The 72,089-nt window shown below is 31.7% G+C and overlaps 2 protein-coding genes across 3 annotated transcripts; both read left to right on the top strand.

The window, feature by feature from the left end:
• The first annotated feature begins 25,799 nt into the window (after positions 1–25,799).
• Positions 25,800–34,498, top strand: LOC148277697 (uncharacterized). The gene is made up of 4 exons (XM_088232520.1): positions 25,800–25,861; positions 27,960–28,186; positions 31,358–31,634; positions 34,021–34,498. Exons 1-4 carry the CDS (start codon positions 25,807–25,809, stop codon positions 34,410–34,412), a joined length of 951 nt encoding a protein of 316 aa, XP_088088646.1. The 5' UTR covers positions 25,800–25,806; the 3' UTR covers positions 34,413–34,498.
• A 7,804-nt stretch (positions 34,499–42,302) lies between these two features.
• Positions 42,303–53,969, top strand: LOC148277696 (uncharacterized). 2 transcript variants are annotated; one of them, XM_088232521.1, is made up of 4 exons: positions 42,315–42,378; positions 49,569–49,795; positions 51,009–51,285; positions 53,306–53,969. In XM_088232521.1, the coding sequence occupies exons 1-4, from the start codon at positions 42,324–42,326 to the stop codon at positions 53,695–53,697; spliced, it is 951 nt and encodes a 316-aa protein (XP_088088647.1). In that variant the 5' UTR covers positions 42,315–42,323; the 3' UTR covers positions 53,698–53,969. The 2 variants fall into 2 exon arrangements, with proteins under 2 accessions (XP_088088648.1, XP_088088647.1); XM_088232522.1 differs by lacking the exon at positions 51,009–51,285 and having other exon boundaries at positions 42,303–42,378.
• Positions 53,970–72,089: the final 18,120 nt, after the last annotated feature.

Raw genomic sequence — 72,089 nt, 5'->3', positions numbered from 1 at the left:
GCGTCGGTGAAAATTCGAAACGCTGCAAGGGACAATGTGTAAATTGAGGGTACGATTTAGAAAACCCGGCAAAATCTACCCTTCTTTATTTTGAGCAAATCATAAAAAACTGATACAATTATATCTTCAAATTGAAAAAAAAATATTTAATTTTTTATTAAAATCAGTTAGCATTTTATATGTAACTGGTGATAAATCAATCAAGATTATGTCAATAAGCAATGCTAAAATAATTAATTTAATTTTGGAGATTTCCGACTTTGCAATACTCAAGTAGAAGTTGCCATGTTTGTAACTCACCCAATAATTTGAAAGTCCGATTCTCACAAATAAAGCCGTATTTCGAAAAAAATTTAAAAACAACTTTGTTTATAACCACTTTTTTTTCTACCGACCGCTTTCAAAGTTATACATGCTTCTTTATTAAGGTATACTTAATCAATGAATTCTATTCTATTTTATTTTATCCATGTTTACTAAATACTAAATGAGGAGCTAATAAAAATAATGTATTTTTGTCGTATAAGGATGGGAGGCTTAACGTGATATGGATACGATCTTCAAAATTAGACAGAAATAAACTTAAGGAAATTTTGTTTATTTGGTTATTTTTTTTTTTTTCTTATTATGAATTGCGTTTTCAATTTCTAAGCTTTCCATGTTTTCTAATTTTAATCTTTTATTTTAAACACGAAGAACTTTTAATTAAGAGTCTTAATTGAAATTATTATTATGTTCTATCAAATAATATACATTGATAAAGAAGCTTGTATAGCTTTAAAACCGGTCGGTAGAAAGAAAAAAAAATGGTTAAAAACCAAGTTGTTTTTAATTATTTTATTAAAATGAATAACCACAAAGTAATGCTTCAAACATAAAATTTATATAATTTATATATACTCCCAGTGTGTATTTTTAAGGACATATAAATAGGTACATAGAAAATTATTATGAAAGAAAGTAGAGAGAGACAATGGTATACAGGGTGTTCATTAAACCCTGTCACATCCGAAACCACGATGATCAGTGAAAACATTGGCACATTGAAATATTTTTTCGGAACGAGTAAAATTTATAAAATAAAAATATCAAAAAAAGCAAATGGTAGCTTACATCTGCAGGGGAGAAACGAGAGGAGGAGGGGGGAGTCTGATACACCGACAACCGAGCTCCCCTCACTTCTCCCTTGCAGAAGTAAGCAACCATTTAAAAAAAAAAATATTAAAAAAAAAATTCTTTGTTCTAAATATTTTTTTAAATATGCTATTATGTCTTCTTGTTTATACTGATCATCGTGGTTTCGGATGTGACAGGGTTTAAAGAACACCCTGTATAGTCGACTTGGTGGGAGTGGAAGCGGGAAAAAGGTGTTTGTAATTGAATTTGATTTAGTGATCTTATGAAAGAAGACAACTTGTTATCAAAGAAATCAAGACTGGTATGTTTTTTGGCAGACCTAAAAATTCTGGGCATAGGGGAATGAAAACCTAAGTTAGTTCTATGGTTATCGGTATAAAAAAGTAAGTTTTGTCTGAGGTTTCTAGTTGGGATATTTAATTTTACTGAGCTCAGTAGTTCAGGCACATTAAAGAGTGAGTTGAGAATTTTAAATAGGACTAGAAGGTTGGATTTATTTCGACGGTCTTGAAGAGATGATATATTTAAGCTAGTTTCTAACTAATTATACGTAAATATATTGGTCTCTGGATAAGTCCAACCTTTAACTTATCTTTTATATTATGTTATAATGATTTGTTTTGTGAATGTTGCGTAAATACTGTGTATTATTATGATTCTTATTCTTAATGGTGGGGGTCAGTGCTATTTAAGCTCCTGACTTCACTGCGTCCTGGGAAGATCTATTGTCACGGGTCCCCGTGAATAGTACTCGCCCTCCGAGCCTGGGTTAATAAAGAGCCTGGCTACTGTGTGGAAGGCGAGAGTTTAAATTTTGCCAAATCTCTTGCTCCAAGCCCAGGTCTATTAAGAGGCTGGCTACTGTCTGGAAGGCGAGAGTTTACATTTTGCTTAATCTCCCCCTCCAAGCTCCGATCCGTAAAGTATCGGTGTATTAGGTAGGGAGCGAGCTTTTTAACATCCTCAGGTTTAACCAGTAGTCTCCCGAGGATGAGGCTCCTTTTGTGATGTAGTTTTACCCGCTTCATATTTGTTCATTTAAGCAACTGATGTATGTATTTTTACCAATATCATTTATACAAATTCAGGATTATGGATATTCGAGCGTTTACAGGGCTTATGACCTGTCATTGGCTGGGTTAAGTGGCCACTTTACGTTTTACAACATTCCCCATTCCGCTTATTAGCGAATATCGACACAAGTGACGTAGAATGCGTATAGGTGTTTCCTCATCAATATTGTGTAACATTTATCTTTATTCCGTAAGTTTGGAAAACATTCATACTTTACTGTTTTGTTTTATTTCAATAACGGCGATTTGATGAATCAAACTTATTTTTGTAGTTTTTTAAATTTAGTTTTATTATTTATTTATTTTAAAGAAACAAATAGTCGACAATGACATAATAACATTAAAAAAAAGTTGTTAAAGACAGACCAGCAAAGTTTCCAAATAAAAATCATACATATTATTAAATTGTGTTACAACAAAAGGATGTGTTTATGTGTATTTGTATGAGAGTTAGTGTAAATGTGTGTTTATGTTTATTAGTGTGGGAGTAAGTGTTTAGGAGTGTGCATAATTAAATAGTAAGTGGAATCGTATCGCAGCCAGAAATAATCAGTCTTAATTTATCAAATCGCGGTACAAAGTGCCGCGCGTGTGTACTAACGGTAAAACTCTCATACACAGTAATAATTCTCTAGAGAAGCCCTTAAGTTCTATTGCATAGAACAAAAGCGATCCAAATTTTTAGTTTTTTTTTTTTACAACAAACGTGTAACGGACGGTTTCTGTAAGCGCTTGCAATTCTCAACCCAAGTACCTACGGCCCGTTGTATTGCGGTTATCTGTAGCTAACTTCGTAATCAATAATCATCGAATGGTTTTTCTCCGTATGAGCTACTGTATTAGGTTATTACTCTAGAGTTAAGCTAGGGTTTCCTAGGACAGCGGTGCCCGTATTTTAACGGCCGTAGTGAACGGTGATGCGGTGGACAGCCGTCGTAACGATGACTAGAGTGTGGTTTCCTAGTAAAACGGTGTTATTAACACCATTTAACATCGTTTCCCTAGGAAACCACTCTCTAGACGACGTTACGACGGCTTCCCACCGCATCACCGTTCACTATGGCCGTTAAGATACGGACACCGCTGTCCTAGGAAACCCTAGCTTTACACTCTTCATAGGTACAGGTCGACCAGCCTTACGTGGCAGTTTGATGAGGGCGCCAATAAAGGATGAACAATGTTGTCAGGATAGGAAATAATATGTTTTTTTTCCTTTATTTTCTTAATAAATATTAACTTTAAATGTGTAACTTAAATACAAAATTTGCACGATCTGTTCATAATAAAATTAAAGAAATAGGCACTATAAATACTGTTTTTTAATGCACAATTTATCAGTATTCTATAAATAAGCAATTAATGCTACATAATACGGATTCACGGAAAAATGGACAGAATTATTTGAAAAATAATAAGACACATTTGGGGTTATAAATTTAGCAAAGGATTAAAAAAATACGTTTATTAACAAAGAATTTAACGACATTCGACAATTCCTGGAAAATTAAATCTATTAAGGGAAAATTTTAAGTGGGTCATTAAGATCAGATTGTTTGATCATACTTGAGAATCGAACATCATAGTAACAATTATAAAAACAAAAATTTCTTAAAGAATAAAATATCAGTTTAAATATAATAATCTTTATTTTCATACTTGTAAACATAAAAACTTATTGGTCCTTTTCTGGTAAATATATTTATGTTTATAGATGACAGGCGCCGTTGCGCAGTTGGTTAGACGGCCATCTAAAAACTGGCTTTGCGGGTTCGATTCCCGCCAGTTGCAAGAGAGAAATCCAAGTCCCTCAATTGTTTTGAGTGTTGTGGTGTATTTTTCATTACCCTCTTATGGAATATGGATTCTCTCTCTTCCACTTGCTGACAAGCCTCTGTATAAAGGTTAAGCGGGTTTTTTTTTTAAATAACGAAATTAAAACTGTATTGTGTAACTAACTTATACAAAAAAATATTAATTTAAAAATGTGAATTGAACAGGAATGTTGCGTCTCATAAAATGAAATAATACGGACCAAAATGGACACCAAGTCGTTGGAACAATAGGCATAATCTCCCAGTCTACACACGCGCGTTTCCAGAAATTCTCCAGCAGCCTAGTGGACCACATGGTGACGATATCTACCTACTGTCTACAAAAGATTCTCTTCGGACATCTATCTCCCTTTGTTAACCATGGAGTTGATACAGTGCTTTATTTATTTAGTTTTTATTGCTTAGTTCTTGGCATGAACACTTGACAAACTTACTACTATGCTCTATTTTTTATAAATTTATTGATATCATTCTAACTTTGCTAGAATTCCACTCGTCCATGCGCTTTGTAGCTGCACGATGATTGGTTATCTAGCTTTCATATACCAACTTAAAAATACCTAAATTTTATAAATGGGGTCTAGAATTCCAATCGTCTATGCGCTTAGTAGCTGCAAGACGTGTTGTAATCTTACTCCTTTTTATTATTCATGTTATTTTTATTTATTTTTTAGTATCATTAATACACTTAATTTATTTGTCAATTTTTAAAATCTGTAAATGGGGGCTAAATTTCTAACTGTCTATGCGCTCTGTAGCTGCAAGACGTCCTGTAATCTAGCTCCTATCTGTTATAATTTTTTATTGATCTTAATTGAAAACGAGGAACTAGAATCCCAACCGTCCATGCGCTCTGTAGCTGCAAGACGTACTGGGATATTTATTAATTGTACAGCGCCCTTGAGGTGATTTTCACAAAAATGGCGCTATATAAATTATCCAACTATATATATATATATATACTAAATTAATTAAATAATTATGAAGGCAGATAGAGATATTTCCTCCAAAAAAATGAACAGGGGTTGATTTAAGTAATTATTCTGGTAGCACTTTGTTATATAATCAAACAGCAAGCCTCTCATGGCGGCAGCTCGTCTTGTCGAATTTTCACAAGCGATTTATGTCCCTTTCTTCATCTCTTCTACTTTACAATATTATGCATGATGATATGACTGTGTTAGCAATTCTTATAACGTCACCACGTACTATTGTTGATGATCTCTGCATATAATTTATTGAATTGTAGTAAATAATGTATAAATTTTTCTAGCAAATAATCGAATAGAGACCGATTTTGAATCGGACAGAGACATACGTCATTAACTTCAATATCAATACATAGATGGCGCTCCAACACGCTTGTGAATGGTTTCTCATTTAATAACATATATACAAAATCAAAAAAATGTCACTTGTGTCGATATTCGCTAATAAGCGGAATGGGGAATGTTGTAAAACGTAAAGTGGCCACTTAACCCAGCCAATGACAGGTCATAAGCCCTGTAAACGCTCGAATATCCATAATCCTGAATTTGTATAAATGATATTGATAAAAATACATACATCAGTTGCTTAAATGAACAAATATGAAGCGGGTAAAACTAAAATAAGAAAATGTATTTTCACAGTCCTGTTTTTAACGTTGATTTTTTTTGCACAGTCACAAGCAAATGCATAGCACACGGCTACAATACAAACACAGTTGTTTATTGACTTAAACCCTTATTTGTTCAGTCCCACCGAGGAAGCTTTTTTTGGGATTATTATTTAAAGGCGTTTTTTAACGATGAATAATTCATTATAAAAAAATATCTTTGAGTGTTGAACTTTGAAAACACTTTTTTTTCTAATTTGTTGTATATAAAGGCAATTCTATTTTCTTATCAATCATCAGTTCCTTCATACATCAACCATGAAGTACCTCATCGTGCTAGCAGCCACCTTGGCTCTTACAAACGCCCTTACTGGTAAGCATGTGAACTATTGCGTTAGTCGAAATAAGCTATTTAACAAAATATTAAATAAAAAAGAAACAAAATATAGCCTAAAATGTAGGTCTGAATGAAATAAAGTTTATTATATTTAACATACGTCGATTTTGAAAATATTAATTATTGACAATTCTTGATGGAATTCCATTGGGATGATGTAATAACTTATATTTAAATATACAGTTTAAAAAAATAAAACTTAATTGTAAATATAATTTATTATATCATTACTAACGATTATATTCTTGTTCGCCACGAGTATTTATTTTATTTTATTGAAATAAACGGCACTTAGTGCCTTTTACATATTAGTTACAAATACAATTAAATATACATACATGTAAGCATAAGTAATACAGAGCATTTAAAACAATATTATTAATTAACAAATTAAGAGTCAAAAAAAGATAAACCATATAAAATAATAAAATATTACCAGTTATAGAATTATAGATAAAAAAAGATAATTTGGTATTAGAAATACTTTGAACCAGTTAAAAAAAAACTAAGAAAACAATTTTGAATAATATTAAAAAAAATTGTATTTATGTATTATTATTTAAAACTAATACTTAGGTAAATAGTATATATTTATGTATAAAAATATAAATGATGTAAAAAAAATGATGAAGAGAAATATTTTGTACTTATAAATTAATTCAAGAAAAGAAACGAAAAAAGAAAAAAAAACACTAATAAAAAAGTAACAAATATATTATACCACTGGTATACTTACTGGAGGTTTGTGTCTGTCCTTACTCTGTCAATATGAAATGATCTAAAAACGATTTTTAAACTTCGATACAAAAATTCCAATGGATCTGTCCGATGTATCTCCAAGATGTTAATAAATTTCGTCAACGCTTGTAAAATTAAATAATATATTTTACCTAAGTGACATTGTATTCCAGGTGATTGGACTCAATTCCGTATTAAGTATGGCAAAAGTGGTAAACTGCAAGGCATTGACTCCTTCTTTAGGGTAAATAATACCATCGATGAGATGTTGGATTCCGGTTGGAAGATCGCAGAGAGCAATCATGATTTCGGGATGACAACAGTCTGCCTTTCCGAGATCGACGTGAGGTTGTGTGCTCTCTATGATACTCGTGGGTTCATTGCTGGTTTGCAAGTAGCGGTAAGCGTTTCAATTAGCTTATACCCACAAACAAAAATAGTTTTATTTTTAAAACAAAACTAAATGTGTATTTCTCTTGCAGCTTCCACCAAGCGACTTCAAAGACAAAGGCATCCCCTACAATTATTCACTTAGTCCATTTTATGAGAAAAAACTCATTAATGGTTACAATTACTATACAAGTACGATGTTGGTAGTCAGTCCCTTGGTACTTGGATTAGGAGGAAGGCTTGCCATGGTCAACCTTGGAACAGGATTATGGTTCAAGGAGGGAAGTGCATATACTGGCGTTCCCACTGAAGAGCTTCTGATTCAGACCACCACATTATACACGAAGCAGAACTGTATCAACAATATCGGTAAGTCTATACAAATATCTTTGCATTAATAAAAAATGAAATATTAACCGATGAATAATACGGAAAAAATCATGGTTTGTTCATAAATTATGGGTTCTGTTTCCGTTTCCAGGCACGCACTACTTAAAAATTCCCGTGACAACTTCGTGCTCAGACTTACAGCCTTGGTTCTTGCTCGTCAAAAAGGGGAACATTATTGGAGTCGGTCACCAGGCGTTCGGAAGGACCAAGAAAGTGCAAAGAAATTGGTACGATAGAACCTGTAGAGCAAGCACCAAACTGGTATTCCCCAACGCACCTGACTGCCTCAAGAACTGGACTAGAGACTATGGACGTATTGCCATGCGCATGTACTTTGTAGATACTCCTTGGGAAATTAAATGCGACCAGAAGACGGACAGTATCAAACCTATCAACGGATTAACCAGGCTCTTTTTGTATAGTTTATATGCTGAGAAGAACATTGGCAATGGTCTCAAAAAATTTATTCATAATTGGTGATTCTCGGGAATACTAAAGTGGTTTTATTATTTAAAATTAAAATTTTCTGACCTGCACTAACGTATTTATCATATGAAATTCCCAAATCAAATCTTTTTTTTTTTTAATTTTTTTTTCAAAAATATTTACAAAATAGTCTTAAATTAAAGTCCTGCTGAGTTGCATACATACAACTCGTCATCAGGTTCTATAAATTACATCGATTATTTACACTTAACCTACATTAACAATAATTTTACTTGAAAAACAATTACAGATTGCATTATGAAAAATTAAAAACCATCACTAATACAAAAAACTTTTTCTAATAACCATAATTTGAGCAAACGTCTCACTCCTGTATTTAACTCAGTATTTTACAATATTTTTACAATATTATTTTAGGGTAGTTAAAAAGCGTGCTTAGATATTAAATGAAAACTCTGAGCATGGAGGTAATGTTAGCAGGTAATAAATATTGAGTATTTAAAAAGTTCGAATTCGATTGACCGATTTATCAACAGAGACATGTGAAATACTCGTATCTTAACCATAATGAAGGGATGATTAAGGGATTTGGAAATTCATGCAATTACTGGGAAACCTTTCATTGAATGGTTTCTCAGTGGTTGTTAAACTCATTAGTCAAAAGAGCTAGATTTTATCCATATTCTTTTCGTGTTCACTCGATTGCATTTACTGTTAAGAGGGTGTAATGCTTTATAACATAAAAAATGAATGAAATTATTTGTTCACCGTGTAATGGGATCATCCACTACTCTTGTATGGGCACATCCACAGCAAATTTACGAAAAATGCCACAAATCACACGTTCGAAATGGAAATGTGATGTTTGCAAAACCCAGAACCAAAGATCCAGAGCATCCAGCCCTAACGTGATTAGTGTAATTCCTACCTCGCCTATTGCCACCACATATTGAGTAAAATAACATCACAAGAGGAAAACCACCAAAACATACTGTGAGAATTCAAAAGTTTTAACAGTAATATTTCCACGGAACTAAGAGATATAAAAGCCACTCTAGAGTTTGCTGCAGGTGAATATGATAAGCTTAAATTGGATGCCACAGTAAATAAGAAAACCATAAATAAGTTAATATCAGAATGGTGAATGTTACACAGTGTTTAAAGTGGCCACTTAAACCAGCCAATGACAGGTCATAAGCCCTGTAGATGCCTAGACTTCTATATTACCTTCTGTTAAATGTTTTTCATCTCTGTTGTAATATTATTAGTAAGATTTACATCAAAAAATTACGCAAAAACACATAAAATGAAAATTGGTTATCCACGTATCTTTAATAATGCACACAATTGTGCGATGTCATTTGAAGAAATATTAAATAAATATATCAAAGCTGCTTTGACTGAATGCGTTTTAAAAACAAAAGCTAAGTTTCGACACATGAAGCCATAATTTACCTATGGAATTGTTGTGTCTACCCTTAAAAAGAAAAACTTTTTTGACTTTTTAAAAGATTTTCACAAAACCTGAAATTATCATCTTTTTATAAAAATATACATAATTAGCCCAACAAAGATTATAAATTAATTTTTAGAGAAAAAAAATCAAGAATAATGGCACATAAAAAATTGCATATAAAAAATTGCCAAATAATAAACAATATAATAAATGTGACTTTTCTTATCCCATACAAAAATCATACTTAATAATTAACTAATTCTGGCAGATAAGGAACCAAAACTATTTTTTTTTAGTCTTTTGCAAAAACGTTGTACATACATTTACTAGGGACAGGTACACCGTTTATAGCGATACAATCAGGAACAACCAATGCCTGTAAACTTGCCCAGACTCGCAAAAAAGAATAGGGCACTTGTAATGCTTTCATAAACATCTTTATATATATAATTCTTCTGTACGTGTGATGTCACCGTACTCCTCCTAAACGGCTTAACCGATTTATGTGCGGATTTCAGAGAAATATAGATCTTTGCGCTGTGCGTGTTCGTAGATATTAAAATCTTCAATCGAATATGTAAAAAAGAAGTTAGGAGCATAAATGTTTTATTCATCGATCTACCAGGGTTGCATTCGAGGAGAATGCATTTGCAAAAAAATTGAAAGATGTTGTTTTTTGTACATAAAAAAAGTTTGTTTTTGAATGTTTACAAACAGCGTTTGTTTTTTGTGGATCTTAATCAGATTTTTTCTTTAAATTTCTTATAATTTCTACCCATTTATTTCTTTTTATTGGATTTTTGGTAACACTAAAATAATATTAAATTCAAAACATTAAAAAAAATGACTTCCTACATAAGTAAACCCCTTTGTTGGTGACCGGAGTTTGACGTTCGCAAAAAGAATGCCATATTTGAAAAAAATATTTATTTTATGTTTTGGAATTCAACTATAAACAAGTACCTACTTAAATTCGATATTTTTTTAATATTGGCAATTTTTGATTTTGGAATTTGATCACAAACAAGTACCTAGGTACCTACTTATCAATGAAAAGTCTTTTGCCAACATTCGGGCAGGACAACGTCTGTCTAGGTCCGCTAGTATTATATACTATTAAGAGCATTTTCCTGTGAACGCTTACACTACGGATCACGTGGTACCAGCTATTGCGCCCGCAGTGCCCCTAGCGGCAGAAAGGAAAACAATTGGTCACGTGGTAGACGGACTGGCTGACAGCGTGGTTATTATGGGATTGCACAAGATTACAGTAACCACCCCGTTGAAGTACTGAAGGTTTTTTTTTTATAAAATACTCAAATATTGCTCTAACAATACACACGTATAAACATATATTATACTGAATGATATTAAATATTTGTATTAAACCACTTACTGACTTTTCTATGTCTACCAGTTTCGAGACGTACACGTCTTTTCGCCAGGACACCAATTAAACCAACATGAAAAATTCACTACACACCGTCACCACAGTTGTTGTACAAAAATATAAAACCAGCACAACATGCATTTTATTAAGCACATGCACTGATAAGGACAAATATGCACTGATTAGATTATGAAAATATTTAATGTTGTTTAAAAAATAGTTGAAACAAGGAGAGGGGATTGAAGAAGGAGCTTGAATTTAATAGGTTTAGGGTGACTATTCCACAGCAACATCGTATAACGGGCTATATTGAAAGATTGTTTGATTATTGATCAAAGGAACATGATTATTTAAAGCTTTCTAATTGTGAAATATTTCTATATTATTTACTTTTAACCCTTTATTATTTGTAAATAAAATTTTAACTTATGTATTTTTATGTAACTTATGTATTTTATAAGTAGGTAAACTGTATTTAATAGTTTATGCACATTATATATGTACATACAATAAAATATAAATATATGTATAGAAATTGAAAAAAATAACATTTTTAGGCGTTGCCTAGTATGTAGGTGAAATAATTCAATTAGATGAATCTCACCTGCATAAATAAAGGTTTCAGCTCTTTAACTTCACAAACATCAACAAACAGATGAAAGAATTGAAGGAATATAGATGTTCAAATATAGGCAGAATGGTGAATGTTACACAGTGTGTAAAGTGGCCACTTAAACCAGCCATTGACAGGTCATAAGCCCTGTAGATGCCTAGACTTCTATATTACCTTTTCTCAAATGTTCTTCATCTCTGTTGTAATATGTTAAAATATATATGTGTTTGAATACGCCAAGCCTATGAATGTTAGTAATTTTTGGGTTTTTTTATTATGTTACGTTTTTCAAATTTTTCATTATTTGTTTTGATTTTTTTTTTCTATTTGATATTATTTTGTGCACTTACCAAATACAAGAGCCTGACTTTTTTTTTTTGACAAGCTTAACCAAAAGTGTTATATTTTTTATTTATTTTTATATTATTTATTTAACTTTTTGTACATAATGTTATTTGTACATTGGCGGGCTGATTGCCATGGCAATTTCTTTCAACCAACCAATAAAATTATAACAGAGATGAAGAACATTTAAGAGAAGGTATTATAGAAGTCTAGGCATCTACAGGGCTTATGATCTGTCAATGGCTGATTTAAGTGGCCACTTTGTAACATTCACCATTCTGCCTATATTTGAACATCTATATTCCTTAAATTCTTTCATCTGTTGATGTTTGTGAAGTTAAAGACATCAACATCAACGGATGAAAGAATTGAAGGAATATGGATGTTCAAACATAGGCAAAATGGTGAGTGTTACACAGTGTGTAAAGTGGCCACTTAAACCAGCCATTGACAGGTCATAAGCCCTGTAGATGCCTAGACTTCTATAATACCTTCTCTGAAATGTTCTTCATATCTGTTGTAATATGTTAATATAAACAGCTCCCCAGGAAGTTGAATCCAGTCCTTGTCTACAAAAATTAGGACAAACTCAAAATATTGTTAATAAAATTATAGCTTTATTTTAATAACTCAAGTAACATTACATATTCAATAGAAAATAAAGATTAAAAAGCTAAAGATATATAATTATTCTCATGATAAATAAATGTTTACTAAAAAATATGTATTTTTTCAAGCGCACTCTAGTGCAGAACAAAACTATCGTTCTGGAAAATATTTTATGTTTAACACACAAAATAATACTACTATAAAACTTCACCAAAAAATCAGCAGATGGCTCTAACGGACGTCTTTAGATCATATATTTTACAAGTCATTTATGTTTTTATACGGCGCATCTGCCTTTTAAAATATTTAGTAATATTTTTATAATATGATTGTCTTCTTTTTCAACATGATATTAATTGTTTTAATAAATGGTGCGACATCAATTGTCTGCAACTTAACATTGACAAATGTAAAATAATATCTTTCTCGCAACGAAAAAAACCTATACAATTCAACTACAAACTAAAAAATACTTCCCTTTCAATGGTTTCGTCAATAAAGGATCTTGGCATTACTTTAGATAGTAAACTCTCCTATCGTGAACATATTGACGATATTGTAAACAAATCTCTCAAACTTCTCGGTTTTATCAATGGAGTGACGGCGGACTTCAAAAATATTAATACCATTAAAACTCTTTATTGCTCACTAGTTCGACCCCATCTAGAATACGCTTCTCCTATTTGGTCTCCATTCTACAGGACTCATATTGACCATATCGTGTCTGTCCAACACCGTTTTTTAAGAAAAGTGGCATGGTTGCTCGGATTACAAAGGGGTAATTATTCTTATTTTGAAATAGAGCAATCTCTTAATTTGTCTTCATTGGAGAGACGTAGAACTGAGATGGAACTTATATGCATTTTCAAAATATTTAATGCTTTAAGTGATGTCCCATCTCTGTTGCAATCAATTTCTTTTCATGTTCCCAACCGTGTCACCAGAAGTCAAAATCTGCTATTTATAAAATCTTCTATGAGCAACTTTGGTTTTTATGCCCCAGAATGTGTAGATTAGTCAATTCATCACACGACTTGGAATTTTTTGGGATAGATCTTCCGGTTTTTCTTAGATCTCTTCGCGACTAAACAGTGTGGGATGAAGTTGGATTGGCATGGTTTAGCTCAAAGTTTTTGGTCTTTCGTTTTTCTTAATATATTGTATACTATTATTGTTTTGCCCTTGTTTGTCTTTCTAAACTGTTTTATGATCTTTTTGTTCAGTTTTTTGTAAATATGTTTCTTCATGTAACTGTTGTAATTGGCTTAGGCCGTATATATATAATAAATAAATATTAAAATGAGTAAAAATGATGAATGAAAAAATGAAAAATGAGACAAAAATGTAAAATGAGGAGTAAAAATGAAAAATGAGACAAAAATTAAAATCAAGAAAAAAAACCGTTTAAGGTACAACGGAATTCCTACAATAATTGACTGTAAACAAGGGTTGGGGGGGGAAGGAAAGTGCCATTTTTACATTGAATTAAATTATTCGAGCCCATGTGCGCTTATAGAAGTTCCGAGTTTATCAACTTGAAAATTTATCCTAATTGAAAAAAAAAAAAGTTATTCCTAGAGGTAAAAAAAACTATTGACATAATTTTTTCTTGTCGAAATCTTTTTTTAAAAAGACACTTTTCACCCCATTGCATTGGCGGGGTGAAAAGTTCCGGGGTGCGGTGTGAAGTGTGCAAACACATACAAATAAATAAACAACTCGCGTTAGGAACCATTTTTTTTTTAATTAAAAAAAAAAATAATAAAAAATATATATAAAATTGAGTAACAAAATAAGATGTTTTAATTGATATTCATTATTTACAAGAAGCATACTGGGACCTATTTTTTGCCGGAAAATTTTCTTAGTATGACTCACGACACAATATTATGAAAAAGTATTTTTCATCTTCTGCGCTGGAGGAAAGCTTTCATTTTCAAAGATTTTTTTCTAACCCAGCGCAATGCTCATCATTTCCCAAAAAACCGCACGTAAATCGGACGAGCGGTTTTAATTTTTATTCTTCATTCGGATAACCAACAGCTATATTTATGTTATCACACAAAAAAAAACATATTACAAATAAGCCAATTACAGGTTTTCACAAGTAGTTATTTAGTCTAACGAGGACACTCGTACAAACATTGCCTTTAAAATATAAAAATTAGTTATTTCAATAACCTCGTATAATGGAATGATATCTTTAAAGTTAAAATCTATCCAAAATTATTTGTGATCTGAATTTAATACTTTTTAACTGAATTTAATACTAATCACTTTTTAATAATTGCTATTTATTTTAAATCATTTCCACCATTTGTATCTTTATATTAATATAAATATTAATATCAATAAAGCGCACCTAGCACCTACGGTAAGCCAAGAAACTAGCCGATTGTTCCAGCTTATTTTTTTCATACAAATAAGTATAATATATTTTGAATGTCTTAACCTCAGTGCAGGTTTTTTCTCCTAAATTAAACTTGCAGATTTCACAAATTATTTGAAGATTCTTGATTTGGAAAATAGTATTTTAACATAATTTCTTAAGGCTTTTTTTCTTTGGGATGGTACTTTTGACATAAAACCATTTATTTTCATGCGTCTTATTGCAGGACATATGGTGCTCGACGCGAGAGTTTTTAGCACTATAAATTTCTAGAACAATTCGGCCAGTTGACATTTCGATTGAATATTTTATATCGACTGAATTCAAAGAGCTATTTAATTATTTTTTTTTAATGAGTTATGCATTAAAGTAATGGATAATATATTTATATAATATTATATTTCAAGAAGTTACGTCGTTTGAGTTGATTTCATGGATGAGAGCTGTTGTATCACACAGAACCACAGAAAAATATCAATTTATAGTATAGTTACTTACATTATATTATATAACTTCTATGTAGGTACAAATATATGATATTTTTTACTACTTACCTGTAAATAAAACCACCATTTGCCACTGCTAAGTAGCCACGACAAACAAGATTTTTGTAAATAACTACGTTTATGTTTATGATGGCAGTGTAGCTATCCGGCCTCCGTGGTGTAGTGGTTAAGATGCTTGACTCACACACGGAAGGTTCCGAGTTCGATTCCCGGAGAGAACACAAAAAAATTAATGTGATTTTTCTCAAGCCTGGGTGTTCTGGTATGTAATTCACCACTGTAATTAGGCCGCCTGGCCTGTTGTACAAAAAAAATAATGTATTTATTTATCATATGCCTTTTGATGTTGTTTAAATTTTTTAAAATAAGTAAGTTTTCTGGTAGTCGAGAAAGTAATTGTAGTGTTTACTTTGTTCAGTTTATCGTTTTCTATCTGCCCAGACACGCACACATTTTAATTTAATGCAAATACATTTAAAACATTTTTAGAATTTTTAGTGTTTTTAAGACTGACCAAAAAAATTCAGTCAGAAATAACAGGAGTAGTAAATAATGGTATACAATATATTCATAAACACAATTAACATATGTGAAAAAGTTATCCGACGCGTATAAGATTGGTTAGACAATAATTTACTCACCTTAAATATTAAAAAAACCAAATTCATCTGCTTCAGTATCACAAAAAAACAGAACCTGAAAATTTTGTGGATACCTAATACTTTGTGTAAATGTGAAAATTTAGAACAAGTAAATTCAATAAAATACTTAGGGGTCATAATAGATTCTAAACTTAGCTGGAAAGATCAAATTATAGAAATATCCAAGCAAATACGGAAATCAGCATACATTTATAAAAGCCTAAGAAATATTTTGAATGCTCAACTTATGAGACCAATTTACTTTGCTTTTTGCCAAAGCAAACTATCATATTGCAATTTATCTTGGGGAGGTTGCTCTTGTTCAATCCTTGAACCAGTAAAAATAGCACAAAAATGGATCATGAAGATCATTTTCAAAAAACCCCTGAGGTATTCAACGGAAGATCTATTCGCTGAGTTAAAGATATTGGATGTAAGACAATTGTTTGTAAGGTGCCCACTACTTAAATTTTATGATAAATTAAGTGAGGTCAAAAGAACCCAACAGATTATAAACACTCGTTCAGCAACACAAATTAACTGTATCGTCCCATTTGTATCAACCGCCTTTGGTAAAAAGCAGTACAATGTAATTGCTCCAAAAATATTTAACGATTTATTGCCAAATATAAAGGACTCAAATTGTAAAACAAATTTTAAAATAAAAATAACTGCACATATAAATAGTGTAGCGAGAGACTTTTTTGAAAAATATATGTAAATCAATAAACGTAGTACTTCATATAATTGGTACACATATTATTTATATTTTTATGTATTTCATGGCTTTAAATTTGTTTTATTATATTTTATATTATATTATTTATGTTTAAGTAACATGTATTCTCGGCACATATATATATATACTTTATATTTGTATAATAATGTTTTTTAATTTCCTTACATTTGATTAGCTAGGCATTTATAATAAATTAGTTTTTCTTTTTTATGTTATTGTTTTATTAGTATAGGACTACTTACGCTCTAAAGATAAAAAATCTCCATCTTAGAACAAGCTGTGCCATGTAAGATGGAGACTATCATAAACAGAGAACACTCCGTTTTCATTTTACATTAATTGGTTTTATATAGATTCCCTGTTATTAAGTATGTATTTTTTTTTTGCAACAAATTAATAAATAAATAAATATAAAACTCCGAGCCAACCCATGCAAATCCATTTTCTTCCCACACTGCGTTAATGGTGAAGAGATCTACGAAAAGACGGAAGATCTATCCCGAAGAATTCCATGTTGGTAGACAAATTCACTGATCTGCACATTCTGGACATTGGGACTTAAAAACAAAAGCTGCTCTTAGAAAATTTGATAAATAGCAAATTTTGACGTCTGGTGACTGGGACATAGAAATAAACTGACTTCCTAACTTAAACACATAAAATAATCTACTAAATGGTAAAAATCTCATAGTTCACATTCATTAAAATTTATTAATTTACACGGCAGTGGCAGCGTAGTGCCTTTTACTTTACAAAAATATATGTTGTGTAGAAATTAACACTTCAATACAGTAGATAAAAGAGGAAAAAAAAGCATTTATAGTTTATATGTACATACATTATCACAATGGTTTCATTCAATGAACACGCTAACATATTGTGTAAAAAAAAGTCGTTATAAGGAATTAAAAAACATTAAAAGGTTTATATAAAAGTTTTTTAATTTTTATATAAAATTTTTTAACTTTTATATAATAGTTAAAAATTACGAAGAATTTTTTTTAACTTTTGTTTTTTTTTAGAGTTATTTAAAAAAAAGGACAGGTAGGTAAATCTTTAATCATAATTACACTAAACAAAAAAAATACAAAATTACAAAATCTAAATCAAAATTCTTAAAAAAAGAAAACTTATATTAATACAAAAATAAACTTCGGCATCATCATCATTCCCTTTCCATAGGGCACTGTTTTAGTACACCAATCGCAGCTGACCTCGATAGTTTTTATTACATGAAGATTCAATTCAATTCAACTCATTTATTTTTAATAATACATACTTTACAAACTAAAACTTAATACGTATATATTATAAAAATACAAAAAATATACAAAGAGACTCTTGCCAAAATAGAAGGAGACTCCTGCCCCGGAAAACCCTTTCAGATACATGGAACAGATCAACACCAGAGCGATGTTGTTCAACATAGCGGAAGCCCTTCCAACAGGCATAATCATCGGCAGGTTGGCCCTTTATATCGGAATATGAAACAATCTCTGCTGACGCTGTCTTGGGTAATTATCAGGAACATACAAAACAATGCTCATCATAATCTCAGAATTATCGATCATACCGCGCAACAATCGATAAAAATGTGCAGTCAAATACACATTCATTCCAGTCTCTAAACTGTTGTAGCCGAGCATACCCTGAAGAAACTCTGTCGGGTAAAGCCAAGGATAATACCCGCACTCTCTCATGTAGAGATATCTCAGAAACTTCTTTTGGATTTTCCTTATCATAAGAGAGTACTTCAGTTCATGTGGCCTCCAAATCATCGAGCCACTCTCGTGTCTACTTCGTACCAAGGAGTTGTAAAGAGTTTTCAGTACGCGGGTATTTTCGAAAACCCTAGCAGTACCCAGAACAAATCATATTATCTTCATAAGGCGATCATTCTTACGGTTCAGGTACCAGTTCAGGGACCCTGAAGTATTCTAGTGTAAAAATAGCATTTTAAGAAAATGTTCATGTCACATGTCGGGAATTAAACCCGAGATCTCTTGCACTCTTACACGACGAGGCCGAGAAAAATAAATTTTGTAAAGGTGTAAATCAGTCCCTTATTTTCTGCAATTTTATTAAAAAAAACAGTATGTCTTATTATCACGTTAATTATTTTAATACATGAGCAACTATAATATATAAAGATATAATGGTGAAGGAGTGGGATTTGCATGTTAGTGTAATAAGTGTCCCGAAAGAAGAGACTTGTATGAATTGAAATCGTTAGACATGGAAATGTCGAAATGAAAGATACAATATTTTTTTAACATAAAAAAATATTTCACTAGAACGTTTATGCTTTTATTATAAATAATACAAACAAGGAATTTCAGTCGGAAAATTGGATACAAAAAATGTTTTCTTCCGCTCGGTAAAAATTAGAGCATTAAATTATACAGCAAAGTTTCTTGAAAATATATGAAAAAAATAATATATTTAAATGAAAATGAACTACTTCAAACGACGTCACTAGTTCATATGAATAAACCAATGATAAAAGAATTTTGAAAGATTTCCGGTTACCTTACTGTCAATGAACTATTTAGCAGAATTGACCGAGATGAAGTGGACGAGAACTGTGACGTCACACGCGGATTAATTTCAGAAAACAAAATTTTAAAAAATTATAGCGCTGATAATATAATACAATTTATATTTGTAAATTGACATAGTTTAACACTCGATTAAAAAATAAAACAAGCCACTAAACTTCCTCATTTATAGAAATCATTGTTAAGAAAATTTTAAAGTTGAAAATCAGAATAATTAAAAAAAAAAGACGTTTAACATTACTAACGTGATGAGGTACTGTATTATATGTGAAAAAAAATAACAGAAATTCCATGAAGAAAATTTATTAATCTTATCTTATAAATATTGGAATACAACTACCAACTCTATTGAACCAAAGTCGGGCGTTGAGTTTGGACGATTAAAATACTAAAACAATATAACACAACAGTAATTTAATTATACACAAAACATTAACAAAAATAAAATTAAACACATGCCACTTCAATGTAAAATGACAAAGACAAACATTTGATTAATATAAAATAACTAAATCATATAATTTAAAAATCATCAAAGAGTTTCCAACTCAAACCCCCCCGCGCACGAAAAATCCAGCCCTAAACCCCTCTTTTGAATTATGTCCTTAAGAATACGCTCTTTAAAACATTAAACACTCCCGATGCACTGCGAAGAAGTATAATTAAAGTAAACATTTGTTTACTATTTAATTAAGTTATCTAGAAACTAAGAAATAATGCAATTAGTACATTCAAATAGCGTGTAATTTCATTGGAATGTCATTTAGTCATAATAATAAGAACGTAGATTAAAGGTTGTTATTTTTTAATGTGATTTCAAACTGACAAGGAAGTACTGACCAAATCAAAAGGATTTGTACTTACACCTTATTGTAAATAAAACACTTTATTTATTTTATTGAGTAAACAAACGTTATGTACAGAAATATTGACAATTGCATTGTATATTAGTGTAGGACAGTCATTCACACACCAAAAAATAATTTTACCACTAAGACGATAATATAAATTATGTTAAATATAAGAAATGTAAAAATATTTAAATATCTAAAAACTATTTTTTTTGTATATTTTTTTAAAAGGAATAACCCGCTAAGCCTCTATCTTGAGGCTTGTCAGCAGGTGGGATAGAGGGGATATGGAAAGAGGTTATGAAAAATACATTACAACACCCAGACCAATTGAGAAAAAAACCTTTTTTGGATTTTTTTCTTGCAACTGGCGGGAATCGAACCCGCGACTCCTGTTTCACAGTTGGCCGTCTAACCAACTGCGCCACGGCGCCTAAAAATAGTATATCAATAAATTAATTAAATGTTAATCTAAAGAAATTGAACTCGTGTAACAACAACATTAAATTTTAATTAGTATGAATGTATTATGGTTTTTTGTTTTTTCTTTATATATTCTATGTTTTTATTTTTCTTTGACATGTACTCGTATTTTCAATTATGTAAACTCTTATAAATAAACAACTAAAACAGTGTAAGTCACTCTCCAAGCACAAGAGTTAGTCTTTTTTTTGAGAGTAACAGTGATAATGATAACAAAAACATGAACATTTTATAAAATTTAGAAATAAAAAAAATTTAAAAAAATGTTATTTTTCCATATTTTTTCTTTTGATTTCAATAAAAAAAAAAAAAAAATTAAATAATAATAAAATTAATAAAATATCTGTCTAAATACAGGTTCCTTTATTAAATTTATTATTTTTTTATATCTAAGGCCCTCAAAAAGTACTATATTTTCTTCCTACAGTGGCCTCGTTTAAAATAAAACACTTACCTACTGTTGATACAAACGCGAAGAAGTTGTTTTATAACCAATTTATATAGGATTCTTGCATATGAGAAGCAGACAAGATACATGATTTTTTGTACAGGTGGAATATTGTTTTGTAGGAAAAAAAATCACATTACTCATTTATAGGTAAAGGAGAGTGTTCACAAACAAGACAGACAATGAATGGGACAATCGTCTCTCAGCCGAAACAACTGTATCAAAACATATTTTAAAAATACTCTACACTAGCACCATGATAAAAACGGATTTACCTCGAAAATGTAGTTCCTTGCCAACGGTGAAGCAAGCTAGACGCGTTTTAAGTTTTTTAAATAAAAAGATATGATTTAATTTAATTTAATTTATTTATTCAGATATTTAGAACATTACAGAAAAAAGACCCAATTAATTTAAAATACAATAATACATCACAAATTACAGTAGATAGTTATGTTATTAGAATAATATAACAAAACGTAAAAAGAAAAATTAAAAGTTAGAAAGTGATTTCCTAAGAAAAGGCCCACTGTCGTGAAATATGTCGACATCCGAGGCGATGCGATTAAGTGGCAAGATTGCTCTACCAACCGGCATAACCATTGGCAGGTTGGTTCTGCATCGTGGTAAGTAAAACAATCGGTGCTGTCTTTGTCGAAGATAGTTATCAGGTACGAACAGACCTACATCCATCAGAATTTCTGAGTTATGTATGCGACCACCGATCCCCTGGAAAAAGTGAACACCCAAATGAACGTCCCTCCTCTTTCATAATGATTGATAGTCTAGCATCCTCAGTAAAAAGTCGATTGGGAAGAGCCAAGGATAATATCCACACTCTTTTAGGTACAGATAGCTTAGAATTTTTTTCTGCACTCTCTCCACCATCAAAGAGTATTGAACCTCATGTGGCGACCAAATAATGGAACTAAACTCCAAACGACTTCTCCCCAAGGAATTATACAATTTCCTCATAATCTGAGTCTTAGAAAAGATCTTGGCATTTCTAAGAACAAAACCAAGCATTTTAAGGGAGTAATTACATAGATTTACTGTATGAAGATTAAAAAATAACTGAGCATCAAACAACACCCCGAGATCTTTGGACGTTGAAGCCCTTTCAAGCCTCACTCCGTCCATGAGATAACGATAGTACATTGTTTTGGATGCTCTTGTGTATGCCATTACAAAACATTTGGAAACATTGAAGAATAGTTTTGTTGTGTTTGCTCCATTGAATTATATTTTGATTGTCACACTGAAGTTTAATACAATCTGAAGAAGTCAGTATTTCACAAAAAAAATTTAGGTCGTCAGCGAATAAGAGAAAATTACATAATATTATGACTTTACCAATATCATTTATAAAGATTATAAATGACGATACCGTTATCCTGGCTGACAGCGCATGTGTCATTCAGGAACTTCTTAGTAAAATTGACGAAGCTGGTAGAGTAATGGGCTGAAACATCAATGTGGCCAAAACAAAGATGATGGTGTTTAGCTGAAACCCTCACAATAATGCTGTATTGCGAATAAATGGTCAAACAATCTAGAGAGTGACTAGTTTTAAATACCTTGGCAGTCAAATCACTTCTGATCTGGATCCAGATAGGGAAATTAGATGCAGAATAGAGATAGCATAATCGGCATTCAATGGCATGAAATCATTCTTCTGCAGTGATAGTCTTAATTTAAAACTGTGACAGAGGATGGTCAAGTGCTATGTGTGGTCAATACTGCTCTACGGGGTTGAAACATGGACTCTCAAGGTGAACTCCATGAACCGATTAGAGGCTTTTGAAATGCGGCTTCACCGGAGAATGCTGAAAATCCCGTGGACAGATTTAGTGACCGACGTGGAGGTGCTGAGACGAGCCAATGCCGAAAAAGAACTACTGTCTTCAATGAAAAAGAGAAAACTCGCATATCTGGGCCATATCATGCGCGGAAGCAAATATGCGCTTCTACAGCTGATCATGATGGGAAAGATCGAGGGAAAGCGTGGAGTTGGAAGGCGACAGATGTCCTGGCTGAGAAACATTCGCAACTGGACGGGAGTGCGCGGGGTTAAAGCCTTGTTCCAGTTAGCACAGGACCGGAATGCCTACTCTAGAGTGATCACCAACGTCGGAGAAACATGATATGGCACAGAAAGAAGAAGAAGTAAGAATAATTTGTAAAAATAATTTGTTAGTGTAATTTATTTTAATTTGTAAATTTAAGTTGGAGCAGGTGCACCGATTAATATAATATACAATATTTAAAGTTAACTCTCTCAGAATATTTTAAATTAAGTTTTAACAAATTATCTTAAATATGACTTTATTGGTTTATGTGTTTTTTTTTTTCAAATCATGCATTCCCTTGAATGAGACACTTGCAGTGATTAGGAATGAGACGTTGCATTTAAGTGAAAGGTGCCATTCATGGACGTGATTGGTTATTCAATTTTTTAAAAGTTTTTTGTATTAAAAGCATGCTAATCTTAATTTTGTTTTAAAGGTATATTACCACGAATGCGCATGATCAACATTAAAATTTAAGCTGCGGCGGAAGTAAAAAATAAAAATATATCGGTTGCAAATACATACAGAATGGGAAAATCTTCTCTTTCCAGACATGTTAATCAAGCAAATCCAAATCCAAAATATTTATTGTACCATTATATTTTTTTACACTTCTAATATACTGTATCCAGGTGGATGAAGAATACATGTGCAACTGTGTGTGGAATAGAACCAAAATCTTGGACATGTGTTTTTGATTGTATGGCTAAAAATCCTGAAAAATCAATCAATTATAGAAAAGTCTGCCCCGTAAAGCAGTGGTTGGCATGTTCACCTTCTATGCTTAAGGTCCTGAGTCCATGTACTGGGAGTCAAAATGAAACATTTATTCAAATTTTGGTTTGACACTGCAATATTTGAGTGTCCTTGGATAGGAACCTAAAGCGTAAGACTGATCACTTTACCTTCCTGTAAACATGATCGAAATATATTGCATGTACTTTTTGACTTGAGTACATTTCGCATCTCCAAGTGCTGGTTAGGGTTACAAAAATATATTTCATCAAATCAAGAAAAAAAAATGTTATCGTCAAATCTGATAACAAGTGTCGTATTCGTTGGAAAATTCAAGTAAATATAGTGTTGTGCAATGGCTTGAATTGATCATATATATGTAGACTTTGGACCCGTAAAAATATTGGAGTATTAGATTCTCTGTTTTTTTTTCCAATTCCAATATACAGGACTAACCTGCCGATGGTTATGCCTGTTGGAAGGGCTACCGCTATATTGACCCACATCGGTCTGGATGTTGATGATCTGTTCCGTGTATCCGAAGGGGTTTCTTTTAGCTGGATTTCCCTACTATTTTGAAAAGAGTCTTAACCTAGGTGCTTGTTTATCATTCAATCCCAAAACTTAAAATTATTAATATTCAAATATTAACTTGAAGAAGGTACCTAGGTACCTTTTTATGGTTGAGTTCCAAAACATAAAATAAAATTTTTTTAAAAAGAGAATTGTTTTTGCAAATGCCAAATTCTGCTTTTCTAACAAATGGGGCGCACTTTATTTAGGATTGCAATTTTCAAAAATGTATTGAATGTCACTCAATATCATTTAAGTTTTACCAGAAATCCAGTTAAAAGAAGTGAATGGGTGGATATTATTATGAATTTAAAATCCACAAAAATTAATGCTGTTTGTTAACATTCAAATTCAAACTTTTTTATTTGCAAAAAATAACATCTTCCCAATTTTTTTAGTATACGTATTCTCGTCAAAAGCAAACCTGGTAGGTCGATGAATAAAACATTTATACTCCTAACTTTAAAAAAAAAATAGATAAAAAAAAACACGCGCAGCGCAAAGATCTACATTTCGCTGTAAACCGCACTAAAATCGGTTAAACCGTTTTAGAGGAATTCAGTGAAATCGCACGTAGGGAAGAATTATATATATAAAGAAAAAAAATTGATAATGATCCTTAAGATAAAAATGACTTTATTTTATTTACTTTTATGTAATTTTGAATTCTCTATCCTTACCTTTGTTTTGTATAAATACATTGAACTCCTTAATAAAGATACCAGTCTCGAAAATGTCGCGAAAGCGATGAAACCGGTCACTGGGTATTCAAAATTTGTGGATTAAAGTATCACTCGTCTTTTATTTATATAATAAATTACAATGAACTTCCATCAAGAATTTTCACTTACAAACTTAAATGTTTTATATAAAGACAAGTCTGGAATTTTAGTTCGTAACGTACATGTTAATTTAAATAAATGAATGTAATTTATATTGTCAATTGAATCAGCATTAAATTTGTAAAACTTTACACTTTACACATTTTAAGTTATTATGAAAATAAAATTTTGTTAAAAATTAAAATTAAATTGAATTGAAGTGAATGATTGGAGGGGCGTGAGTAGGTTAAGAGTGACTCGGTGACCTCGTAATAGGAATAGGGGACTTCAAATCGTTAGACAATTCAAAAAGCGGTTATATACAAATATTTAAAAACATTTAACTAAAATGTCTCATTCGTAGGCATTTTCCCCTATACGTTTAATAAAAAAGCATTGATGTTTTTTTTACCTAACTACGCAGAGGTATTAAATTATGCAATGAAAAACCCAATTTTAGACACTAAGGATGATAGCACACTTTTCGTTAGACGACAAATAAAATAGTGTCGTGCGGTAATACGATTGTATATAAAAATAATATTTTGGTCCATATTTACATTACTAGTCTCATCTGCCATGAAGTCAATAATCGTTCTCTTGGCCACCCTTGCTCTGGCAAGCTCCAAAACAAGTAAGTTAAAATTGTTATTTCGTCTTAAAAATAATTACGTATTGTCATAAATGATGTAAAAATTTGATAACTTATTTCAATTATTTCGCTAACCTTGTATTAAGGAGAACTTATTTTGGTATTTAATTGGTTGTGTCGTTTGTCAATAATAGTTATCAATAAGAATTATCCCAATGGAATGATATATTTTGTCTCGATTAAAAATAGATTGGTCTTCCAACTATCTCAATAAAATAAATATAATGATGGCGACGTTGTATTTTTTATGTTTGATGCACTAAATTTGTGGAACTTTTTATCAAAATTATTGTAATTAAATAAGTAGATTTTTTTTATACATTTTTTCTTTTATCACCTTGGAAACCATCTATAGGGTCTTAATGTCTAAGTAACAATCGATATTTTTTATTTCGGATACAATCGTCTTAGCGTACAAGAATATAAAAAGCGACAGATAAAACAAGTTTTTCCCCTCTGAAATATATTTTTTTTAATAAACATTACAATTATTTTAACATATTATTTATTTATAGTGTTAATTTTTCATTCTTTGATGAATCCTTGTTTTTAATTTTTGAATAAAATTGTAAGATTCAATATGTCCATGTATTTATAATTTTCTCAAACTGAACGGTTTGGGTAGGTGGAAAAAAATTGCCTTAAGGCAATATGCCTGTCCTTATATGTACATATATATTGTATATGAATTTAAAGTGTCAAATAAATAAATAAATAAAATTATTTGATTTCCTCACATGGACAACAACGTCAAATACGCATATTTCCACAATTATTGGTGTCTTTCTTAAAAAGCTCTATAATAATATTTTTTGATTGAATCGGCATTCACTTCGTAACACTTCTTCAATTATTATGAAAATAAAACTTTGTTATAAAAACTGTGTAACACTAAAAACAAAGTTTTATATTTATAATCATTTAGTTCACCGTTTTCCCGCTAGAGGGTGCTAGGTGTTTAAAAAACTACCTTTCAACAAAATATTTTTAAAATTAAGTTGAGTTTCTATTTACTATATTTTCGTTCTATATTTTGTATAAAATTGCTTTCTATATATATTTTTTTCGCGTCCGGGCAAAATGAAGAATAAAACTCTGTGTGTAAAATAGAACAAAAATAATAGACGCGCGTTTTTGACTCGTGGCTACTCTTAGATTAGAAATTTCTGTGATGGTATTCTGAATCTTCTCTACCCCTTAGAGACTGGTTGATTTGAGGATTTTATTTTTTTTGATAGGTCGACACTTTGCTTCATAAAATGGCCACACTGATGATTAAACGTCAAACGATGTTGAAAACTGTTTTACAAAAAAAAAAAACGAATGCGGTTTGGTCAATTTAATCTAATTAAGTGTTTTGGGTAATGCTTAAGGTCGCAATAATGTTCTAAATATATTTATTTGATGTTTAATCATCAGTGTGGCCAGGTACGAAGCGAAATGTAAACGCCTGCAAAAAATAAAAATACGTAAATTAATCAATCTCTAATGGGTAGAGAAGATTCAGAATACCACCCTAGGCTGGAATTCCAAACGCTCTCAAGGTCGCAGAGAAAGCTTTTATAGCGCGTAATCATATACCAAATACGCGCTATGAAAGTGTTTTTTACGGCCCCTAGAGCGTTCGGAATAGCATCGCTGGAAAATAAAGCCAAATGGCGATAAGTTCTCCTTGTCGTGTAGTAGTTGGCGCATTCGACTACCGTGTTTGTGTCGACTATTAATATTTGTTTGAATTATAGTTTAACAACGCAATATTTTATGGTTCTTAGACTGGCTCCTAAAGTGTTAGACTAATTGCCTTACCCTCGTTAGTCAAATAATTAAGATACGCTGCGATTTAAGTGCATAAACTAATTTTACAAACGCAAATATTTTTTTGAAAGCCAGTACTATAAATTACTCATGTATTGTGTTCATTATTATTTTATGAACTTATTATTTTTTGTTGTTTTTAAGCATCATTTAATGAAAAAAAAACATGTAAAAAGAAGGTCCCGATGAAGGATTTTCTAGCTAGTCGGGACCTGAAACAAAGAATTTTAAAACTGTGAAGTAAATGAATAAATTGTCCTTCCAGATGACTGGACCCAAATCCGAGTCAAATTTGCATTTAGTGGAGCTCTGCAGGACATCGATGCTTTCTGGAGGATTAACAACACCTTGAATTCTATGTTGGAAAGTGGCTGGGCGTTGGTTGATAATGCAAACAGCTTAAACTTAAAAACTGCCTGTCTTTCTGATCAGGATGTGAGAGTTTGTGGTCTTTACGATTCAAGAGGATTTATTGCGGGCATACAAATAGCTGTAAGTATAATCAATTAAAAGATAATGGAAATTGCGGGGATTCAAAAAATATAAAAATATTACGATTAACTTCATATAAAGGTGACGAAGTTCTCATAGAAAAGACTATGAAAGTTCTGTCATTTTCAGGGCTTACTACATAGTATCGATCACTGCATACACTGTGAAGCATTATCCATTTTACCAATGTTTTAACATCTACATATTTTAATTTAAATCTTCGTGTCTATAATGACCTTCTCAAAGGGGTTCTCCAGCTCTGTTGATATACCTAACAATTTTGATAAATTTCCCTGGTGGTTGTAACCAGAACTTGTCTACAAATTTTCAGACTTACTTGAGACGTTGTCGATCAAAACGTGTTACTTTTGTTTTGGTATACTTATTAAGATAAATTGGGATTTGTTAAGAAAGTGAAAACACTTTAAAATAAGCTTAAACGTCGCCATAGACTATTGAAGACGACCGAAGATTCACCAACAATGAAATTAGTAAAGTCATCGAAAGATGGAGATACAATAATAATAATAATTGAGTTGAAGAACTGAAACGGGTTGTCGTCATGTGGCTAGTGTCTCGGACTCACTGATCAAAGGTCCACGGTTCGAATTCTACTCTACCCCAACTGGAATCCCATTTTCTAATATTTACTTATTTACAACTCGTTTGAAATGGCCCTCAAAATTTAACATTTTGGTAATTCATAAGAACGCAAATATTTTTTAATTAAAAAAAAGTATTTATATGCAAGCCCTACAATAATCAATAAAAAATATTTTTAAAAAAATGATTTGAACCTAGAAGAATCTGATATAATCATCCAGAAAGTAAAAAAGGCCATTAGGAATCTAAAATCTTACAGATCACCCAAAAAGCATGGTAGTTTTTAAAATAAACAACTGATTACGGCAGCATGCTGCTCGTCAGATGTGTGCAATTCAGTTTGGAAATCGAAAAATGACAAACAGATTTGGTTGCATTTGTATTAATTCCAATACACAAGAAAATATCAACCCAGACTCATCTCTCGTCTCTCATGCCAGAAGAATATTGCTTCTTATATTAAACGGGAGACTGAAACACTACCAAGACTGCTGAATTATAAAAGAGCAATCTGGATTTGACGATGTTAAAAAGGCAAACTAGAACAAATTTTGAAAATACAATAAATAATTCAGAAATGTCGAGAATTCAATTTTAAAGCTCTGGGATTTTTTCAACTCATCAACTCTAATGTATGGGAGCGAAGTATGGAATTGGAAAAACGATGATGAAAGTAAGTTGAATGCTGTCGAAATGTGCTAAAACGATGTATGATAGGTGCATGAATGTCGTGATCCGTGAAGTGTGTAAGGCTGAGACATGCATTATTGACGGAATCAGGAAAGGGGTGCTGCGTTGGTTTGGACATGTAGAGCGAATGGACAGCAAAATAACGGCTAAAAGGATCTACGATGCGAATGTTGATGGATGCAGAAAACGAGGAAGACCGAGAAAGACATGGCCCGATCAAGTCCATCAAATACTTGAAAATGGACATGCCAAAAGTAGGAATAATCGGCGTGCGTGCATGAGAAGATTTATGCATGTAGAGGAAGCGAGGTCTGTATGCCAAGAGTGATATGTCGTTCTATCTTTTCTGCCTACCCTTATGTGGAAACAGAGTGATGGTTGGTTTGTTTGTGGGATTTTTTAGAAGAGATAGGTGTACCAAATCAGTTGAAAGTATGTACAATTTATATCAAGGGCACTCATCCAGGATTTTGGGTTTATTTTGTCCACACGAACACGGACAAACTGATGAACCAATCAAATGAAATAATTTACAGGTTCCTTTTTAAACGCTACCTTTAACTTGGCCCAGGACCAGAACCACGAGGAATGGAGGCGTATCAGACCCTTTTTACTACGACGCTCAGCATTGAAGAATACGGCGAAGGCGACATAATTTTGATATATACAAAAAACTTCATTTAATATTTAACACTTTGACTCCATTAATCCAGTACATATTTAAGCATAAACCTCAAACAGACTACGTAAATAGCATTCGGGAGAGCTGATACTAGCATTACTTTACGGATAGAAAATGAATTGTTGAAGAAAGTGGACCAATTTAAATACCTCGAAAGTTTTATTACAAAGTTGGTAGATCCAGATGTGGAGGTGAAATGCAGAATTAAAATAGCCCGCAGCACATTCAACAAAATGATAACAATATTCTGCATTGATAAATTGAATTAAAAATTTAGGCAGATAATGATAAGTGTATGTTCGGTCTGTTCTGTTGTATGGATCAGAAACCCGGGCTTTAAAAGCACACACCATTAACTGGGTGTGGGCATTCGAGATGTGGCTTCACAGAAAAATTCTTCGTATACCGTAGACAGATAGATATGATTAGCAATGTAGAAGTCTTCAAGAGAGCTTCTTACACCAGAAAATGAATAAAATGTTCAAAGATCCGTAAGATATCCTATCTGGGTCACATCCAGCGCGGAGACAAGTATAAAATCCTCCAACGGGACGATGTTCTCATCATCACTATGGCAGCATCATCTGCATGGCATGTGATGTTAATGACCTTATCTCCCTTAGTAGATTCACTCCTTTTTTTATTCATAAAAGCGTTTTTTATTTAAATATTTATACATATTTATTCTGCTTGTGTAAGAAAGGGTTTTTAGCGTATATATTGTTGTGCTATATTTAGTTATAAAGGTGCTAAACTTGCTTTGTTTCTTTGTTGTTCTCAATATGTGTTATTTTCTGTATGTTAATATTATTTATGTCCCGAATTGAGTTGTTGTAACTCCTGGGAATGTAATTCAACGTATTATACTTGTGAAATACTTTGTGTTTTATGATTTATAAATATTAAAAAAATATTTTTAAAATGTGGGCCTGGCAGGAGGCAAAGGTTTCAGCTGCGCAACATAAGAGACTGGACCGGAGTGTGAAAGAGTTGTTCCGGGTAGCGCAAGACGGAGAGGCTCTTCAAGAAGTGATTGCCAGCGTCGGAGACACCTGATTATAGCATAGAAAGAAGAAGAAAAACTGCGTATTTTATAATAACGTTTATTTTCAGTTTTAGTGCGTTCAAATTTTGCCAGATAAAATAATATTCTCATAAAGGTATTTTATTTAACAAAATGTATTTATCTCTTACAGCTTCCACTGAGCGATTTCGAAGGAAAGGGAATACCGTACGATTTCACTCAGTTACCAGTCTATGAAAAGAAAGTAATCAATGGAAAGGCGTACTGGACAAGTACACTTTTGGTAGTGACTCCAGCCTTACTCAAATTCGGTGGTCGAATTGCAATGAGCAATCTAGGATACGGTCTTTGGTTCAAGTATGGAGACGCCTATACTGAGATCCCGACCGAAGAGTCTCTTATTGCCTCCACTACAAAATATAATAAACAGAACTGCCTGCCTAACATGGGTAAATATTTTTGTGATTTGTTACGTAATTGATGAGTAATTATTGCAAATTTTTAATGTTATCCATCAAAGAAAAACTCATGCAAATGCCTTGGTGTCTTGGTCAGCTTTTGGCTTCTAACATCAAAAGCTCCTTCCACTCAAAATGATCCGCTTTGGAAGTCTCTTGATCTCTTAAGATCCGTGCATTGTAAAACTACTTTTTAAGCCATAATTTATGTACGTATTATAAAATATGTATATATTTTTTTCTTAAAAGATTAGATTTTTTTTTAAATTTGCATTTACTGCTTTTGATGCCAGTGCACTTCAGTTTATGTAGTAGATTTGTCTGTCACCACGTTTTATTCATATATTTTTATTTGTTTAAAGACTATTTAAACCAAACCAAATTTAAAAAGTAATTATATGTATCGTATTGTATCGTAGCGCAAAGTTTATACGAAGTTTTGTAATTTTGAAATAACTACGTGTGTGACGTCACAAGATCTCATCGGTGAGTTTTGTTGATTGGTGGGTGGCTTTCCGTTTACTTAAAATCTATCACAACACTCTATGATTGGTTGATCCGAAAGAACTAGTGACGTCATTAAAAGTAGTTTTTAGTTTTATTAGTTTTTTGTACATATTTGAGAAACTTGGTCATAAAATTGAATGCTTTAATTTTTACTGCACGTAAGAAAACGTTTTTTTTATCCAATTTAAAATAGTACTGAACCTCCTCATTTTAACGGTGATAGGATGGGTTAATTTATTGGCCAGTTAGATGACCGAGACGATCAAGTTCGATCGGGCAAATCTGAGTCGTCACCACCAGTCCACCGGCAATTCTTATTAAAACACAGTAATTCAGATTATTTATTAAAAGTAAAACCTATAAAGCTCGAGAAAAACTCATAGTCAATAAACTCATTATATTTGCAAATCTGCATATTTCACTAAAATAATCTCATGAATACATTAGTTTTTGTACGTTTATGATTCATATCATTAATTGTAGTGCTTTCACACTTAAGAATTACGCAGACAGGGAATAATTTAAGCTTATAACTTGACAATTAAAATTATTAAAAACCTTTTGGGGGTTTTATAATAGTTTTACTGACAAAAATAATAATCCTGTCATAAGCCCTGTCATAAGCCCTGTAGATGCCTGGACTTCTATATTACCTTCTCTTAAATGATCTTCGTCTCTGTTGTAATATGTTAATATAAACAGCTCCCCAGGGAGTTGAATCCAGTCCTTGTCTACAAAAATTTGGACAAACTCAAAATATTGTTGGTAAATTACCTGGTCCATGAAGAAATATAGAAATTAAAAAAAAAATATTTTCAGGCGTTGCCTAGTATGTAGGTGAAATAATTCAATTTGATGAATCTCACCCGCAAAAAAAAAGGTTTCAGCTCTTTAACTTCACAAACATCAACAGATGAAAGAATCGAAGGAATATAGGTGTTCAAATATAGGCAGAATGGTGAATGTTACACAGTGTGTAAAGTGGCCACTTAAACCAGCCATTGACAGGTCATAAGCCCTGTGGATGCCTAGACTTCCATATTACATTTTCTTGAATTTTCTTCGTCTCTGTTGCAATATGTTAATAAAAATAATAATTAGTATTGTCAGTTAAAAATGAACTATTCTTATACATTTATATATTTATTTAAGTACACATAAACGGTTCAAAGAACCTTTTACAATTTTTTTAAAAAGAAATAATCACAACAGTGCACAATAATTATGTAGTAAATAATGTGAAATATAAAAGAATAATTAAAATTAAACAATTAAGTGAATATAAAACATAAAAAAAAACAAAAAAAAATAAAAAAGAAACACAACATCTCTAAATAAAAGATAACAATAAGTACGTGAAAATTTTATGTTCTAAATATAAATATAATAAAGTAAAGTTAAGAATAACTTATAGGCAGTAATTTAAAAGAAAATTAATTCAAAATTAGTAGTTTATAAATTATAAGTTTTTTACAGCTACAAAAACAAAATTAAATTAACTAAATAACACCTTTATTTGGTGGAATCATCATCATCAGTTGATTGGAAGAAGTAACCATTTGGCAATAAATCCACCAATGTACAATTTATATTATGTCCAACACGTTAAAAGAAAGAAATAAAAAACACGTATTTAAGGAAACAAAGTTTAATTTAATAATATATTTAAAAATAAATCCATTACTTTTATAAAGTTTTAAAGTTTTGACTAGTAGGATAAAAACTTTTGTGCGAACGAAACACATCGAAACATTAAAAATTATTTTCCTTTGCGTACATTTTGCCCATTGCGATAATATTGCTAAGGCGCCCTGATTTTACAATCTCTAAACAGTATTGTGGTTTTAATGTATATTTTCTGTGTCCTCAGGAACTCACTACTTTTACAACGCTAACCAGAATGCCTCTTGCTCTAATCTAGAGCCCTGGTTCTTGTTAGTCAAGAACGGGAACCTCCATGGAGTCGGTTACCAGGTGTTCGGCAAGACCACTCCAGTAGGCAGAGACTGGTACGACAAGGTGTCCAAGCAAGCCACGGAAATGACATTCCCCACCGGGGCCAAGTGCCTTTCGGACTGGACTGTCAAATATGGAGTCATATCTATCCATATTTACTTCGAAGAAAAACCTTGGGAGATCGATTGTGATCAGGCTAAGGACAGCATTGTGCCGATCAAAGGATTGAATAAGATCGTTCTTGATAGCTTATACAGTACCGCTGATGTACAAGCGAAAATAAGGAAGTTTCTACACAAGTGGTAATTAAGTTCTGAATCGACGGCGACTCGTTATTTTTTTAAATCATTTAAACAATTACAGCTCAAATAAAATGTTTTTATGATTTGAAATTGTTTGTATTATTATTAAGCGATATTTTCTTACATGTAATCCAAAGTTTGTTCTACCCAATAGGCCCTGGGCCCTACTGCAGGTTGACCAAATGTGCTCCTCGTAACGAGCGTAGGTCATGGGCCAGGAAGCAGAGCGTTATGTTCTGCCAAAAAATACTTGGTCAGCACCATGCGAAGGGGCTAATAAAATGGTAGTCGCAAAGGTTTGCCTTCGACCTAATAAAGCTCAGCCGAAATTAAATGAGGGTTATCACTGAAGCCCGCCCAGGGCACTGCAGATTATTATATTTGAATACAATATTTGAGTTTGTCCAAATGTTCGTAGACAAAATACTGGATATTACCCCCTCGGGAGTCATTAAGATTAAAAAATTACAACAGGGATGGAGAATACCTTAAATAAGGGAATATGGAAGTCTAGACATTTACAGGGCTTATGACCTGTCATTGGCTGGTTTAAGTGGCCACTTTACACACTGTGTAACACTCACCATTTTGCCTATGTTTGAACATCCATATTTCTTCAATTCTTCCATTTGTTGATTTTAGTGAAGTTAAAGAGCTGAAACCTTTATTGTTGTATTGCTTGCAGACTGGCTGGATTTCCTCCCCAGGGAGTTATTCATATTTAAATTTATTTCAACAGAGAAGGAAAATATTATTGAGAAGGGAATATGGAAGTCCAGGCATTTACAGGGCTTATGACCTGCCATTGGCTGGTTTAAGTGGTTACTTTACACACTGTGTAACATTCACCACTCTGCCCATGTTTGAACACCCACATTTCCTCAACTCTCCCATCTGTGGACTTTTGTGAAGTAAAAGAGAAATAAATTTAAACATGAATAACTCCCTAGGGAGGAAATCCAGCCAGTCTACAAGCATTTGGACATATTCAAACATTGTTGGATAAAAGGTTCAGTTTGGCGTCTATCCCACAAACATGGAAAAGACGCCGCATTTTATATTCAAGGTTTTTTTTTTAAAAATAAATTATTTAATAAGGAAAAACATCAGTTTTTATATAAGAATACCAAATATTAAAAATAGTACACACCCAGTTAAAGTTTTTCAAAAATGTAATTAAAGAACATGTTACACAGTAAAGAAAAAAAAAGTACTATATTAGACATAAGAAAAAAAAATAAGAGCTCGTAAGAAGGTTAAGGGATGAGAAAATATAGTGCAGGAGAGGGATTTTCATAATATAGTTGACCAATTCAAAATTTTTATATTATAAAAATTAAAGGAACATAAATTTACTACACACTGACAGATGTTTCATTTTACAGTGTTACAAAAAGTTTGTTTTGAAGTCACAAAATATTTAAATAGGGACAAAGTAAATTAAATTTGGAGTAGCTACGATAAATGAACGAGTTTTGAAAATAATTTTATTTGGGCAATGAATTATAAAAAAAATGAACTTGTCATGTTGACTTTACGGGACAATTGATTGAAATACGCTCCAAGAGATATGGACTATCGATAAAATTGTTTTAAATTTTGAAGAGGAAAGACAGATCAGAAATGCTCCTAAGTTTAGTAAGGGAAATTAAACTATAAAAGGAAGAAGAGTCTTCGTACGAGTCAAAATATGTAAGAGATTAACGATCCAGAAGTTTAAGGAATCCATTCTGTATTTTATCTAGTTGTGATATATAAATTGTATATCGAGGATTCCAAACAACAGAAGCAAACTCAAGATGGCTGCGAACGTATGCGTTATAAAAGATTTTGAGGGATGCGGTTGTTTTGAATGGTTGAGTGGTGCGTATAATAAAGCCCAGATTTCTGTAAGCCTTATTTTATGACGCCTGAATATGGGAATCAAATAAGAGTTTTTTATCCATAATCACACCAAAAAAAAAAACATGAGTAAGTACACTGGAAGGATAACACAGCATACTCAATTAACTTTTGCCGATGAAATGTCATAAAAATCCGATACCTTGAGATTCCAATGTTTATGTTAGGAAAATTATTTTTTTAGAAAAAAATAATCTCACTGCTCATTTTACAGAAATTTGAATATGTACAACTCTCTTTTGTAAAAATCGTACTTCGCATGTAAATAAATATATAAGGTATAAAGGATAAGGTATAAATCAATAATTTTAAATGCTTACATTCTTTCGAGAATTTTTTTCGTAAACTCATGTAAGTAAATTTCGTGACGCAACAATGTGGCCCCTGATTAGGGCCTGCTCGCGTCATTTGATAAAAACACTTTAGTTTTTTGGTGGTCCCTTACCTGTGCCACAAATGAAGTGACAACACAAAGTGAAACTTGCAAACCTGACAAAATCCACCTTTCTTTATTTTGAGCTAATCATAAAAAACTGATACAATACCTAATTTCAACTTTTTTTCTTACTTATTTTTTTATTATAATCAGTAAATATTTTATACGTAAGCCGTGATGACATAAGCATGATGTTGTCAAGAAACAGTAGTGGAATAATTAATTTAATTTTATACATTATCAACTTTGCAATGCTCGAGCAGAGGTCGCCATGTTTGAACAAAGCCGATAATTAAAAAGTCAAGTCTTACAAATTAAGCCATATTTTTGACTGACAATGTTAAAATTATTGTAAAAAATATATTATAAATAAGTTTCAAGTAATATCTCACATTTTAAAATTTTGGATTTTGCCGGGTTTGCAAGTAGTACCCTCAAAAATTTAATTTGTGAATGATCCGACCATTGGAATAAATAAGAACTACGAGTATTTAAGTGTTTTGTTTAAATTTGTATTTACGAAAAATAAGATAAGTTATTTTTTGTTTTGTGCACCATTTTGTGAAAAGGGCCTCAATTGTATTGTTATGGAATTTGTTACAATCAATATAAAATAAAGTTTCCGTAAACTAAGTTTTGTAAATTTTCTATTGAAAATAAATGTAAAAATGCCATTTTCGATAAAAAAAATATAAAAGCGCCATCTATGAATAATTAGTTTCACATTTTCGTTTGGAATCACTTCAATGTTTGAACTGATGTTTCTCTCTTGCGGCAGGCTTTATCAAATCATGTGATCAGATCAGCACTTGCCGGTTTCTTGATTATTGATTCTCTACTATAATATGACACAGTTTATTGGAATGACTTATAGATAGATAAAATGACTTGTTAGCAATCGCGCTGAGAATATCAAAATTGCATGTGTATTCGGTGAAAATTCAGTTGTTATTGGGCCGGAGAGAAAAATATTGTACCCAAGTAGTATAATTGCAACATTCAAACTAGGGCTCAGAAGATAGCAATACATTTCAAGCCGTTACCTAGTAAATGTGCAATACACAATAAATATAGTAAATATGGCGCAACCAGGAGTCGTCCAATAGTACGACGTGCTCTACGTAAGACGTACATTTGCGGACCTCATGAAAAGTACAGATATAAGTCAGGCGCGTGCGGTAAATATTATCAGTAGGGATGCTGACAAAGAATAATCATGTTTTTACATTTATTGGGTGTGATAGTGGATATTTATTTAAAATAAATATTGCATAGAATCACTTTTGTAAAGTGCGCTGGAGGCAAAATATTATGCCAATGATCCTATGTAAGTTTTCCATTATGATAATAATGATTAATAGTTGATCATATATAAATTAACGGATTACAGGAGTAGGCGCGTCCAGAGGTGAAGCTGTAAACATTTGGACAGAACCTAAAACGCGAAATGTTTTAAAATTTTGGTTAAATTTCAATAACACTCTATTTAAAATTTTATGCTAAAAAATTTAAAAAAAAAATTTTATGCTTAAATTTTATGTAGAACAATACGACAACGTTATGAACTTTAATGCGCGTGCACGGAAATTTGAACAGTTCTAATAAAACTGGACTCAGAATAAAGAGTAGTATCCAAATTCCAGCGTATAAAACGAATACTATCAACAATCAAGACCAAGGTTCCTTGATATAAAAAATACGCATACGTATTTAGCAGTGGCGAGCGGTGAGTTTTTAAATTGGTAAGCTAAGAAAATTCTGATAAAATGTCCATGGCGGTAGTATGGCATATAAAAAACAAGTCTATTTTATATTTAATAAATAATTCTTAACAGATTGCTCCAGCTGCTAATAGTTTCAGTAAAAATATTTTCTAATGTAGCACAAACATTTGATTTAAAAAAACATAATTGCAAAAAAAAGGAACCCCTATGGACTCAAACCCCCACCTGCGTCATTAGAAAGCAACGACTCATCCGCGCAGCTATTTCGCGTTTTCGCCTGGGCGTCGAAAAAGTAATGAATAAACTAGATAATTCATTAGCGTACCGGTGCATCTTTGGTTAAGTCAGACTATTATAACTTGTCTTGAAATAAAACACTATTTTTTAATAAATGATAATAATTAAATAATTTAAAAGTATTCCTTACCGAGTACGATAGTTCACCAAACAAAACATAAATTACGTTTTAAGATTCATTGTTTCGTCGACTTTTATATCACATTATTATTCACAAAACGACATAAGTTATGCATATTATAATTCTTTATATATATTTATTCTTAACACTATACACTAGTAACGTTTTTATCATAACTCTAACTAAATTTTAAAAGTTTAAATAGATACTGAAGAATAACCTACAATATTCAACTGTCATCGTATGCACAAAAACGAATTACAATTCAAAAACAATTGGCGAATTTTTGTTTTCTAAAACCCACTAAAGGATATATACTATATTATGGATTAAAATATCTATTCGTTTCGATTAAAATATCAAAATATTAATTTATTTTAAAGCAAATATATTTTCAAACCACCGAAACATAAGTATGATCAATTACTTACTTATTATTGTAACTTCCCTGTTAAGAAATACAAAATATATTCGTTATCTCTTTCTCACACATAACGAGTGCGTATATTGTCACCTCCCTTAGACTGTCGTAAGTCAAATTGATGTATTTTAAAGAATACTAGCCCTTATGAAAAAGTATTGAAAGACTAAATTGCATTAATGAAAGCTGCAAAATTTTACTGTAATCGCAAGTGTAATTTTTCGAACGAGATTCTAAAGTTTTAGGTTAAAGACGTATTTGAATTAGTGATTTTAAAGTGAGCAGAGTAATCTCGTGTAATCCAGTAGTAATAATTTTGGCCAATAGGGGGGCAACTGGTCGCTGTATGGAGTAAAGGAATATGATATAAATGTACTTACCCAAGAAAAGTAATATATTTTTTTGGTGATGTGTTTTTTCCTTATAATACTTACGAAGTCAAAAAAATATGGTAAGCTGCATGTAATCGATTATAAGGAGCATTCGCCCCTGGTATTTAGGTATGTATACTGAAAATATTGTTTGAAATTGTAAATAGCGTGCGCTCGAACATTTTCTACGATAACTTTAGAAATATTTTTAGATTTTTTCCATATTTATACTTTTTAATAATAAAATAAAAATTATTATTTTCAAATATTCAAGAAATGCGCAGCATCCTCAGTATGGACCGAAGGCGCCTGGTATAAGCCCATTTAGGAGTTCAGTTGCATTGGACCCATAGGCGTCAATAAAGGGCCGTCGGCGTCGTAAGCATGATTTTCTGCAGTGGTTTACTAGAGGACTCGTAAGAGAGAGACTAGATGAAAGGGTCGAAGAGAAAATAAGTGAACAGCGGAGCACCTTTATTCAAGATATAGACACGTTAAAGTGATAATTATTATTCATATAATTATTTATGAATTGTAATGTGGTCTTGTGGTTATTATTACATGCTGAAAGTATGCAGTACCATGGAATAAACTATCTGAAAAATCAAAAAATAATATTAAACCAGTTATTTTTATTCAAATTAATAAATAGTAAAATTGATTCTCCCAACCTACTTGAAAAACCGTGTTCCGTGTGCCATCTAGACCAACAAGACAAAATCTTCTGTTTTACACAGAAAACGCGCGAACAAACTATTTTAAACAATCTACAATACCTAGAATATGCGACCAAGATAACAATATATTTACCGAGGCTGATATTTTTTGTGAAAAAGTATGTAAATTTAGGTCAAAAATTATAAAAATTTTGAGAGAAGCAGATATTTAACTTTATCAATCGATACATATTTTTTCATTTAGTTTATTTTACATTTATTATATTGAACATAATTTAAATTATTGCATTAGGTGTAAACTATTTTTTTGGTGTGTGCATGAGTTTCTTACACCAATATACAAATAAATTGGCAATATTTGTGTACATACTGTTTGTTTACCTAATAAAATAAATAAATTATCTCGGACTCACGGATCAAAGGTCCGTGGTTCGAACTCCACTCTACCCCATCTTGATTTCCATTTTCTAATAGTGAGTTATTTACTACTCGTAAAATGGCCCACAAAATTCAATATTTGGGTAAACCATAAGAACACAAATATTTCTTAAAATTTTCTTTATCATATTTTTTATTTCTGTTTGACTGGGCGGGTAGTGTAACATTCAAACATCCATATAATTACTAAACAGTAAAAAATATGAATAAATTAAAAGAAGAACATAATTCACATGAAAATTAAACAAAGCGAACAATCTGTTGGGAATAAATATTAGTTAATAAAATAAGTACACACGTACGACTATTTTTTCATTGTAATACTGTAGAAGAAATTTCCAAAATAGTTATAAAAAAACAACAAAAATGTAATTCTATCTATTTATTGTAATTCTATAATTGTATTATAGAAGTATACAAGTATGTATGTAAAATTGAATCGACTTTCTAGTTTGTATCTTTGTTGAATTATCTTTTAAAATAAAATAAAATAAAAAACACATTAACAATATAAAACAAATGAAACATTCAAGAGAAAATCAAAAAGGATTCACCTATAATAAAACTAAGAAGTTTGAAAAATGGGATTACATCAACAACCTGATTAATTGTCTGTGTGCAATTTATTATATATATTTTTAAACCTATTTTGAGAGAATTTTTTGTTAGACTCTATCGAAAAGCCCAGCAATTATTGTTATTAACTCTTGTGTGGCTGTGATGTCACACTAGTCGACATAGGACACAAGACATATATCTCTCTTATGTTTTAAAATTATGAATTTGTATTTTTTGTAATCTTCAAATGGACATTTTCACACCTGATTTGTAAAGAAAAATTTGTATAACTACACTAAATGTTAATACGAAAAATATTTATCCTTGCTATGCGAAGAATTAATGTCCGCTAATTTAACAAAACATCTATACAGATGCTTTATACAAGAGAGGACGAATATAAAAATCATAACACGGAAGACAGAGATGCTGTTCTGCGGCGGGTGTCGTCAAAAACAGATTTAGTCTTCAGTCGGTTGATGGCAATGATGGGGGACGCACGCGCGTAGCATGAGCGGCGTATTTGTGATTTTTAATTTAATTTGATATAACAGAGCCAAATTATATGTTTATTCGCATACATTGTGAAAAAGGAACTATAAAACAGTATGTCTCTATGTTTTTTTTTTTTTTTTAAATGTCTGAACTTAAGAATATTCCGTCTTTTACTAGTGGTAACACGATGTTACATCACCGCGCGCAAAGGGATTATTTACCACAGTCTTTTAAGAGTTAAAAACGCAAAAATATAAGTATATTCTTTAGCACATAACTTTCCGAGACTCCTGTATACCATATGAAACAATCTTGTTTTGATATACCAATAGAGAAAAAGTAATATTTAAGTCAAATATGAAAAGGTATCAAAGGTTGGATTATTTAATGTTCCTTTTAATTTGAATTTTAAAATCACTAATACACTTGACATAAAACATTGTCAATTCTTTTCGACAGTCATTGACATAACACAATGCGGGCTGTTGTTGCATTTCTAGCCACATTGGCTCTCGGAAATGCATCTACAGGTGAGTCTGATTTATTACTTTACGAGCTGAGCCCAGCAATGATTTGCTATTACTAGATTTGAAAACATACTCTAATAAATATAAAATGAACGCAATCGAAAGTTTGATGACAATTATTGAATTTATTCCTAATTAGATATGTACGTATACATTATTATTTTTGTGTTTCGGTTTACATAAATTATGAGGACAGAGAATATCGATAAATAGGTATTCGAACATTGTTTTCCTGTCTCTGTCTTGCAGATGCCTCCACGATACTGTGCCAAAAAGACAACGCCATGTTAGACCTTTTGTAAGAATAGACAAAATCAACGTTTCGTTGTCCCGTTTTCCGCACCTCTAAACTAAACCAATTTGGTTATTTTTTTATTTATTTTTTATTTGAAAATTTATTTATAAACCCTTACGGATTATAACATTCATTTTACATAAACTAATATATACATTTTTCATTTATACTCTGTTGTTCAAAATAATATTTTTTACATCTTTTGTAAAGTTTGTCTGAGTCTTTTGTTTAGTTTTGTCTGGTAGTTTATTGTATAATTTCAGTCCCTGGTTCATTAGTCTTGATTGTCCTTGTCTTGTTTTAGAAAGTTGTATATGGTATTTGTCTGATATTCTCGTATTATGTCCATGTTGACAACAATTTTTTACTAGTTTTAGTTCTTTGTCTACAATTACATTAGTGGCTAATTTATGGATAAATTTTAATGATTCTAGTTGAAAGAGTTCAGTTATATTTAATTGCTTAGTTTGTTTAAAAAGTTCTCTAGTTGCAGTTAAATAGGGAAGGTCATATACTAACTTTAATATTTTATTTTGTTGTCTTTGTAGTCTGTTTATGTCATTTTGATATCCTGCTCCCCATAATAGTTGCGTATAACATATTTTAGTTTTAGACCCGAGTAACAGAAAAAAAAAACTGTATGGGTACGTTTTGCGTTTTCCAAAAACATATATATTTTCATACCATGCGCCCGAAGACAGCAGATATAACTGTGCTTTTTGACGGGTTTTTAAATGGTTCCAGTTTCTATAATATTTTTTTTCTTTTGTATACAAAATAATTGGCACACGCCAATGATAAATATCTATAGTGTGTAAATAAACCGTTCTCTAGTCCCATAATCTAGTGAGAAAATACGTAAATAGGTATGTATATAGAAAAGTCGGACCGCGTTCCCTCTTAAAATCAAACATTATTAGGTATACGTACAGAACTTTACTTGATAATACTTTTTTTTTGTAAATGCATTCACGGCAAATACAGCGCTAGTAAGCGACGGAAAAAACACTAACGCTTCTAACTTTTTTTATACTAAATAAATTGAAACTTTTAAGGGCTATAAATATTATCATGGTAATGATCTACATTTCGCTGAAAACCCCACGTAAACCGGTCCACATACGAACATTGACTTTTATATATATACATTCTGGATTCGGACGAGAAACTACAGATTATAATGTACATATTACTGCATACTTGTCCTACCACTCAGGTTGAGAAGTTGGAGACCCTCAAGGTGCTCTATAATACGGTGACCGATGTAAACGGAATTCTCGTCTTTTAGAGACGTCTCAGGGTATGAAATAAACAAATATTTTATCCCGTTCTTTTCCGTCCAAGAAAATTTGTGTTGCCTTTCTTTTATAACCATTAGTTCTGTAATAATTGTCAAATGTAGAACTTATACTCCTTTTACTGCGACTTGATTAAAGTGAAGTAGGTAAACTTTGAAATAAGCGGTGTTAGATGCACGATTATGAAATTAATCTTTTGGTGGCTTATATGAAGGATGTCGAAGTCATTTTCAAAAATAACGATTGTAAAAACAATACTTTCGATGTCAAAAAATATAATAAGCAGCAAATAATCGGTTATTAGGAGAATTTACCCTTTCTAAATACAAAAAAAATAAAAAAATATTGACCTTTACGGATTATTAAATTCATTTAAAAAAAAAAAATACATATTTTTGCATTCAAACTCTGTTGTTGATGATTATATATATATATTTTTAAAAAAAACCTTTATTTTAGCATAAATAAACAATACATTCAGTAGAAAAATGAAACACTTAAGGTTGAACTTGCCAAAAAAGAGTCTAGCTCTTGTGTTTGGCAAGCTTACAAAATAACATAAAAATAAAACATAAAAATAAAACATAAAATGCAAAACAAAATAATAAAATAAATAAAAAATTAAACAATTTTAAAAATTGAGAAAATATAACACTAAAAAAAAATAATATATATATATATAAAAAAAATATATTAAATAAAAACACAAAATTTGTAAACACGGGCACATATTAAACATACATCTCTTTTTTTAAAATACAGTTAATGTTAATGTCAAGATGTCAAGAGTTATGTCAAGAAGCTTTTCTTTAATTTATCCTTAAATTTTTCGTAATTTATTTCTTGACGTAGATTTTGAGGTAAATTATTGAAAAGCTTCCGTCCTACGTAAGTATAATGATGTTTGGCCGTGGTAGTTTTGATTCTCGGTAGAGCGAGGCATCCTGTTCTCAACCTTCCCGTAATACGGTCCGACGGGAGGCTATCCTTATGCACCTGGAGCATACAGCACTTTCCGTAGATATCCTCCACTCTTAAAACATTAAATTGTTTGAACAGTTCGGTAGTTGAGAACAAGGATGGTTTATAAAGTATTATTTTGATGATTTTTTTTTGTAGAATTTTTAAGGGTCTAAGATGAGCGTTATAAGCCCCCCCTCATCCAACTATTGCATATTGAATTATAGACTGTACTAGAGCATAATAAACTGTCTTTAATTGATTCGTCGATAAAATACCTCTAAGCTTTAAAAATATGTGGAATAATTTTCTTAGTCTTTTGCACATTGAATCTATTTGTTCTTTCCATTTAATATTTTGGTCGATTATTATTCCCAGATATTTCATCTTAGATTTTTCGGTCAGGGTAACACATTGAGAAGAACAGTTTGTATGGTCTCCGCAGTTTTTGTCGTGAGATTTTAGGTCTATATGGTTATGTCTTTTTCTATTGTTTAATGTGAATGTTAGGTAGTGGGTTTTTTCTGAATTCATTGTCAAGTAACTTTGATCCAACCACTCTTTAAAAACTTTTAAGTCTTTATTAGCCATTTTATTAAGCTCATTCCAAGTTTTTTCATTAAAAATCATCACAGTATCATCGGCGTAAGAAACGATTTCGCCTTTAAGTGGTAAATTGAACATTATATTGACATATATTATAAATAGTATAGGACCTAGAATAGTACCTTGTGGGATGCCAAAACAGGAGGAAACTGAATCGCTCAATGTTTTGTTTATCCTGGTGTACTGGATTCTGTTTTTTAAGAGAATATGTTTTACTATCTTTTTTACGTTTGTCTGAGTCTTTAGTTTAGTTTTGTCTGGTAGCTGATTGTATAATTCAGTTCCTGGTTTATTAGTCTCGAATGTACTTGTTTCCTTTTGAAGGTTGTTTGTGATATTTTTCTGATATTCTAGTATTGTGTCCATGTTAACTACAATTTTTTTCTAGTTTTAGTTCTTCGTCTTCAATAACATCACTGGCTAATTAATTAATAAATTTTAATGATTCTAGTTTAAAGAGGTCAGTTATATTTAATTGCTTAGTTTGTTTAAAGAGTTCTTAAGTTGCTGTTAAAAAGGGAAGGTCATATACAAGCTTTAATATTTAATTTTGCTATCTTTGTAGTTTGAAGTCTGTTTCCCATAGTAGCAACATAAAACATATTTTAGTTTTTACATAGGCTTCAAACATTAGAATTTTTCGATTAAAAAAAAACACGATAATATCACCACTTTCCTGATTAAATTGTTGATATAAACTTTCCATGTCAATTGTCTGTCTATATTAATAATATTAACCATGTTAAATTTTAGTAAGTCGTTCATCATTTATGTGAGCATCTATTTTATGACATTTTTTCTAGATTCAAAATGGATAATATTGCATTTTTTTTCATTAAGTGTAAGTTTTCGTTTGATTATTTAGTCAAAATAGCTAGGTCTTCGTTTATGTCGTTGTTTGTTAATACGTCTGTTTGATTTTTATAAAATAGTCCAATGTCATCAGCATACAAAATAATTATTCCTTTAAAATTGTAGTAATAAGTCATATGATATATAATCACGCAAAGGGTGCATACATTTTTTGGGGACACTATACATATTGATGTTATTTTTAATTTATATAAAATACTTCAATTGAAACGGGTTTTCGTAATTTTTGATAAGTACAAGTCAACATGTATTTTGTTGCCATTCGTGTATTTCAATATGGCCACGGGGAAGAATGACAATGTCCGACATAAACCTTCCATATATTTTTTCTAGCTCACATTGAAAGCGGCAATGAAAACAGTAGAGACACATTTAATTAAAATTACGGTTTATCAGTTTGCAATTTTTTTAATTTATTCGTTCGATGACTCAAAATAGTTTTTTAGTATGAGCGAAACCGATAAAAAAACTTTGTCATTAAAACGGTTTTCGTGTATGTGGAGAGAGTTTCGCCCTATTTCTAAAAGCACAACTGTAACACATAAATTCATGACGCATGTGGAACAAAATTGCGTAAATATCCAAAAGCAGGTAGCCACCTACTCTTTTTTTTATATGCTGATTAAAAATTCGTGCGTAATCAAGTGATCACTTTTTGTAAAAACAAAAACGGTTTCATGTCAGCCGGAATTTAAAACACAACTTTTTATAGTTGCGTTGTAACTGAAAATAATGTTTATTAGATTCTTATTGTCGTGTTCTTAGTGGCGACTAGCATTCTGAATTCATCACTACCCCGAACCAGTTAAATCTTTTAACAACAACTCTTATAGAACACTTTATAGAAGGAAATATACTATGTTTGACTATGCCTATGTTTGAACATCGGTTTTTCTTCATTCTTGCATCTGTTAATCTTAGTGAAATTAAACCTTAATTAACGCGCGTAAGACTCTTGCTGATTTTTTTCATCTACATACTACATAGGCAACGCCTGAAAATATTTTTTAATTTTCATACTCCTATTTGAATCAGCTTGTTTTATCAACAATATTTTGAGTTTGTCCAAATTTTTAAAGACAGGAACTGGATTCAGAGGAAGAGTTGAAGGAATATAGATGTTCAAACATAGACAGAATGGTGAACGTTACACAGTGTGTAAAATAGCCACTTTAACCAGTCAATGATAAGTCATTAACCTTGTAAATGCTTGGACATATTCTAGTTCTAGACTAATATTAATAACTCTCGAGTCAACACGCGAGTTATAACTCGCATACTTAAATTTTTGTAATTCTGTTGGTAGTTTGTAATTCTGGGAATTCTGTTTTATTTATATTTGAATAAAATTTATCATTTGTGTTCATCATAATGTACACTATCTACATATTATCTTTTGGATTGGTAGAAATTTGTATTTTTTTTCATACAAAGACACTTATTATAAAAAAGAAATAACGTATACCCAACTCTATAAGGTCAAGAGCCCACAGTTGAGTTGGGATAAAACATAATGGAAAGTGAAAGCATGAATATTATTAACATTACTAAAAATAAAGTCGACTAAATAAATACTAGTCGGCCTCGTGGTGTAGTGGTCAGCGCGCTTGCCTACCATTCAAAAAGTTCTCGGGTTTGATTCCCGACACGGTTGATATAAAATATTTATTTAAAAAGGTGTTTTCACACTAGAATATTTAATAGTCCCTGGACTGGTATCTGAAGCGTAAGACCGACCATCTTACCTTCATGTAATAAAAATGATCAATATACACTGCGATTGGTGTATCAATGCAGTGCCCTATGCATAATTAGGTGCGGAATGATAATGATGATGAAAAAAAAAAATAAAGCATAAATTTAAATAAACATGTTTAATTTATTTAAACGCCTTTAAGGCTTTTACATGTTTTTACATATATATAAACAAATAAAGACAGACATGTATCTTACACTAAAGTAGCAAAAAATAAATATAAATGATTTTTAGAATAAAAAGAAAAATTTCAAAAATATCATTTTTACATATCAGTATAATGTGGTAAAGAACAGACGTGCATTTTTAGATATGAAGACAGAAATGCATTTTACACAAAAAGGGAGCAAAAAATTAAAATTAATTAAGAAGAGAAAAAAGAATTTTAAAAAAATCATTACATATTACAAGAAAATATATGGGTATCCATAATAATACAAACATATATTGCAGTGGAGAACAGGAGTACATTTTTTCGTATGGGTTATATTAAAATAATCTTAAAATTAGAAGAAGTTAGAAAAATACTAATTTAGAATACAGATATAAGTCAATAAACGGTTAACAATTGAAATCAACAAAGTATTATTTAGGTAAAACATACATATGATCCAAAAAACGTATTACTTATAAAGTATTATTGTAGCATTATTTTTCGTTTTCATTATTACCTAGCTAAATACTAGCCACTTAATGTTTATGTTCAATTATTTTTAATTTTACTTTATTATATTTATAACTAGAGCATACGATTTTCTCACTTTCATTGTTATTTTTTATTTGTCATCTTGAATATTTTATGTTTCTTTTTTTACTTTTTTGTAGTTTTAAAAAAAAAAAAAATTACTTTAACAATTTTTTTAAGTTTTAATTATTCAGTTGAATTAAATAGTTATATTTCATATTATATATTACATAATGAATTGTTCACTGCTATGATTATTTCTGTAAAACTTTTTATTGGAAAAGGTTCCTTGAACCGTTAATTTAAAAATACATAAATAAATATTAAACATTACATATTAAATATAAAACATATTCAATATATTCATGTTAAGGAGACGGCTGAGAGATACTGTATGCAGTAATATGTATTTATGTATTTACATACAATTAAGCGTGTTGTCCAGATGCCCTTGAAATATATGTATGTTTATTTAAATATATTTTATTTTTATTTTTGCTATTATTTAATTATGTACGTGCACTTTCCATTATGTTGTACCCCAACTCAAAGGGCCCTTGGGCTCGTAGAGTTTGGGATACGTTATTATTATATTTTTCGTAATAGGTATGTATTTGTATGAATAAAATAAAAATAAAAATAATAAAAAAATAAAATAATACTTACTGGTGGAGTCCTAGGAACAATTTTCTCAGTGTATTATTTAAAACATGTTTTCAGATAATTGGACTCATATCCGAGTCAAATTTGGCTTAAGCGGAGTATTGCAAGGCATCGACGCCTACTGGAGGGTGAATGATACATTGCCCGAAATGTTGGCTAGTGGATGGACTGTAGTTGATAATCCGAATGACTTAAGTTTGACTACTGCCTGCCTCTCTGAAAATGATGTTAGAGTGTGTGGCCTCTATGACGCAAGAGGTTTTATAGCTGGCTTGCAATTAGCGGTAAGTTTTTATTTGATTATTAACTTTATTATTTATTACTTATTTTGATTTTGTCCAAATTGGATTGATGGAAAAAACTGGATTCAACTCCTTTGAGAGTTATTAACATATATTATACATATATTTTTTTAAATATTTATTGTTGTGCACATAGTTTTCTGCGCAGTGCACACAATTTGTGCATCAGAGAAGCACGTTTTTTAAGAGATGGAAGAGTAGAACAAGATATTGAAAGAAAAGTGAATGCGTGCAACAAAACGAACGGCGCACTAAGCGCAGTAATTGCTAATAAAATATGTCAATCAAAGCTAAACTGGGAGTGCACGACGAAGTTTTCGTCCCAGCACGTATGTTTGGAAGTAAAACATGGAACTGGCAGAGGAAAGATGAAAGCCGAGTGAACGCGGTCGAAATACGATATCTTATGTCAATGTGCAAAATAATATTTAATTAACAAAGTAATAATGTTGGTCTGGCACAGTAGTTGAAACTCTTTACAACTCCTTGATGCGAAGTAGGCTCGAGAGTTATTCGATGATTTGGGGATACATGCACCGTAACTCTGAAATATCTCTACATGAGAAAGCATGTATTATTATTAGCTCTACCCGACCGAGTTTTTTCAGGGTATGCATGGCTATAACAGTTCAGATACTAGAAGGAATGTATATTTGACTACACAATTTTATCGATTGTTGCCCAGTACGGTCGATAATCCCGATGTTATGATGAGGATTGGTTTGTATGTTCCTGATTTTTACCTAAAACCGGTCTTCGTGGTGTAGTGGTGAAAACGCGTCCGGAAGGCTCCGGGTCCGATTGTTGGTGAGGACACAAAAACTAAATTAGATTTTTTTCGAGACTGGGAGCTCTGCGTTGTAATTCAGCACAGTAATTGGGCTTCCTGGCTTGTTTTTGTGCGACAGCGTCAGCATGGATTGTTTCAGGATCAGGATTCTCCCATAACTTTGACAAGAGTCTTCTTTATGTATTTTATATATGTACGCCTTAAATATTGATTTGTAATGTAGATACATGTTATTTACTAAATAAATAAATTAAATTGAAAAAAAAAATGTATTGCGGTAAACAGAAGATGCTGTGTTGCTTTTTCAGTCGACGCTCTAGGTTTCGGGTAAAATCATTTGGCGCGTGTATGTGTTATTGATATATGGATTTTTTTTAGTTGCAACGATAACAATGTATCTTTCAGATTCCAGTTAGTGACTTAGAAGGCAAAGGGATTCCATTTGAAATCGATAATATTCCGTATTTTGAGCAGAAAACTTTAAACAGGATTAACTACTGGACAAGCACCGTTTTGGTTGTTAGTACCACGGTACTCACGATGGGCGGTAGAATGGATATGCCCACACTTGGTTATGGATTGTGGTTTAAGTATGGGACAATATATACGGAGGTGCCCACTGACGAAAGACGAGTGGTTAGTGACGCTAAATATGAGAAGCAAAACTGCATTCCACGCATGGGTGAGGTTATTTATGCTATTAAAAAATAAGTTCATCATTCCATGTTGACTCACTAGTTAACGCGTTTGCTATCCACAAAGAGCCTCCATGCATCTCTGTCGGCTGCGAGCTTCTGCGCATCCTCCCAAGTCAGGCTCGCGTCCCGTAGTTCCGACATAAACTGCCAACGAACAGTCAGCATTGGACGTCCAGGACGTCAGGAACCTGAGGCTTTGTAAAGTAGGCAAGCTTAGTTAAAGCTCTCAAAGGCATCCGCAGGATATGGTCCAGTCCACCGTATCACCTTCGAACTAAAAAAGTATTATTCCTCACAAAGTCGAACCACCGTACACCCAAGATTCTTCTGAGACACCTATTCTCAAAACTCAGTATTTTGCTGTTTTGGGTTATCCCTTATCTTAGCAGCTATATAGTATACATTTGTGAAATCAACGGGATTAAATTACGAGGCATCTAGAAATAAAAATCATTAATTTAAACTCGATGGGGGATAAAATGATCACGGGATCATTATATATCGTTTTGACTCAAGCGTACATTTATTAAAATGTTTTCTTTTTTTCTTCTCTTAGTGCCCTGTCAGGTATCCTCAACGTTAGCAATCACTCTGGCAAAAGTCTCTCTGGTCTCTGCTGCCCAAAAAATCTGCTCCACAGTCCTAAAGCCAGTCCAGTCTCGTATATTTTGCAGCCAGGATATCTGTCTAGTTATCGTGACTAATTAAAAAAACAAAATATGAATTAACTGTCATCAGAATAATGAAAAAAAAAGGGTTTTTGGATATAATATTGTTTGCGTAGTTCAAAGACTGTACTTTATTATAACTTTATATGATAATTGAAAATGGCTTACCTTAGATCTAATTGGCAAAAATTATATTTTTTCAAGCACACTTTTTTTCACGGTACACAAAAATCAGTTGAGTACATTAAAAATCTGGGAATAATTATTGTCAAAAATCTACGATGGGAGGTTCACGTCCAATCGCAGGTTTCCACATCAAGAAAGCGGCGTCATGTATTCTGCTCACTTAGGAACATCTTGGACATTGGAACTCTCAGAACTGTGTATTTTGCTCTTTTACAGTCAGTGGCAACCTATGGTGTAGTGGGCTGGGGAGGTTGCACTGCGTCTATCATGAACTCCCAAATAAACGTCCAAAAATTAATACTAAGAGTGATGCTGCAATGTCACCCCCCTTTCCCATCTGAGACATTGTTCCAGTTCATGAAGGTACTGGGCATTAGACAATTTAAAAAAAATGTCATTGAGACATTTCTGGTCATGCGGCTACAAGAGTAGATCCTAACTGAATGCTCGTCCTAGGTTTTCCTGTAATTTAAATTATTTTATTCTAAAAGCAGATATGACGTTTGCTTAGAAGAATGTCTCTTTTGTGGCCCCAAGAGTGATCAATATCCTTGATGAACATATTAAGTTCTCCAAAACGAAAGCCATTTTTAGAAGGGTAAAAGTCTGGATTTTGTCTAAGGGAAGAGACCATTGCAAGAGACTGCTGCGAAATATTGCATAGATTTATATACTATTAAGCGGGTTGTCCAAATGCCCTTTAAACTATATGTCTGCTTATGTTATAATATTTACTTGTTATTTTTGCTATTATTTCATTATGTACGTGCTTCCTCTTTCTATTATGTTGTATTCTAACTCAACACAGGGCCCTTGGCCTCATAGAGTTTGGGATACGTTATTATTGTATTTTTTTGTTAAAGGTATGTATTTCTATGAATAAATAAATAAAATTAAAAAAATCCGCCATTACTGTCAGATGAAAAAAACATTATTTAAAGAATGTTTGAAGAATGACAAATTCTTAAATCTTAGGGGATTGTTTTACTTTGAGGGATCATTTACTACAGATTTCCCCTACGCGGGCACCCCCGAAGAGACTTAGATCCTCAGATACGGTGTGCGGTATGTGATAGGCAAGCCGTTGATTTATGTGACTTGTGTGTATGAATTTATCATTTTTAATACGTATTTTGATGTTTCATTCTAGGCACCCACTACAAATATGATCCCAACGCGGCTGATGCATGTACCAGAATGCATCCATGGACATTGTTGGTTTCAAAAGGCAATGTCGTAGGTCTTACCTATATATCTTTTGGAAGAACAACCCCGGTGGATAGAAACTGGTACGATATCTCAAATGGCCGAGGAGCTTTCTTGTCCTATCCAAATACCAACCCTTGCATCCCTGACTGGACGTCAAAGTATGGAGTCATCTCCATCCATGTGTACTTCGAAGAGAATCCCTGGGAAATCACGTGTAATCAGGAGACAGAGAGTGTAGTGCCAATAAAAGGAGTTATTAAGACACTCCTAGATAATGCCTATAGAGTTGCAGATGTATCTGCTAAACTGTATAAATATAAACACCGGTATTAGTTATTTTTCGTTTTGTTAATCGGAATTGAAGTTTCTAGTAGCTCAATCACAAATAACTATTGACGTGCTAATAAGCAAAGTGATAACAATATCTCACCATGGTTGTTTATCGTATGCGCGATCACAATGCAACATCCGCGAATACCTAATATTAAATGTTAAAATATTTACGTTTCGCGACGCATAATCCGGCTGCACAATCACATTTTTCAAATTCACCGGTGTAAATCTGGAAAATATTCCAAAACTGCTATTTTTATTTATTTATTCATTATTTATTGTGCTATTTATTGCATTAAGCATATATTTTCATTAAATAAAATTAAATAAGAAGCATAATATTTATTATGTATAATCTAGTGTCAAAACATCTGATAATTGTCTGAATGCTATTAAATGATGATCATTTTTACACTTATAACAATATTTAACTTAAAATTTCTAAAAAGATAATAAATGTTATCGAATTTGTTCAATTTACTACTGAAAATGTAACAGATGGACAGATCGCGGCTTATTTCAGCGCTATACTACGTTGGACCCAGTTATAAGCGTGAAATAAGTTTCCATGGTCATCATCTCAGCTCTATACCGAGTATAACTTTATGCGATGTTTATGAGTAAGAATTTTTACTGTACTATCCTTATTTTATCATTATGACTAGGCGTAATTTTATACAAGGTTTATAACATTTGGATTATTTACATAGCGTCATTTTTGTGAAAATCACCTCAAGGGCGCTGTACAGTAAATAAATATCCCAGCACGTCTAGCAGCTACAGAGCGCATACACGGTTGGGATTCTAGTTCCTCGTCTTTAATTATGATATATTGCAATTATGATATATAAGAGCTAGATTAAAGCACGTTTAGCAGTTACAGAGCGCATGGGCAGTAAGAAATCTAGCCCGTATTTTTTTTTATTTTTTTTTATTTGACCATGAAGTTTAGAGTTCAAGTGATATTTAAAAAAATGAAATAAAAAACAAACGTATAAAAATAGAAGTTAGATTACAATAAGTAAGACCCTTTCTCATTCACTTTGAAATAGGTTAGGGGTGGAGCATATCAATCAACCCTTGTATTCTTTAACAATGCCGCAGACATGAAATACATATGTAAACATGTAATCTATTTAAAAATAAAACCTCATATTCAAAGGATCTTAATACAATATTTACTAATACGCCTGTTCACACTAGTTGTGAGCGGTAAGTTTTTAGATTGGTAAGAAGCGAAAATTTTGATAAAATGTCCATAGCGGTAGTATGGCACATCCAAATAAGGCCTGTTTTATATTTGATAAATAATCCATAACAAATGGCGCTAGCAGCTAATAGTTTAAGTTTGAATATTTTAAATTTTAAGACAAACATTTGATTAACAAAAAAACATTAAAAGAAAAAACGTAATTGAAAAAAAAACTAGAGTCCACGGGGATTCAAACCCCAATCCTAGTTACTAAGAAGCAAACGTTTCATCCGCATGGCTATTTCATGTACCAACGCAGTCGTCGAATAAGTGGTTTATAACATTGTTTTATTCATTAGCGTTCCGATGTGTAATTTCTTACTCGTGTTTATTGTAACTTGAAATAAAACCCTATTGCTTAGTGAATAATGATAAAAACTTAATTATTTTTAAGTATTCCTCACCCAAAACTATAATTTACTAAACAAAACATTTCAGATCTCAGATTGTTGTTATCAGCGGTTTTTCAGGATCTCTTTATTCCATATCCTCTGGTATACAACAAGGATCCAACCTCGGACCTCTACTCTTTCTGATATTTATAAATGATATTGCTTTAAAAATGATTTTTTTTTTTTATTTGCGGATGACCTTAAAATATTATAAATTATAAAATTAATTGATGATTGTTAAAAACTACAAAATGATCTCAATTCTTTATCATCTTGGTGTCATGAAAACGATTTATTTTTTAAAATAAATATATGTTTGTCTATTAAATTCGCAAGAAAACAACACAATTTTAATGAACGTCGAGACGAATCAAGATCTTGGAATCCTTTTTGATAATAAACTTAAATTTAACCATCACATTGATCACAATTTCAAGAATGCGTCCAAAGTATGTGGGTTTATTTTGCGAATATCTAAGCCATTTAAAAGCCCAAAAATTGCAATAACATTTTATAAATCATTTGTTCGTAGCCTGCTTGAGTTTAATTCTATAATATGGTCTTCCTATTATAGTATTCATACAACTCGGATTGAATCGGTGCAACGTAAATTTTTAAAATCGTTAGATCACCTTACCTTCATGTAGCAAAATTGTTCGAGATATGCTGCGATTGGTGTACCAATCCCCTATGCGCCATTAGGTGCGAAAAGGAAATAGTGATGATGATGTCTAATGCTACTTTCATTGCATGGTTTTAAGTTAAACAGATTTATTATAAAGAATAATAGCCCTTATGAAGAAGTGTTGAAAAACTAATTTGGATTTAAGAAAGCTGCAAGATTCAACAGTAATTTTAAGTTTCATTTTTCTAACGTAAATCTAAAATTTTGAGTTTAAAGACGTAATAAAGTGAATATTTTATCTTTGGCCACACAAGCTTGTGTAATCCAGTAGTAATACTTTCGTCCGATAGAGGCGCACTAGCTCGCTGTATGGACTGAAGTTTTAAACTAAATGTGATGTAAATTTACTAACGTAAGAAATGCAAACGTGACGTATTTTTCCTGATAATAATAGAACATTGAACATTACTCTAGATGTCAAAATAATATGGTAAGCTGCCAATAATCGGTTTGTTGGAGAATTCGCCCCTAGTACACACCACGGATCAACTAATAAAAATCTAATTGCACGAACAAACAAAGATATTTATATGAATAAAAAAGAGAATTAAAATTGTATAGCACAGTGGTCTCTCGGTAATCCAGCAGACCAGAGTACTTCTAGATTACTGAAAACGCCGGATTACTGGAAATCACTAATAATGACGCATTTGAACGGCCAAAACTATATTTTATTGTATTACTGAATTATACATACATAAGTCATCATCAGTGGCGCTACAGCCCGTTGTGGGCCGTGGCCATCTCCAGAATTTGTCTCCATTCGTCCCTGCACCCCGCGGCTTTTCTCCAGTTCGTCAGGCCAATCCCTCTAATGTCACTTTCCACATCATCCAGCCATCTTAATTTTGGTCTGCCTCTACTTCGTCTGCCTTCCGGAGTGGTATAAATAATATTTTTTGGGGTACGGTTATCATTCATTCTGTGCACATTGCCCAACCATTATAATCTTCATATTTTAATGAATTGTGCAATGTTGGGTTTGCCATACAGTGCCTCTAATTCATGATTAAACCGTCTCCTCCACACTCCGTTTTGTTTGGCAGCACCAAATATCTTCCTTAATATTTTTTTTTCGAATACTAATTCCATATTTTTATCTCTTTTGGTCATAACCCAGCATTCGGCACCATATGTTATGACCGGTCTGAGGAGAGTTTTGTAAATAATGGTCTTAGAAAAATTCTAGTGAGCGATTTGGATCCCAGATGTTTAAACAAGTCATAATAACATCTGTTTGCTGCCGATAGCAGGGCTCTAATCTCGGTACTATAATTGTTAACATTAGTCATTTCAGTACCTAAATATTAAAAGGAATTGATATTGTCTATGTGATGTGACCCAACGTCAATTGCCTGTTGTACATAGTTTATTTGTGACTTTCTCGCAAACATATATTTAGTCTTAGATGTATTTATGCTAAGACCCATGTCATTTGCAGCCATTTCAAGCTTTAAGAAATCATCTTTTAATCCCGGGACAGTTCTGGAGATTAAGTCTAGGTCATCTGCATAGGCCAATATCTGGGTAGTCTGGTCAACACATTACATAACTCGCATTAATTGAATTAAATATGTGCAAAAAAATCATCGTAACCTAACATTTAAACCTGCGGTGCTAATCTGAATCGCTCTCGCGGCCTAAGAAAACACCTTTATCTCGCGTATTTACATACATACTTTTTTACGGCCGCGAGAGCGTTCAAAATATCACCCCTGGGCTGAACCCTTCAGTCTTATGATCAGCGCTTAAAACATTTTAGTCTAGATAAGTTGGAATTTAGAATACAGACTTTAAATTTGATGTATCTTTATAATATAATTAATTGTAATATTGACTCTACATTTTGTTTAAAGTATGTAAGTCGGCGATTGAGATCAAACGAACCTTTAGTAATAATATAATGAATTTTAATGCGTTATCAAGAACATATGCTAAGATTAAACAAAAAGTAATGTTGATATTAATATAATTAACTTTTCATTAAATATTTATACAAGAAAAGTAACACACGTTATAAAATCAAATAGTCCCTTACGTTAGTTAGGTAAAATAATTTTTAATAACCTGTTGGCATAATTTATTGTGATAACTTTTAAAATACATATTAATATAATTGAATTAAGATCCAAATTTGTTGCAACAGAGAGGGAAAACGTTTTTGAGAAGGGAAAATGGAAGTCTAGGCATTTACAGGGCTTATGACCTATCATTGGCTGGTGGACAATCTATATTGACGCTGTCTTAGGTAATTATCAGGAACATACAAACCAATGCTCATCATAACCTCAGAATTATCGATTATATCGCACAACAATCGATAAAAATGTGTAGTCAAATACACATTCCTTCTAGTCTCTAAACTGTTGTAGCCAAGCATACTCTGAAGAAACTCGCTCGGGTAGAGCCAAGGATTATTTATACCCGCCATCTCTCATGTAAAGATATCTCAAGAACATCTTTTGGACTTTCTCTATCAAAGGGGTTCAGTTCATGTGGCCCCCAAATCATCGAGTTACTCTCAAGTCTACTTCGCACCTCGAGTTGTAAAGCGTTCTCAGTACGCGGGTATTTTCAAAAACCCTGGCAGTACGCAGAACAAATCCTAACATCTTCAATGCATTACCACTGATTGTCTCTATGTGTTCATGCAATGTCAGGGTGCTCACAAATCTAACGTTCAGATCCTTAATTTTCGATGTTCGTGTCAGATTCTGGTCATTCATTTTGTAGAGAAAAAATATAGTTTTTTGGGCCCTAGTAAAGGACGTGACCGGACACTTGGAAAGAAGAATTGTGGGTGGGTATTAAGAGAGTGCCTTGAGAATTAGAACGAAGAGGTAAACCATGAATTAATAAGCGTTGAAATTTTAACGAAGATTAATAAGTATTAGAATACAGTTGGGAATACCATTCTTGCTATAGTGGTAGAATAAGGATGGTATTTCTTCCTTATTCTGCCACTATGTCTAGGCGTAAATTTATGTCAGGTTTTTAAATAAGTTCCTTTCTGTACAATCAGTAAGCAGAAGTATGTTTATGGGGGTCATATTTCATTGATTGATGACACGTACACGTGCAATGATTCCACTTGAAATAAAGAGCCATTGTTCATTACAGTCATTACCAATGTAGCAAGTCCATCCTTTTATCTTGAATACAATACAACGTATTCTGCAAGACAATATTGCTCATTAAACATCAGTGTGCATAAAAGAAACGTTCTTCAGCTCATAAACTTCGTTTCTACCCCATAGTATACCTCCATAAACATGAAGAACAAAGTAACGTGGCCTAAAATGGAATCACAGGGTGTGGTGACGCCAAGTCAACCTAAGTAAGTCAGATCAAAGAGTCAGCCGGACCAAATCAGCTCAACGCAGTCACTCAGTTCCAGTATGTAGTCCAGGTGCCGTCAGTTTAACTCCTCAAGCCATTAGTCTCGTGCTTCGCTACAAAAGTCTGTATATTTATTTTTTATGTAATACAAACACGCATTCCACCTCAAACTTTGTGTCTTCTGTCAATTTTCAACTGAAGTAAGAGCTCCACAGCTAAATCCTAAAAGTCTTGGCGTTAAATTATTTAGTTCTGCGCGTCTTCTTCTGACAGTTTATTAGCAGCTCATGAATCGTCCTAAATCTAAATTATACGGTGCATACCTAATAAATAATAATAAAAAACAAACAACATATTTATGATTTTACTTCGTAGTACAGTATTTACCAACATCCCTGTACTTAACAAAATAAAATATAAAAAACTGATTTCAATTAAATAACATGAGATTTAAATAATCAAATTGTAAAAATGTTTAAATACTGATTGACTTTGAAAATAGTTTTATAATATAACAATATGTTCGGTATAAAACATTGTACCTACGTAATGTGTTTTGTTAAATTATTGACTCTAATGCGGGCTACTCTTGTGTTTCTCGCCATATTGGCGTTTGGAAATGCATCTACAGGTGAGTATATTTTTTTTATTGAATTTCGGGTATAATCAGAAACTCTTGTTACTACAAATGCCACACTACTGCTACTACTCCAACTGCCACGCCATTTAAGTAGGCAGATACGATAGACTGCCACACATGTCTAATATATATTCCTAACTCCTTCCACATTCACATATCTTGTAATACATGTACTTCGGCTGTCTGCTTTTGACGTGATCAGACATGAGATTGAGATTGATCTGATCATGCCCTTTCTTGGTCGTCCACGTCCTACGTTACCATTCATTCTTGCCATACATATTAGTTACCAAACCATCTTAGTTACCGTTTCTTAATCTTATCAATTACACCTATCTCAGATATGTACTCTCGCCTGATTTCACTATTTCCCACATTTTCGTCTAAACGACCGCATTAACTTTGCTTTCACCCTTCCTCTGCCAATTCCATGTAACACTTATGTGAGGTTCATAGACCATGATTGATGACACACACGTGTTAAATAATTTCATCTAAAATTGTAGCGCGCCAACCGACGAAGCAAGTCAGCGTTTTCTATTGAATCCAATACAACATATTATGCAAGTCTAACAGTATGGCACATAACAACGAGAGCAAAATCTTGCAGAAAATGAAGAACAATGGAACGTGGCAAATAAAGTGACCACATACCCAGTCAGTCAATCAGTGAGTCCCAGTGCAACTAGTTTAACACCTCATCGCCGTAACCCTTTACAAACAAATTTACAAGGGTACAAATTTAAACTCTAATTTTATTTTATTTTTATAATTTTGTATACTCGGACTGAAAGAAATAAGTGCGTTTGAATATTTAATAACCCTATTTACAAAATGCAAGTAACGTTAGTACCCACAGCATAAAATTTAATTTGAAAACGTTCGGTTAAGCACACATAAATAAAGGTTTATTAAATATTGGAATGGTATGTCTACATTTCTGATATACTCGTACATACTATTTCATACACATCTAAAAGTACCTGGTTAGCATCATACGAAAGAACTGATAAAAGGGTACTCGCCAAGATTTTCAAAATCAAGTGAGGGTTATTCACAAACACCTTGCTAGAATTATTATTTAATTTTTTGTACATAATGTTATTTGTACATTGGCGGGCTTATTGCCAAATGGCAATTTCTTCCAACCAACCAATAAAATAAAAGTTTTATTTTTGTAATTCAAGTTACAGAACATATTCAATAGAAAAAAAAAGATTAAGAAGTTAAAAATAGAAATAAACGTATTTGTTTATAAATAACCTTAAATCAAAACTATTACTCAATGGGGTAAAGGAAAAAAGCGGAAAGAGGAAAAAGGAAAGGAGGAGAGATTAAGGAAGAGAAAGGAGATGTTTCTTCAGACGTGATTTCAACAGAGATAATGTAGTAACATCTTTGATGGTGGATGAGAGATGATTCCACAGTCGAGCCGCATGGACACTATATGAGTTAGAGAAGAAAGAGGAATTGTGTATGGGTATTAAGAGAGTGCCTTGAGAATGAGAACGAAGAGGTAAACCATGAACTGATAAGCGTTGAAATTTTTCACACAGGTATAAAGGAGCGTTAGGACTATGAAGTACATTGAACAGAAGTGAGAGGGAGTGATAGTCTCTCCGCTGTCTAATTTTGAGCCATTTCAGTTGCCTACGATAATCAGAAATGTGGTCATATTTCCTAAGACCAAAAATGTACCTTATGCATGTATTCTGAAGTCGTTCAAGTTTATCGAGTTGCTCACAGCTTAAATCAGTCATGGAAACATCAGCGTAATCTAGAATGGGTAGTAGTAATGCTTGTACAAGAGTGCATTTAGTACTAATGGGTAAGAATTTTTGCAACCTTCTAAGTGAGTGTAGACTGAAAAATATAAACCTATTCGAAAAAAATATGAACCTTTCCGAAACTTTTAGGTGTAGATTCTGCAACGCAGATGAGGAAACACCTATACACATTATATTATGTGAGTGTGATGCTTTGCATCATAAAAGAAGCCTTATCCCCGGGGACCAATGGTTAAACTTGAGGATATTCAAGAGCTCGCTCTTTGCCTAATAGCCCGACACTTTACGGATCTGGGCTTGGAGGGGAAGGTTTAGCAAAATGTAAACTCTTGCCTTCCACGCCAGGCCCTTTAAAGACCTATGCTTGCAGGGCGAGAACTGTTCACGGGGACCCGTTAAAATAGATCTTCATATTTCTGGATGTAGTTCTTACGATGATTTTAAGTTTGACACTTTGGTCTTATTTTCAGATAATTGGACTCACATTCGAGTCAAGTTTGCTTTAAGTGGTGTCTTGGCAGACATAGACTCTCATTGGATGGTGAATGATACTTTGTCTGAAACGTTGGCAAGTGGGTGGACTGTAGTTGATAATCCGAATGACTTAAATTTGACTACTGCCTGCCTCTCTGAAAAGGATGCTAGAGTATGTGGCCTCTATGACTCAAGAGGTTTTATAGCCGGCTTACAGATAGCGGTAGGTTTTCAATATTATTACCTTTTAAACTAACATAAAAATATTCTCAACAAACTCAGGCGGGTTGTTGAAATTATATATAAGTACGCTCAATGAGAATACACAAATTGTTGGTTGTTGGGTGCCAACCCTACCGATTCTTCGGTTTTCTGAGAAAAATCACATTTAATTTAGTATTCTCACAAGGTATCGAACCCGTAACCTTCCGTGCGTGAGTCAAGCATCTTAACCACTACACGATAAAGGCCACTGAAATATTTTATATATTATGACTGTGTGGTTTTGGTAGCGTTATTCTGAGTGACAGATTATTCTTTTTTTTCCCTGAAAATAAATATTTGCGTTCTTATGATTTCCCAAAATATTTAAATTTTGGAGGCTATTTTCAACGAGTTGTAAATAAATCACTATTAGAAAATGGGAACCAAATTGTGGTTTGAAGCTTGGACCTCTGATCCGTAGGTCCGCGACATTTGCGACAGGACCACAGCCCGGTTCGTTATTATATTAAGATTGCTCCTAATAGTAAATAATTAATTGTTAGGTGCAAGTGGGTAAAACTTCACAGTGCCCGAGATTCTAATTAATCAGCTGAGGCCCACAGGGCATAAAACAATAAATTATATTCGAAAAGAGTTTTTGGAAAAAACTAATTTAGAGACCTGCGGATAACAATATACATTTACAGACGTATTTATATTTTAAACAGTATTATTATTAATTAAAGTTTTAAAAAATCTGATGCATCATAAATCAACAACTTATCGCAAAAAATAAGTAGAACAACGAAGTTATCTCATATATTCTAAGCTATTATGAGTTTGAAAAAGTACATATTTTACACAACACGGTAAAACATATAAGGTATTAAAAATTAAATATACGTAGAACAGCTTAAAAGTACTGGTAAGTGATTTAAGTATGAAACATCACACAATACAAATTATAACAGTATGGAAAAGTTTCAAAAAAATACTAAATATTCACAATACAAGCTAAAAAGGTGGGGAAATGAATTCAAAATTATCTGTTCATAATATAATTTACAAAAAAATAAAAAACGTTTTAATAATTTCATGTTTGTGTGTACATAAAACAAGCTAAAAGATTATGAGATAAAATCTTAAAATTCATGCATTATTTTTATTTATTTATTTTTATTTTTATTTAATTTTATTTGGGATTTTTACAGCTATTACATAAACAAAATAATTAGAAAAATCTTAACAATACTAAAGCCAATAAAAAAAATCCACTGTAAATATAATGACACATAATATTATATAAGAAAAGAAGTTTAGTAATTGTATTTGTGTGACGTTTGTATTCATGTGTATGTGAATGTGTGTATGCGTGAATGAATGAGCGAGAGGATACATGTGCGTGTGGGAATGAAAGAGGCAGAGGGTGCGTGTGTATGGGTGTGTAAGTATGAAAATAATATATTTGCTTAAAACTTGTAAATTGTATTTAAAATTGTACAATAAAGAGCTTAGTAAAAAGTTAGAAACCTTTTTGTTAAAATTCAAATGACGAAATGATATAAATTGTTTTTTTGTTTTTTTTTTAAGTATGTTAAATTTCAAAACCGTATTCTGAAAAAAAAAAGCATTTTATTTTTAAAATTTAACTGATAAACATCGAATGAATAATGTGCGACGAGTCCTATACAATACAGTAGGTAACCACAAAATATTATACATAATACAGTTATTACAAGAATGAAAAGGTTTATAAAATTAATAAAATACGTGTTTTAATATAGTTTCAAAGAGTATGCACACAAGAAAAAAAAATTGAAAAAGCATAAAAATCATTTAAAAAGTAATAAAAGTTAAAAAACGGTAAAATTTTAAAAATTACATTTTCAAGATGCGCATTCTTTGGAGCAACTAACATTATTTATTTAAAGTACTTCTAGGAAAAAATATTCTTCAATTCGCACGTCCTATTTCTGTATTTTAAAATTGGTACGTTAAAATAACAGTTAATCAATTATACTTGCAAACTCGCATATAAAAGTATATTATATTTTCAGTTTCCAGTAAGTGACTTAGACGGCAAAGGAGTTCCATACGAAATCGCAAATATCCCGTACTATGAGCAGAAAACCTTGAACTGGATCAAGTACTGGACAAGCACGGTTTTGGTTGTTAGTCCTACGACACTCGCAATGGGTGGTAGAATATTCATGCCTAAACTTGGCGATGGATTATGGTTTAAGTATGGGACAGTATACAAGAAGGTACCCACAGATGAGCGAGGAATTGTTAATGACACTAAATTTAAGAAACAGAACTGTATGCCAGGAATGGGTGAGAACTATTTTTTATTGAAAAAAAAAACATTAATTAGTCTAAATGATAAATAATTATAAAAAAATCGAAGTTACATTATTGGTGATATAATTTTTTTTTTTTAAACAATAATGAAAGACACGTAAAGTACATTGTAGTAAATCATAAAGAATTAAAAAATTCCAACAGCATTATTGGTACAATATTCCTGAGGTAAGGAAGTAATTTTACCGCATCCTCCATTCACTGAAAAGGATAATTCTGTTTAAATGTTTTATATTTTAGTTCCTGTGCTACGCTGATTTTTGATATCTTAACGCCAATACTGAACTCATAGATCGTCTAAAGCGTTTGCAGAACCAAAGCATTTGCTTTAATATTGATTTCAATCTCCCTCCCTTCTTTATAATATTATTTGCAACCCCTGCGTTCTAAAATATAACTCTGAGAATATCATTTATCAATCTGATTGTGGTCTTTTGCTTTGCTCTTCTCTGGAGATAAATGTTTCCATTCCGCGACATAGCGTAAATAAAATCACTGTTCGTCACTGCAGGACGGTAGGATGACAACAATATGAATTAGGAGGGATGTAGGTAGGACCGGGATATTTACAGCCTTATATAAGTTGCAAGTATAAAAAAAATGATTACTTAACATACACCCCATGAATAAGGCGATAACTTTATTAACTTAATAAAAAAAAAAAAAACAGGAAAATATACAAAAGAAAACAAATCAAAATGTTAGGTTAAGCTTATACATATCTCACATTTAAGAAAAAAAATACCGAATGGCTGATAATATAAATATTGCAACGCAAAAATGCATTAAACTTATTTCTCGTTTACATTCACTAGTTCAATTTTCATAATTATTTTGCTATTTTTTCATACGGTTTTTTATAATAAAAAAAAAAAGTGTTTTTATATAGAAGTTTTTAATAATGTGCAGACTATTTTGTATACATCGGTGTAAAGGTAAAAAAAGCTGCCGACAAGCTGATTATGTGGGTTTTTAAATTTTTATATTACAAACATAAGTATATAAATATTTTTTATTTATTCATTTCTTTACATCGTAAACAATGATTAATAATAAAAATAATGTGACCTCACAGGGGTTACTCATGCCGAGGCACTAAACAATATACTTTTTTGATTATTTTTATATGTGAGAATATACAAAGAAGACTTAATATACAGAGACAATGAACACAATGTTCAGACTGTTTAATACTACGTATTTATGTTTACATTTATTTATATAATAAAATGCACAACAAAAGAACAAAAACATTACATAAACTATACATTTGTGGAGCAGTTGATTCAATATTGGTTTCGGCGAATGAAACAATCCATTTTACTTCTACCCAACTCCACTATCCATTTTTTTATAGCCCTTTTGAACGTTTTCTCGTTTTTGTTTCTCAAACAAAACCTTTTTGTCCGAAAGCGGTATTAGTCATATGTACATATCTATTCAAATAAATAAATTTAAAATGTTAAATTAATTTTTGTCCAAATTATTTTTGAATGGATTGTATTTTTGAGTGACTATTTCTCGAGGCAGACCATTCTACGCTTCCACAGATCTGCCATTGATGAAATATACTTGGATCAAGGCTGAACTTTGGACTATCCAATTTCTCATATTGTCCCCCTCACTTGCGTTTTCCTGCTAAATGTAAAAATTTCATCAATCTCGCAGCCACAATACCCGTAACTTTTAATGAGATCGCGTCTTGCTTTTTGCTGTTGTTATGCAGTCAGGTTAAGTCTTCAAAACCTATCCTCATATAGTAGAAGGCAAAAAGATTTCTTCCGGTCTAAACATTTACGGATCCAACCTAATTGCACATCTTAATAATTTGTTGCTCAATTTCCATTATTATTGTTTTTTATTATCGCGATACTTGTTCAATAATTTTTGTTTACTGTTTCGTTTAAGAGTTTTGTTACTGAAAAATTAATCGCCACTGTAAAGTGCATTTTCTTAATGTTTAATTACAGGTACTCACTACAACTACGACCCCAACGCGGCTTATGCGTGTACTAGAATGCCACCATGGAATTTGTTAGTCAAAAATGGGAATGTTGTAGGACTTCACTATGTATCATTTGGAAAAACAACTTCAGTTGATAGAAACTGGTACGAGACCCCAAACCCTCAAGGGACTCGCGTCACTTATCCTAATTCAAACCCTTGCATCGTAGACTGGATATCAAAGTACGGGGCCATTTCTATCCACCTGTACTTCGAAGAGAAACCTTGGGAGATCACGTGTAACCAGGACATCGACAGTATAGCACCTATTAAAGGGCTTACTAATATACTCGTAAATAGTGCCTATAAAGTTGTAGATGTGTATGCTAAACTTGAAAGAAATTTACTTGGGTATTAGTTGTTTAGTTATTTTTTTAATTCGGTCGAGAAGATAATTAAAGTGCTTTGATACTTTTTTCAGATTTTCATTTATTTTTCAAAAAAAATTTACATAATAGTCTTAAATTAAAGTCCTGCTAAGTTGCATATATACAACTCGTCAGCAGGTTCTTATAAATTGCATCGATTATTTACACATAACCTACATTAACAATTAGTAGCAATTTGATCATAGAATTTTGCAAAGTTTGAATAAAATTAATATTAGTTTCACTTGATAACCTCCAAGAAATTATAGCGTATCGTATAATTGATTCAGAGAGAGATAAATAAATAATTCGTAAAGTATTAACAGGGACATAATATTTTAGTATAAAAAAAATATTGCTCTTAATTGCTTACACAATTTTCTAATGTGTACATCATATTTAAAATTACAATATATAGTTAAACCTAAATAAACATATTGCTTTTGCATATCACTATGGATTCACGTATAGTTATGTGATAAAATTGAGTGAGTTTTATGATTCGGTAATCTTATGTGCATAAGTTTGGTTTTCTTTGAGTAAATTATTAAACCTGCGTCATGGGACCATTTCTGCAGGTTTAAAGAGTCTTCTTGCAATAATTTCTCTGCAGTTTTGAGATTCTTGTGGGACACAACTAAAGCAGTATCATCGGCGCATACTTAGTGTTTGACATTGTGAAATAGTTTATGCATGACGGTCACATACATTAAATACAAGGTAGGGCCCAATATTGATCCTTGTGGCACCCCCGAAAAAACGTGTTCTATTTTACTTTTTTCATCTAATACTTTGACACATATTTTTCTATTAGTTGAATATTTTTTGAAACGTTTTAAAAGGTTTCCTCTGATTGCAGTGTCATTAAATTTATCTATTAATTTTGAATGGTTAATCGTATCAAATGCCTTTGAATTGTCGATAAATAGAACAAGGGTGGGATATTTTTTATTTAGTTCATTATTCATTCCATTTGAAAAATCTTGTAATAACAGTTCCATACGTTTTTTCTTTTGGAAACCATATTGATTTTGATTAACTATATAAAATTTTGATAAATAATTAATTAATTTTTGAGCTATGTATTTTCCTAATATTTTTCCAAAAACACGTAAAATACTTGTTGGTCGATAGTTATTAATGTCTGAATTTTTACCACTTTTATAAATGGGTCTGACTATACTATATTTAAGTAATTCTGGTATTTTTACTTAGAATATATTGCAAGTAATTAAATGTCTTAATACTGGTCCTAATTTGTAAATATCAATTAATGAAGAATAAAGCTTAATAATTACCGAAAATATTAAGCACAGCTATAATTTTCCTCTCGATCTGGCCTAAAATTATAATTCAAGTCCATATTCCATATTCGTAGCTTGTGCACATCGTTTGAAAACCATTACTGAGAGAAAACGTTTTACTATTGTGCATTCATTGAAAATGGGATATAAGCAAATGTTTAATGTATTATTGTAACCTACAAAAAAAGACAATAAAATTTAAAGACTATTAAAATCGCTAAATATAATATCTATAAAATCCCATAATTCTTACGTGGATTAATCAAGTTGACTAAACTCTAAAGACAAAAAAAATAAAAAAATGTAATGATAAATCTTTTACCGTCTCTTTGTAATCAAGGCCCTGTTCTCAAAAAACAGATTAACCATAAATACAAAAAAATATGAAATTTTCTTTTTCTTTTCGTTAACATTAGGTAAGTAAATCATTTATTTTAAAATATCCCTTTTAACTATCAAACTATGTACTTTTTGGAATCTTTACCACGTGCATGTCTTGCAAAGTATGTTACTATTTTACTTGAATACAAATGGAGAGTTCTTATTTATCTTTATTTTAGCGTCAGAGAAGAAGTAACCTTTCCATACTGGTAAACCTAGTCTTATATGTGTAGGTTCATATACTCGTGAGGTACATGCTCCAATTTATATTTGTATCCAGGGGGCAATTACAAACTCTATCTTCATCGGTGTATACCGAGACTTTATACATTACTTCTCTAATATCTCTATATATCTCGGTATGTTCTACTTTGTCAACTCTGACGTCGTTTGATCGAATTCAACCAACAAGTGAAAAAAAGGTGGGAAAAACATAGTAACTAAATTTATTTATTGTGATAGCATTGTTTTTACGGCTAGATGCTGCTATATGTTAATATGGCAGTATCTAGCTACATGAACTTTGCATTTAGTCGTTTGGATTCAAAACTGACATTTATGACAGAATTTAGTTCGAATTCAAAATTTACTTATTTCTCTTTCGTATTTTAAGTAAAAATCTAGCAACCTCAGAAAAAAAAAAAAAAAAAATAAATTGCAACTAAAACAAAAATTACTCGATGGAAAAACATTTTTGTCACTTTTAATGAGTAAATACGTGTACCATGGGGGAGAAGACCCGTCGGCGTCGGTTCAAAACAATGTGCCTACCCAAAACATAAAGATAGAGGGTAGGTAGCGTATTTTCGTTCAGGAAAATTTAAGTTCAACTGTGACGTCTTGATGAAGGTATAATGTCCTTAACTTAACCAATTATAATCATGGCCCAGATAAAGATACATAAAATGTTGCTGCAACCCATTTCTAGGTACTCACTATATCCAAATCGAGAACACACATCATACTAAATCCTTGAACTTTATTTTCTGCCGGTAAAAAATGGTTTTAAAAAAGTATAAACTCTTTGTGAGCTGTAATATTTTAGTATAGTGTGAGAGAAGAGGTTAATTTTGTAAAATCATGTCAGTCTGATGGTGTCGCAAGAGCAACGAAACCGGTTATTGGACTCTCAAACCAAGTAAATAAATGTGACAATTTTTATTTCGTAAATTAATGAACTTGAATGAACTTCCTCAAAGAGATAACATTATCCAAATTCTTCACTAAAAAAATATATATGGAAAATGAATTGAAAAAAAATAAATATTCAAACAAATATTATATACACGTACCTATATTACAAAAAAATAATAACGTATTCCTAACTCTATTAGAGTCCTGTGTTGAGTTGGGATACAAAATAATGGAAAGTGGAAGCATGGATAATATTAAACGATACCAAACATAAACATTATTACATAAACCGGGTTGTAGTCCCCCGGTAGTATTGTGAACTCACAGGCCAAAGGTCCGAAGTTCAAATTCCACTCTACGACAACTAAATTTTCATTTTTTCAGCACAAGTTATTTACGGCTTCTAGAAAATGGTCTGAAAATTAAAATATTTGAGTAAATATTTTAAATAATAAGTATTTTTATATTTAAAAAAAAAACATAAATTACAATAAACATCTGCACATGACTGTTAACTCTAATAAACTTTAGTATTCCACATAGACCAACAAGACTATTTATTTTTATTTTACAGTCATCATCATGGTTCTAATTATTCATTGAATTCACCAATGCGGAAGTTCAGTGTTTTTTTTAAATTTTTTTATTTGTTAATACACTGTTAAACTAAGTCAAATTTTTTTTAAAAATTTTTACATATCGTATTATCGGCGCTACGATTTTTCAAAGTTTTGTATTTCTGAAATAACTCCGCGTGTAACGTCAGAGGTTCATTTCCGCTTATTCTCATTCAGTTCTTCCTATTGGTCCAGAAGCGACAAGCAGACCGGAAATCTTCCATAGCTCTCAGATCATAGGTTGATTCACATGAACCAGTGACGTCATTTAAAGAAGTGCGTTTTTATCAAAATATTTTTTCTATACATTTTCAAGAAACTTTGTCGTACAATTTAATGCTCTAATTTTTACCCCGCGTAAGAAAACATTTTTTGTATCCAATTCCCCGTAGGGCTGAAGTTCCTCATTATTTGCATGCAGCGACTTGCAAATCAATTCAGTGATGATTCAGATTTATTTTATACCACGCCGCTGATGATCAAGTCCTGTGTTTTGAAAAATAATTAACAATTAAAAATTCAAATAATGATTAGTTTTTCGCTTTTATTTTGACTCTTTACTCTTGTGTGAATAATTATTTTTTAAATTTATTATTGTTTAGTATTAATAATTATATAAACCACGAAGAAAATTTTTTAACTTTCCTTTTAAAGCACTTTCTTTTTCACTTTTTTTTCCTCTTTTGTTTCTTTTCTTCCTCTTTTTAAAAACTGCTGTTTTCTTTCATTTACCTTTATTTTATTATATAGGTAAATATTTACATTTGTTACAGATATAATATTCATTTTTTTATATTTAAATATTGTTTTCCATTGTATACTTTTCTCAATATTTTCGTTCTTTTATAAGATTACGTTATTTTTAGTTGTATCTTTTCACTGGTTTTATTGTAATTATGTAAAAGGTTCATAGAACCGTAAATAAACAAACAAATAAAAAGACAATTAAAAGTAAATAAATCTACGCAACACTTCACAGCAGTTTCCTGTAATGGCCTTTATTGTGATTTTTTTACTTAATAAATGAAGGTAGTCTGGAAAACGACGCAGATAATTTCTTATCAACAGAATATTTATTTGTGTATTCAATAGAAAAAACTTTCTTACAAAGATTGATGTATTGGGATTTTCAACAAAGAAACCAAAAAAATTCAATTTTCTCAATTTGTGTAGAAAGTTAATGTTATTTTGGCAATGTTGAATGTAGAAAATTTACCAATAAAAAACCTTACAGCATGGAAAACAGCCTAGAGATATTTATTTGACAAATGATTTACAAATGTTTGTTTCATATGGACAAATGAAACATTTTTGCTGACTTGAATTCTTTTACAAAATAAATTACTTCAAATTCTAAATATAATTGTAATATGGTTTTAAAACCTGCTACAACTTAAAATTCGTGTTACGTTATTCACTTTCTTCTTTTTAACGCCAGCTATATAATGTT

This window comes from Micrasema longulum, unplaced genomic scaffold (assembly GCF_059751315.1).
Source record: "Micrasema longulum isolate JH-2025_06_02 unplaced genomic scaffold, ASM5975131v1 h1tg000993l, whole genome shotgun sequence".
NCBI lineage: Eukaryota > Metazoa > Arthropoda > Insecta > Trichoptera > Brachycentridae > Micrasema > Micrasema longulum.
This window is presented reverse-complemented; position numbering and strand designations above follow the sequence as displayed.

Coding starts and splice junctions, on each gene's coding strand:
- LOC148277696 (XM_088232521.1), top strand. CDS start 42,324: ATGCGGGCTGTTGTTGCATTTCTAGCCACATTGGCTCTCGGAAATGCA. Junction 49,796..51,008: donor TAGCTGGCTTGCAATTAGCG/GTAAGTTTTTAT, acceptor TGTATCTTTCAG/ATTCCAGTTAGTGACTTAGA. Junction 51,286..53,305: donor AAACTGCATTCCACGCATGG/GTGAGGTTATTT, acceptor GTTTCATTCTAG/GCACCCACTACAAATATGAT.
- LOC148277697 (XM_088232520.1), top strand. CDS start 25,807: ATGAAGTCAATAATCGTTCTCTTGGCCACCCTTGCTCTGGCAAGCTCC. Junction 25,862..27,959: donor TCTGGCAAGCTCCAAAACAA/GTAAGTTAAAAT, acceptor TTGTCCTTCCAG/ATGACTGGACCCAAATCCGA. Junction 28,187..31,357: donor TTGCGGGCATACAAATAGCT/GTAAGTATAATC, acceptor TATCTCTTACAG/CTTCCACTGAGCGATTTCGA.